Source organism: Plectropomus leopardus, chromosome 19, assembly GCF_008729295.1.
Source record: "Plectropomus leopardus isolate mb chromosome 19, YSFRI_Pleo_2.0, whole genome shotgun sequence".
Taxonomy (NCBI): Eukaryota; Metazoa; Chordata; class Actinopteri; order Perciformes; family Serranidae; genus Plectropomus; species Plectropomus leopardus.
Genome location: NC_056481.1, coordinates 4846683 through 4917834, shown reverse-complemented (window position 1 = coordinate 4917834; position 71152 = coordinate 4846683). Strand labels below are relative to the sequence as shown.

The 71152-nt window shown below is 37.7% G+C and overlaps 7 protein-coding genes across 7 annotated transcripts in view; 4 read left to right on the top strand and 3 right to left on the bottom strand.

Moving 5' to 3' along the window:
• The window catches only part of g6pc1a.2 (glucose-6-phosphatase catalytic subunit 1a, tandem duplicate 2), a 4814-nt gene extending 4105 nt beyond the window's left edge, over positions 1–709 (bottom strand). The window contains exons 1-2 of the mRNA XM_042508445.1: positions 411–709; positions 215–324 (exon numbers count right to left, since the gene is read on the bottom strand). Coding sequence (XP_042364379.1) covers positions 215–324; positions 411–640 — 340 coding nt within the window. The 5' untranslated portion in view covers positions 641–709. The remainder of the gene's footprint in view (positions 1–214; positions 325–410) is intronic.
• Positions 710–2238: 1529 nt separating this feature from the next.
• Positions 2239–8962, top strand: g6pc1a.1 (glucose-6-phosphatase catalytic subunit 1a, tandem duplicate 1). Its single transcript, XM_042507260.1, has 5 exons — positions 2239–3256; positions 4284–4393; positions 6711–6816; positions 6918–7033; positions 8047–8962. The coding sequence occupies exons 1-5, from the start codon at positions 3039–3041 to the stop codon at positions 8553–8555; spliced, it is 1059 nt and encodes a 352-aa protein (XP_042363194.1). The 5' UTR covers positions 2239–3038; the 3' UTR covers positions 8556–8962.
• A 4902-nt stretch (positions 8963–13864) lies between these two features.
• Positions 13865–20116, bottom strand: psme3 (proteasome activator subunit 3). The gene is given in 11 exon segments (XM_042507869.1): positions 13865–14283; positions 14389–14475; positions 15586–15640; positions 15778–15914; positions 16689–16712; positions 16714–16808; positions 17098–17146; positions 17248–17352; positions 18008–18070; positions 18155–18187; positions 19974–20116. Coding segments are annotated over 11 exon segments (771 nt in total). The 5' UTR covers positions 20016–20116; the 3' UTR covers positions 13865–14202.
• Positions 20117–21729: 1613 nt separating this feature from the next.
• Positions 21730–30667, bottom strand: LOC121959007 (katanin p60 ATPase-containing subunit A-like 2). Its single transcript, XM_042508188.1, is given in 17 exon segments — positions 21730–21902; positions 22018–22135; positions 22800–22962; positions 23426–23536; positions 24072–24163; positions 24260–24378; positions 25172–25235; positions 25537–25620; positions 25622–25636; positions 26300–26377; positions 26493–26564; positions 27364–27462; positions 27547–27649; positions 28318–28354; positions 28478–28644; positions 29161–29231; positions 30525–30667. Coding segments are annotated over 17 exon segments (1584 nt in total). The 5' UTR covers positions 30576–30667; the 3' UTR covers positions 21730–21762.
• Positions 30668–31700: 1033 nt separating this feature from the next.
• On the top strand, positions 31701–52432 carry nbr1a (NBR1 autophagy cargo receptor a). The gene is made up of 22 exons (XM_042507457.1): positions 31701–31893; positions 32263–32325; positions 33539–33557; positions 34193–34215; positions 35489–35671; positions 35908–35985; positions 36099–36313; positions 37099–37218; positions 37490–37789; positions 38119–38278; positions 40055–40303; positions 42886–43011; positions 43132–43207; positions 43577–43687; positions 44505–44684; positions 44807–44974; positions 45200–45354; positions 46093–46523; positions 47440–47525; positions 47854–47941; positions 48232–48331; positions 50032–52432. Exons 1-22 carry the CDS (start codon positions 31792–31794, stop codon positions 50248–50250), a joined length of 3252 nt encoding a protein of 1083 aa, XP_042363391.1. The 5' UTR covers positions 31701–31791; the 3' UTR covers positions 50251–52432.
• Positions 52433–53943: 1511 nt separating this feature from the next.
• tmem106a (transmembrane protein 106A) lies at positions 53944–65214 on the top strand. The gene is made up of 8 exons (XM_042508431.1): positions 53944–54068; positions 59367–59541; positions 59727–59790; positions 60523–60676; positions 62734–62874; positions 62955–62998; positions 63092–63145; positions 64518–65214. Exons 2-8 carry the CDS (start codon positions 59397–59399, stop codon positions 64624–64626), a joined length of 711 nt encoding a protein of 236 aa, XP_042364365.1. The 5' UTR covers positions 53944–54068; positions 59367–59396; the 3' UTR covers positions 64627–65214.
• Positions 65215–67197: 1983 nt separating this feature from the next.
• arl4d (ADP-ribosylation factor-like 4D) lies at positions 67198–70412 on the top strand. Its single transcript, XM_042507881.1, has 2 exons — positions 67198–67291; positions 69015–70412. The coding sequence occupies exon 2, from the start codon at positions 69132–69134 to the stop codon at positions 69735–69737; it is 606 nt and encodes a 201-aa protein (XP_042363815.1). The 5' UTR covers positions 67198–67291; positions 69015–69131; the 3' UTR covers positions 69738–70412.
• The last annotated feature ends 740 nt before the right edge of the window (positions 70413–71152 follow it).

The following is a 71152-nucleotide window of genomic DNA, read 5'->3' as shown; positions in this document are numbered from 1 at the left end:
ACTTTGTTGATAAAACTAAAACCTACACCTGTGACCAGATCTTGAGGCCCCGTGTGTCAAAATCTGCAGCACACGAAGCTAAATTTATACATATTTACTCAAACTGCCACACAGCAAACCTGAGGCCATGAAGTTTTCCCGGAGACTGAGGGGAACGAGGGGTTAACGGGGGAACTGCAGCTCATTTTCGTGTGTGTGTGGTGTTATTTCTCACCTGGGCCGGTCTCACAGGTCATCGGGTACTGCTCAATGTGAGGACGGACTGTGTCTGCATAGTAAGACGTCTCATGGACCCACCAGTACGGACGCTCCCCGAACAGAATCCTGAAGACGGCAGAAAACACCAACTCTGTTATAAAATATGTTTAAAAAGTTACTGTTGTTAGAAGTTAAACATTTACCGGACTCACCATTTGAAGACCAAGTTGAGCCAGTCTCCGATCACGGCCACCCAGATGAGCTTGATGCCCACTGATGAGCGCAGGTGAAACCAGAGCGGGAAGAAGATGAAGAAGGTGTTTCTGAGGTCCGCCGCCCAGGACACCCACAGAAACAGACCCTGGGCGTCCTGATAGTTGGTCTGCAGGTAGCGGGTGGTGCTCACCCCAAAACCCTGCATGGCGTCCATTACTGCGTTCATGTTTGCCTCAGAGAGAGGGAGAGAAATCTCAGTCTGCTGCTGTGAGACACAAAACCAGAGTGCTGCAGTCAGTCCCACAGCTGGCCGGTTTTATACCGGAGGGACCCACTGCCCAAACGCATGCTCGCGCTGATCTTTGGACCTTGCACATGTGTAATAAAACTCAGGGAGTCAGGAGAGTTTGGGAGGTTTGTCACACAAACAAGTTGAGGAGATACAAAAAAAAAACGTCAATGTTATCTTTGTGACTCAACTACTGTACTGAAGGCAGAGGGAGTCAGTGGACCAGCAGCTGGATTTCACAAGAATTACCCAAATTAAACACAAACAGTTTGCAGAATAACATGCTGTTAACCTCAGACGCAGCCACTCAGTCAACACAGGGAGGGAGCACGTCTGACAGGGGTCTGGGGGCTGTTAAAAACGTAATTTTTATCATAAAAAAGTACAGATATACAGTATAAATGAGGGCCGTACACGAAAAAGTGCACACACTATGACTTTTTAACCCTCAGGGCCCGCTTTAATATTACACACTCTGGCATCACTCTGCACACAAAAGGCACTTTATAAAAAATCAAGCTTTAAAAATCATAAAAATTAATATTTTTTCTGCTTTTATTGAGTATATTCTTGAACCAACATCAGTCCTAAATATCAGAAATATCAAATATTTATTAGTTTTCAGAATTTTTACCCTTTAAATGCCATGTCTTTGTCATGATGCCACAAAAAAGTTATAAAAAATGCCACAAAAAATAGATTATTTTTAATATACTACATGCAAAATAGATTAAAAATATATATATTATCCCAGCCTGAACATACTGAGCATATTTGCATATTGGAGGGGTGTGCCTGCTTCAATATAGAGTATTATTGTAACTGTCTTACTGTAAGAATATGCAAAATACTATTGTCGACATAAAATACACATGACAAATGACAAATCCAACATATAAACGTTAGTTAAATACGCCAATGAGCACCAGTGTACAAGATTCAAGATTTGGCATTTGTTCAGGTCTTAAGCGTTTTTGTTGCGTCTGTTGTGTCTAATTAAAGGATGTGAGATTTTGAGAGATTTAGTGGCATCTGGTTTTGAGGACTGCAGGTTGCAACCAGCTGAAACTTCTCCCGGTTTGAATTTCATCAACGTCTCATCATTCAGGAGTTTTTTTTTTTACTGTGAACTGAATCATCTGAGGTTTTTTCAAATCCAAAAACAGACCTGAAGATTCAAACCGGTAAAAACACTGAATAAAGCACTTTCAAATTTCAAATCAGCGTTTGTCCGAAGTAATGCAAATTTTGAAAAGCATCCATGATAACTGTAAATTTAATATACTATAGTAACTGTTGTATAATCACATTATATTCGGTGAGGAGTGCATTATCACTTATTTAGGACTCAGAAAGTAAAGTTTGGGAGTTATATGTCTTTACTTGGAAGCTGAATGCAAATACCTGCGACTTACTAAAGACTTGCAAAGAGATGACTAGGTTTTTTGTTTTTTTTAGTTTATTTACGATAATAATTACGTTTGCTAACGATTATTTTGCACAGCGGTATGTGGTGTCATAGCATTACAAAAATATTTATCTTCTAACAATATTTTGTGGGATATTTTAAGCACATTTGATCTTTCGGGGGATGTGTATTCAAAAATATATATTATAATAACTGCCTTTTAATTGCTTTTAACTGAGCTGCAAAACATTTTTAAATGTCCCTTTCTTAAATTCTTCTTTCTCCCCTTTCATGCAGCCTCTGAGTAATAATTTGTCAGTTACGTAATTGTGTTTTTTGATGATTTGGTGAAAGCATCTCACTGGCGGAGCGAGCCGTTACGGGTTACATAAGGTGATCAATGATTAAATGATTGGACTGAAGCTGAGGAGATAGTCGCTGATAAAACAGGAGGTTGCAGGTCGCCTACAAGTTGCTGCTCTGTCACGTCAAACGGGGACATCCCCACAGATGAGCTCATATTTGATCTTTGAGGACGTCTGTGATAAGAATTTCTCACATTGGGGTCCCGACCCCGAGTAGGAAGTAGGACAATAAATGACGCACTCTGCACTGTCCGAGGCACAGAGAGGATTGAGCAAAGATCAATGGAGCTCAGAACAGAAGCTACTAAAAAAAACAAAAAGGGTTTTCCCAGAAATGTGCGAGAGGGACGGCAGCTGATTTCTGTGATGACAGACTTTAGCACGGGGGGGCCTCAAGGGGTGTAAAGGTTAAGGAACCTGTCTGCACCGTCCCAAAGGCAAACAAAGGCGCTAGCCTTGAGTAAAGTCCGGTGGGGAGGCAGAACAGAGGGGACTGCCTGGCCTGGAAGAGCTTGAAACTGACAAAACCAGATTGAGTGGCTCGTCCTCAGGCGGAGGTATCATGGATCTTCTCCACAGTTGGGGGGTCGAGCTGGCGGTCCACCTGCAGACCAAATACAGCAGGTATGAGGGTCTGTTCAGCCTGGCGTCCTCGGTGGCCGACCTGCACACCACGTTCTTCTGCTTCTTCCCGATCTGGTTCCACCTGCGCAGGGACACGGCGCTCAGGCTCATCTGGGTCGCGGTCCTCGGAGACTGGCTGAACCTGGTCCTGAAATGGTAAAAACAAATGAAACGTAACACTGATTGAAAACAGGGCTGTCGGCGTTCACGCGGTAATCTCAGTGCAGTTGTAGTCGATACATAATCTGGGTTTTCTCGCGTTAATCTTCGGTTGACTTTCCCATCTTTAAGAGGTTGTACCCGGCTGAGTTTTAACGCTGCAGAGGTAATACTGAGATATGAAAGCAGAAGACCTGAAGGATCGAGTGGTGCCAATCATGTAATGCTCACTTCTCAGGAAGGGGGCTAAATAACGCTCCAAAATTAGGCAAAATTTTGAGTTGACCAAAGTGCTGTCCATTAATAAATAGATTAAAAATAACAACTGAAAAATAATAAATATAAAATAGCATAAATATCATAAAAGAAGACAAAATAAATAGTGAAAAAAGGCAACAAAACCACAAAAACTGTCAACTGTCATGAAAAGTCTGAGAAAGCCACTGGGGTCCGTTGACCTTTGACCTCCAGATACCTGAATCTGGCTCCGTGGGTCCCCATGCACCTTTTTTGCCGCCATTTGATTCCTAATTAAGACGATCTGGTGAGAATTGCTTTGTCTTGTCAATATCGACTTCATAACTGTTTTTTAATGCAAAATTGATTTTAATAGATTTTGATTTTTTGTAAAAGAAAATAGTCACTGAAATTTAATTAACCGGCTTCCTTATTAACCTAAACCTATACTCTAATTAATTAAACATACATAAATATGTATACCCCAAATCAGATATATACAATTTTACATTATTATTTAAAATAATAAAATAATTTGAATAATAAAAAAAAATAAAAAGAGGAAAATAAACTAGGGAAAAATAATATTACAATAAAATAAATAAAGAAATAAAATTAAATAACAGAAATTAATAAATATAAATAGTGACCTCTGTACCCATCATGATTAACTACTAAAAATTCAGTGATTAATCACGATTAAAACAATTAATGGTCTGACAGCCCTGATTAAACACATAAAGACAGAGAGAGTTGTGTTTTCAGTTTGTTTGTGTCTCCGGGGCAGGGTTTTGTTTGGGGAGCGGCCGTACTGGTGGGTTCATGAGACCCAGTTTTACAGAGCAGGACCGACCCCGACTCTGCAGCAGTTTCCCATCACATGTGAGACCGGACCAGGTACAGTTCAGAGCCGCCGTCGATCACATGATCACATTGATTTATTTATCTTCGCCCTTGTTTATACTATTGTTGCACCATGTGAGGAAAATATCACGATAACGATATTAAGTTAAAGGAACAGATTTTAATGTTTTTTTCTGTTTTTGTTTTTAAGTGACTAATGGAAACAGCATGTTTTGAAACTTGCAGCACTCAAAACAGGCTGCAATGTAACCACTCAGGGCGTTTGGCAGGTCAGTATAGCTCAGATATAAGTGTTTGTTTTGTCACTGACAGGCTCAGACTGTTGTTTTAAAAGTCTGACATCATGAAAATGATCCCTGCAGAGGAAAGCCTTTTGTTAAAGAGTAAGATCCTTTTTGTTTAACCAAAAACAGCCCCCAAATAATTATCGCCAAACCAACCAGACTCCATTAAAAAAACAGTAATTTTATCATCGTAAAACACACTTCATTCAAAGCTGACAGAAGTAAAATAAAACTCACAAAAGTCGTCTTGGTTCGTCGTCAGACTGTTTCAACAATCACCGACTCTGGTTTTGTTGAAATAAGCTGTTAATTCAACCAGTTGGATGTAAAAGATGTGCTGACTCTATGCACACTGAAATAACTTTAATTTAAATAGAGCCTGGTGGGTTCGGGGATGGCAATTTAATGGCTGTCTTATCTCTGTAAGGATCCTTTCCGTAATGTTGTCAGACACTTAGAATAATAATTCGAGCCTGTCAGTGGTGAAAACAAACATTTTCGGTTGATGTACATCGACAGATTTTCAGTTGCCCTGAGTGGTTACATTGCAGCCTGTTTCTCTGATGCTGGCTGCAGCACTCTCGCTCAATACTGGACTAAATTTTTAAAAAATGTTGTCTCCATTAGTCACTTAGATAAAAACAACACGGGGAAATAAAGTGCGGTTTGAAAAATATCAAAGTCAGACGCACTCAGTTCTGTCTTCTGCTGCTCGTAGCTGAAGACTAAAATTCAGCAAATTGGTTTTTGAATTAAAAAAATTAAAGGAAATTTTTTCAACTTTCTGTCATTGAACAAATTGAACTAGAAACAAACAGAATATGGTCTGAATGATGAACGATAGCTACTACGATAGCTTTTACGATGTGCTTCTGTGATGACGTTTGAAAATGATATATTGTGCAGCACTAGTGAGGCGATACCGTCGTGCATGAAGGCCAGATACTATCTCCAGTGTCTGGACGTGCTCATGGCGTTCTCTGAATGAATACGAGCTCAGATGTGATAACTACGTTATAAACTGCAGTACCTTTGGCCTTTTGTAGTGATTTTATCTCTTAATTTGTGTTAAGGAATTTCAGATTGGATTGCACAGTGCCTCCTCTCTGTCAGTGCTGCATTTGTTGTCTTTTATGTGCATATACAATGGTACATCTGCTCATGTACTGCACTTGGGCAGAAATTTGATGTTTTTTTCTCAAATGTACTTCAGTATTTTCCTTTCATGACACATTTTAAAGTACTTTCACTCCACTACATTTCAGAGGGAAATAAACTTTTAACATTCATTTGACTATAGCTATTTGTTACTTTACAAATTAAGATTTTTGCACACAAAACATAAAAAAAAAGAAATAAATTGTGATGCTTCTTTAACATTAAAATATCAAATTCATACCATTACAGCTGAAATGATTCGATCAGTAATCATCATTTTTCAGTTCATAGTTCATAGTTACAGCTCCTCAAATATAAGGTTTTTTTTTGCTTTTTCCTTGGAGTTATTTTTAAGAAATTCTTCTTTTTCGTATGCTCACGTTTTAGTTTTGCTTTTCTTACTATATTCTAAAGTTTCAAGATAATCCACAGACCTTGTTGTGAACAGTTTCACGTAGGAACTATTTTCTTTCTACCAAACTACACCCACCAACCATATTACTGCACAGAGGGAAGTGTGCATCTGCTGAGCATTAGAGCTCAGCCCAGGAGGACACATTAATGTTTATATTTCATCCTGTCACAAGCCTTTAGTCCATGAGTAGATGCACACTTCCTTCTATGCTGAAATACAGTTGTAGGAAGTCATTCGGTAGAAAGAAAATAGTTCCTACATGAAACTGCTCAACACAAACTCTGTGGATTATTCAAACGTATTTTCGGTGCTTTCAGCTCCACAATAAAAATCTATTAAATTGGAGAAAAGACAGACGGCCAGCGTCTCCAACACTCTGCAACTCAAACAAAAACAATCTAGACTGATAAATAGCACCACAGGTTAGAAGAAAGAAATGTATTTTTGATTTTGGGGTGAACTGTCCCTTTAAGCCTAAATCTGCTGCTTGCAGGGAGTCCTTCAGGTCATGCTATGGGTGCAGCAGGAGTCTGGTACGTGATGGTAACGGCGCTGCTCGCTATTGCAACGGAGAAGCGATGCCCCCCTTTACTGTACAAGTGAGTCTGTGGTGATAAAATCAATAATTTCTCCGAAACTTTTAAACTTTCATCTTCAAGCGTTTCAGAATTAAAGTGTAAACTCGTGCTCACTCGGTCAGATTCCTGCAGATACACCTGTGGGCGTTAATGGGTCTGATAGAGCTGGTGGTCTGCATGTCCCGGGTCTACATGGCGGCCCACTTTCCACACCAGGTCATCGCTGGAGTCATTACAGGTTAGTATGCCGTAATAATCAGAAATGTATACATTAGGTAGAGATGAAAGTTAGATTTTTTTTTCTAAGAATCACGCAATAACTTAATACTGTATATATACTAATCTACTTAATATACCGCCACACGCTTTTATGCCTCCACGCACCAGATAAAACATGAAAACATGGATGCTTCAGACACATCTTATCTATACAATCAGCATAGTTTCAAGGTGGGAACCCAAGGTTCTTGGATTATGGCCAAAAAAAAGGTTTAAGAGGTCACCATGACCTTGACCTTTGACCACCAGATTGTAATCAGTGGATATTTGTGCCTAATTTGAGGAAACTCCGACAAGGCGATCTTCAGATATTACGTTCTCAAAAATAAGACTGATGCAAGGTCACAGTGACCTTGACCTTTGAGCACCAAATTCTAAATTCTCATTGTTGAGTCCAAATGAAAGTTTGTGTCAAATCTTAAGACATATCGAGGTTTTCTTGAGATATCGCTTTTACAAGAATTAGACAAATGCAAGGTCAGGGTCACCTTGACCTTTGACCAACAAATCAAGTCCTTGATTCCACTCAAACGTTTGTGCCAAATTAGAAGAAATTGCTTAAAAGTTTTCTCGAGATCGCTTTTCAGTCACTCGAAGGAGACTGACAAGGTCATAGTGATCTTCACCTTTGACCTTTGACCATTAAAATCTAATCATTTCATCCTTGAGTGCAAGTGATCGTTTGTACCAAATTTGAAAGAAAAAAAATCTCAAGGTTTTCTTGAGATGTTGCTTTCACAACAATGATCCAGACAAGGTCACGGGGACCTTGACCTTTGACCAACAACATTTAATCAGCTCATCATTGAGACCAAGTGAAATTCTCTCAAGGCGTTCTTGAGATATTGCGTTCACGAGACAGACCACCAGAATCAAAAGCTTATGGAAAAATCCCATAAAAACATTACTCACCTAAAATCCGGAACAGGAGCTTCTCTGTTCGATGGATCTTTTTCTCTGTTTTCGTGTCAGGTGTCCTTGTCGCTGAAGTCGTCTCGAGGCAGAAATGCATCTACAGCGCCAGCATGAAGAAATACTTCTGCACGACCCTCTTCTTGACCTCCTTCGCGGTCGGCTTCTACGTCCTCCTCAAAGCGGTGGGCGTGGACCTGCTGTGGACGATGGAGAAAGCCCACAGGTGGTGTGTGAAGCCCGAGTGGGTCCACCTGGACACCACGCCCTTCGCCAGCCTGCTGCGCAACATGGGCACCCTGTTCGGCCTCGGCCTCGGCCTGCACTCGCCGCTGTACGCCGAGACCAAGAAAAAGAAATCAGGCACCGTTTTCAAGACGGGATGTATCATCGTCTCCTTATTTCTGCTGCAGCTGTTGGACGGATGGACATTTTCCTCTGAAAATCTTGTGACTTTCTATCTGCTGTCTTTTGGTAAAAGTGCGTTTGCACTTTTGATCCCGACCACTCTGGTTCCCTGGGCTCTCTGCTGGATTTGCAACGTTAAAAAAGAAGATAAGAACTTGTGATTCAGGTCCAACTCGGAGTTTAAGGTCAATTATAATTCTAATTTTCTGTATTTAGTCGAATTTGTTTATTCTCAAGGACATTTATACTTTTTTGGGCAATGTCCCTGATGTTATTGTGCTGTCTCTCTGTTTAGGACAACAAAAAGGTCTGCGCATGCATATCCTCATGTAAAAAAAATAGATTTTTATAGCAACTCAGTAAACAAAAAGTGCTGTTTAAGCTCAATGATGCATAAATGATGGAATAAAAATGTTTTTTTTAAATAATCATTTGCTTTTATAAAGAGTTGTGCTTATTTTAGTAGTCCTGTGCTCCCCTATCGGTTTTCTCCGAATGTCTCAGACTGACACTGATTAATTCACTGGCAGGAACAACCATTAAACATTAACTAGAGCATGCTCCCTTCACTCGGCAGTCCCACATAGTGACACATCCTTTCGCCACAGCCATGAGCTTTCAAAAGAGACACGGAGGGTCAAGGGGCAGAACGCAACACAGACAACACGTGTGTCCCACGGTGTGTCCCACGGTGTGTCCCTGAGGGCCCTTAAAGGAGTGGATGGTTCAGGGCGACATATCAAAGGATGTACAGTACTGAGATCAGCAGAGCTGCAGAGGCAGACACACCTCTGCAGCTCTGACAGTCAGATTAGAAACTGACTTCAATCTCATGTCACCTAAAGTCGCTGAAGATGTTATTAAAAAATATGGAAATTTATTCCAAAGTTCAAAGTTATGTCTTATTTTTTTCTTAAAAATGTAATCTTTATATGAACTTGGACAAAGTTTCATTATTTTAAAATGAAAACATAACTAAGATTTGGAAGTCTATTTCTGCTGGTGTGATAGAAAAAAAAGATCCTGTAAGTCGTTATAATGAGACTTAGTAATGACGTAGAATCATAACGAGGAGAAACTTAATCAGAAAATGAGGCAGCATCTCAAAATAATGACTTATTATTTTGCAATACTAAGTCATCATTTCAGGTGAGTCATTATTTTGAGATTGAAAAGTCATTTTTTCAAGATACTAAGTCATTATTTCATTCAATAGTCATTATATTAAGTCAATAGTTTGAGTTGCTATGTCATTATTTCAAATAGTTTGAAATACTAAGACATTTAAAAACGCTAATTCATTATTTCAAGATACAAAGGAAACAGTTTGAGACACTTAGTCATTATTTCGAGATACTAAGCGATTATTTCGAGATACAAGGGCAGTAGTCTGAGATGCTCAGTTATTATTTGAAGACATGCGAAGTCCTAATTTCTAGTTGTTACTTCAAGATGTACAGTCAATATTTCAAGACACTAAGTCATTATTTATAGATACAAAGTCAATAATTTGAGATACTTAGTCATTATTTTGAGATACAAAGACATTATTTTTTAGATACTAAGTCATAATCTCAAGATACATTAAACTACTTAGTAATTATTTCAAAATACTAAGTCATTATTCTGAGATAATAAGTCACTATTTTGAGATACTAAGTCGTTATTTTAAGATACTACATCATTATTTTAAGATAAGCGAGCCATTATTTCCAGACACAAAGTCATTATTTTGATATGGATAAGTAATTTTTTTGAGATACCAAGCCATTATTTCGAGATATAAAGCCAATACTTCAAGAAACTAAGTCATCATGTCGATATACTAACTCATTATTTCTCAATAATACGTTTTTTTAAGATACAAAGTCATTAATTTGAGATACTAAGTCTTTTATTTTCAGAAGAGTATGTCATTATTTTTGAGATACCAAGTCATAATTTAAAGACAGTTTCTTATTGAAATGTTAATGTTTCTTCTTCACATTGGCACTAATGGGCTTCCATACTAACCTCAGTTGTACACAGCACAGTAGCCCAGGTCGCGGTGAGACTCTCTTCTGATGACATAATAATCGTGGCTGTGTCACACTTCGCATGTGCAAGTCTCCTTTTCAGCTATCTTATCTCTGATGGCCCTCTTAACAGTTTTCCGGCGCTTATGTCATGAGGTCGCGTCTATATGGCGCTATAAGGCCAGGCTGAGGAGACAGGCGGAGGGAGCAGGAAACAACTGTGTCAGGAGCGTTGAGCAACAGCGAGCTGTTTACATCAGCTTATATTTACTGCAGTCGCCTCAAAGTGGCTGTTTTTCTCAGATATGATGTTCACATCTAATTTTATCACACCCTGCTCTCCAGGAAAAACAACAACAAGCCTCCGTCTGAAAGTGTGTCACATGCTGCTGCACGTTAGTGGAAAGGTTTCCCAGTTTTAAAGCCATTCAGGCTGTTTACGGATATAGATTTGACCCCACTAAAAAAGATTTGGAGATTATTTATCATGATTTGACTTTAAAAGTACACAGAAACTAGGGAAATAGTTTGGGCTGTTAACTTAAGTGCTAAATTAGGGGGAAACAGGACCATTTACAGGCGTTTTCCATAATAACGTCAGCATAAACAAACAAACAGAGAAATCCCGGGGAGACCTCTTATTGCACTATAATCATGTTTATCTTGCTTAACCCTTTGAAAGCTGGAACATCATCACATTTTGTGCTGCATTCACACACTTTTCACAAATACGTAAACCTTTGAACTCTGAGCATATCGCTGTGATTTCTTTTTAAAAAACATGGGAAGAAGGTAATGAGCCACTTGGCAAGAAAAGTCCCACAAATTTAAAGAACTTAGAAACTAGCAAATAATTTAAAAACAAAAGAAAAAATAGCACCAAAAATATATTTGAAATTATTTTACAGAATAATTAGAATTTTAGGTTTTTTTCAGATAATTTCCTTGTTTTTTTCCTTCCTGTTTGTTTGTTTTTTTAACTAATCTTCTTGGACTTTTTCTTTTTTATTTAAAAAAAAAACAAACTAATTTATGGTTAATTTTTGGGTTATTTTTTATTAAGCTGCAGACAGCCTTCTGCCCCCTTTTTTTTTTTTTTTAATTAATTTCTTTATTTTAACATCCTGGTTTTAACAGGTTCATAGAGATTTATTTGTGTCATATTTGCATCTTTACTACATGACCTCTGTGCTTCACTGCCTTCTATTTGAAAGATGTTCTTTTAAAAATACATTTATTACATCTCACATTATTTGCAATGTTTACTAAAATACACACTGAATGGTCATTCCTTTTACCTGAAAACTTTAGTGTCTGCAGGTCTCTCCTTTAGACGACCTCCAGTGAGTCAGGACCTAATATGAAGACTGGAGGCGAAACCAGGCGACCAGGAGGTGATGGACAGTCAGAGGACGCTGCGTTCAGAGATTTCAGTGAGAAAATCAACCTGAAACAAGAAAAATGGAGGAGACAAAAACAGGATTTTGAAAGGTGAGAGGGACACTTTGAAAAGTGGGAAAACCAAGTCCTGCAATAAAATTCACAATAATCTCGGGCTGTTCAATAAAGATTGTAAAGTTAGTGTCAGGAGAGTAAAATAGCAATATTCTCTCTTGCATTCAAAATTTACTATGAAATTTAAAACATACTCAAAGTACCAAATTTAAAAGTACTCATTATGCAAAAAAAGGCCAATTTCAGATTAACATACATTATCTTATAACTATTGATGCATGATTGTTTTTCACTTTAATGATGCAGATGGTAAAAGGGGAGCTGACTGTAAATACATATATGCTGACATAGTTTTATCTATAGTATTACATTATCTGTTGTACATATTTTGTATTAATATTATGACTGCAAATACATGAGTAACTACAGCTGTTAGATTAATGTCGTGGGATGACAGTTACACATTTTCCTTCCAAAATATAGCAGAGTAGAAGAATAAAGTAGCATAAAATGGAAAATACTCAAGTAAAACACAAGTACCTCAAAACTGTACTTTAAGCAGTCTGTAGTACTCGAGTAAATAGAGTTGCTCGACAGTCGAAAAGATTTTCTTGTGTCGATATTTAGGTGCAGTTGTTCATAATCTACTGGCATTAACAGGCAAAAATAAAAAATCATCATTCATTTCTGGAGCTTTGCCAATGATGGAAACATATTTTCTTTTTTTTTTTTACACGCTGAGATAAATGTGCATTTTGTGCAGACCTGGACACATGACAAAGATGTCAATATTTAAAAAAAAAACCCAAATATGTCTATATTTTGTCAAGTACATTGGTGTCATTAGTGAAGTTTCCTTTCAGTTGTGCTGTTAGGTCCACAGAAACGTCTTTTTTACGGTCCACAGTGACATCTGCAGGTTCAGAGGACGCAGTCACTTATTTTCATCATCACTGAGCAGTTTTGTCCATAAAAAGGCAGAAAATTGGGAAAAATGCCCAGTGTAATTCATCTTTAAAGGGTATGTTTTATCCAACCAACCGTCCAAAAATCAGAAATTATTCAGTTTATTGTGATATATGATAAAGAGAAGCATCAAATTCTCATATTTAACCCTTTGAAACCTGAGCAAACTGGCTCGTCTTTCAAAACCACGGAAGGACAATGAACAATATTAGAAATGATGCTAAAACTTTAGAAAATTTGAGAAATTAGTAAAAAGTACCAAAAAAATTACAAATAAATAAAAGAAAAATTACAAAAAAATAAGGAGATGGCCTGGGAAAAAGTGCTTAAAATCATATAATTTGGTAAAATAATTTAATTTTTTTTTTAAATTATAAAAGTTAGTTTTTCCCCTAGTTTTTTAAAATTATTTCCAAAATCTACTAATTTCTTGCAGTTTGTTGAACATTTATTACCAACATGCTCATTGCCTTTTTTTTCTCCATGTTTCTGAAAAAAAGATGCCACTCCAAGCATCAAAGGGTTAAGAAGCAAGAAACTAGAAATGTTTTTTACTTAAAAATCTGTAACAATTTTTTAACCATAAAAATAGTTGCCAATTCAATTAGTGTTACTCATCGATTTATCAGCAAATCACTGAACCTGTTCAACCTACATAATGCATAAAAACTATCTGACAAGTTTTGCAGACACAAAAATGCCAAAATTAATTATCAAAAAAATGTTTTATTTAATAGAGTCAATGGCTCAACATTAGAGATGCTTTGGTGACTGATGGATTTCACTGAAAACTAAGCCTTTCGAGCTAAAACCTGCCTGCCTAATATTCACATTACCAGAATATACGTATAATGTACAACATTCGAAGAGAAAAAAAAAGGAAACTTTCGTGTTGCAAATTCTCTATAATACGACCACAAACGACCTCCAGATGCAGCAGGAGTCTGATATAAGACTTGGAGAGAAAACATTCAGCGAGGTCGTGAAACGCAATTTTCCTTTAAGAGCTGAAAATGAAGCAATTTCACAAAAGATCAGAGGACGAAATGTTTAATTAAAATTAAAAAATACATAGCGCTTTTTGTTGTCTATGAGCTATTTCCCCATTTTCCTTCAAAGGGTTTAAAACAAGAAAAATATTTTACATTTAAAACAAAAACATGTGCGATGTGTCCGTCTATGGAGGCTAACGGTTCTGTACTGGGCCGAGTTGATTGTATTGAAGTGGGTGAATGTCTAGTTGTAGTCCGTGTGCGGACCACGGCCGGCCTACTGTCGCTCAGGAGGCGGGACAGGGAGACGAGACGTGGAGACGAGACGTGGAGACGAGAGCTGAGACGAGAGCTGGAGACGAGAGGCGGCTGGACGAGCATCAGTACAACGCGTCGGTGTTACTGCTTCGAGGCCTCTTGATCTTCTCAATGTTCTTCAGGATCATGTCGTGTAACGTTACCTTCACAGGGATTAAAAACACAGTACAATCATGTGGAAAATACAAAAAACCTTCCAATAACTCCAATAACTGTAACAAATGGTTCTATTTACGATCATGACTTACGTATTGATTTCTGAGCTCAGAAACTATGATCTTCAGACTGATGTATTCCTTCTCGTCAATCTCGGTTACTGTGCGCCGATAGTCCTCCTAATAGTAGTAATAATAATAATAACAATAAAAAATAACAATAATAAAGATGATTCGATTTCAAGAGTAATTCTACATTAATATATCTGCTACCCACAGTCTAACAAAATCCAGAAAACTTCAACTTTTGGATAAAAAACCCACAAAATTAAGCTTAAGTTAATATGCTGCCGCTAACAGTTGAGCTGCATCCGAAATTCCATATTAACTTTAGTAATGCGATGCTAAATAACGTGAGATTATTTGTTATCTCGGAGACCATCAACCACCGTGACCACATAAGTTGTATATTTCTACCCGGTGAGAACGTTTCCTAAATTATCTCACCTAACTGTGGATGTCAGAAAAACGTGTATACGAATGTCAACGGTGGCAGTTTTGAACACGTGGATAACGTTGCAAAACGGTCAAAGTTGTTGGGTTCAGTTCAGAAAAAAAAAAAAAAAAAAGTTTGGCTTAAAATAAAAAGGTTTGTTACCAAGGAAACGGAATGAATGTCACGTCACAGATGACCGAAATCTTACAGACTGTAACTTTTCAGATCTCCGACATAAAATATCGTCTTTGATTTGCTCTCAAAATAAACTTTAACTATTATAACTATTATCTGTAGGTCCTCGTTTAATAAACAGCAGTTTTCTGGCTGCTGATTTTTGATTTAGTCACTTTTCTGATAATCAGGCTACAAAATATCACCTGTGAAAGATCAGCACTAAATCACAGAAGGACACACAGATTTACTCGTGAGCTGCCAAAGGAGATAAAACTTAGTTTGAATCTAACTCTGGTAAAATTCATTAATTTTAATTTTTAAGTGTTATGTTGCATGTGGTCCCTATACAGATAAAACTGAGAAATAATAAACACAGCAGACACACACACACACACACACACTCCTCAAGAGTCAAACTGAAAGTAAATGAATTTACTCTCCTACTGACTGAAAATATGAAATATGAAAGACGTCGTGTATCTTTGGCCACTGTGTCAAAAGGCTGCTAAAAGCTTTATAACCACCAGAGGTCGCTGTGCCGACTGAATTTAAATAAAGAAAACAAAACAATTTTATATCTGTCTACGTTGTGACTCTTTTACACGATATTCACTTACCACATGTGGATATTTTGCTATTTTAGAAACCAGCTTCGCTCTTGTGATGTAGTACCTGGAGGTGAAGAAAACAAACAAAATTTTTCTTTTAGGTAAATTTGCTAAACAACAAACAACGCAGAGACGATCTCATAAATAAAAAACAAAAAAAAAAAGAGTTGATCATAAACACTGTTTAGCACGTTTACAAACCTTGATATCTGGTCGAGGTAAGACGCCGCCTCTCCTTCAACCGTTCTCAGCTCAGCTACCGTCTCCTCCTGGATCGACACCCCGAAGTTGTTGCCATCCTCTATCCTGGGGATGAGCAGCTGAACCCACATTTTCACCTGCAGAGGGAGAAAAAAACGGCTGAGAAAAGCAGAACGCAACAGAGTCCAGTAAAGATGTACAGGAGCTGAATCCAAAACACGTCAAGTAACAATGCAGCAATCCCCTACATGCATTCACATTTATTAATTATTATTATGATGATTATTATTAATAATAATAATAAATATAATAATAATACATTTTATTTCATACATAAAACGCAGCTCAAAGTGCTTTACATGCAAGAGTAAAAATAAAAACCTAGCAATACACAGAAATACATATTTATAAAGACAAAAATAAATAAATAAATAAAACAAAACAAAATCATTATGCAGCACATGGATACCATAACTCCCAAAATATGACAAAAAAAAAAAAGAATTATAAATATAAAAAAGAAATTAAACAAAAGTAAAAACCGTAAAAGCACATAAAAAGCATAAAACAACTTTATCATAAAAAAATAACCATAATATGCAATAAATATAAATGGGGGTGGAATTAATCAAAGCAAGAGCACAGAAATGAGTCTTGAGCTGCTTCTTAAAAATATTTACAGAAGCTGCGTCTCTTTGTTTCGGTCATTCGGACATAAAAACAGAACGCTGCCTCCCTGTTAGAGGTCTCACAGGAGGACACAGTCTGCTAAGTATGATCTGAGTTTCTTCATCAGTCCGTCTCTTATTTTTCAGCTGTAAAACTTCATGTAGGATCCCCAAAGTAATAAAACAACACCGACATGAACGACCGCAGCAGGAGTGCAGCTCTCGGTTAAAAATGTTACTTACCGTGTTGCATTTCTCTATGAGTGTCCCTGATCTCTGGTTTGACCTTTTCGATAAGATCAACGAGGTTTCCGTTGCTCTTCATCATCCCACCAGGCATGACGAACACCTTGGTGCCGGTCACTGGACGACACAAGAAAGAGAGGAAAAAAAGAGTTAAAAAAAAAGAGCCAGAAATGTTTGTTATATGTAAGTTATAATCATTTCCGCAGTGTAAGAAAAAAAAAAAGTAAATTTGTTTTTAGTTGCATGTTTGTCCTGGAAGAAACGCTGCTGCCCTAATGTGAGCTAATACAGTCACAGCAAATATCCAGAGTCTGAGCCAAAAGTGTGCCCATCTATCCAAAAAAAGTGTAGCTGCTACGATTCTGTCACTTTAAATCCATCTGACCCACTTCAGTCTTAAACTCACCCATGTCCTCCCCACCTCCGTCCTCCAGCTTCCTCTTTTTGGCATTTTGCTGTGAAACAGATAAAAACAGCATCAGGCTTCACTGCTCACCTTTGCAGTTTTTTATTTCAAGCATTTAGGATTTAATTCAGCTCTAAAACGGAGCCTCACCGCTTCTAGTCCGTCGTGCAGGTTTGAGAGCAGGATGGGGTCGGGCACCGTCAGGTTGATCTCCGAGTGGATCTCCTTCAGTTCAGCGATGTTTATGATTGGATCCTGAAAAACAACAAAGACCAGCTGTCTTATTTTTCCGGTACAAAATACGCCGTGAGACGAGATTATGTAAGATGACAATCTGCACCGTGAGACTTGAGGAGTCAGTTTTGGTTCATTCTGCGTTTGATAGCCGAACACGTTCCTTTAGTCCGCTCCGTCACCGTCTCGGTGAGCTTCTACGCCACATTTCAAAACATTTTTATAAACATAGAGCCCATCGTCCAGCCTCCAGTATTTCAGCCGCCTCGGTCGTTCTGCTCTCTCTTATTCCTGTTTCAATTGTCTTTGTTAGTTTCTATCACATTTATTCAATCTCATCCTGATTTTTTTTTCCCTGAAGTCAAATTTTATTTTAGTCCTAAAAGAGTGGGCAGTTTAGACTCATCTTAAGAAAACAACTGCAATTAAATTTATTTTAAAAAAAAAAGGTATGACATTAGTGGTTTTTTTGCACTATGCATGACAGTATAATTGATGTTTTTCAGCAGCTGGACTTTTCCCAGCTGTCATATTATTGATTACTGAACACTTCCGTCCATGTCCAATTTTTGATGACACATAGTGAAAAAAACTAAATATAAAACACAATATAAACTATTTACCGCACACTGCCAGGACGTGCTCCCAATGTAAGAGAGATGAACATGTAACTGACCTTTAAGAAGTGATCGAGTTCCAGCAACTTCTTCGGGAAAAAATTGGCAACTAGGTCCTCTGCCTGAAAGAAAAGTAAAATTTTAGTCGCTTGATAACTAAAAAAAAGTGAAACAGCTGATTGTGTAACATGTTACATCATACTTACTTCTGAAGTGATTCGTTCTCTGAAAGCATCAACCTGCAAAAAGACAGAGTCCAAACACATCAGACCAGCTGAACCAGCTCACATACAAAACCACAATTTTTAGTGTAAATGAGTCCTTTTTTTAATGTTTATCATTTCAGTTTGTATATAAACTGTAACCACACATTTCACTGATATTAAATTATAACTTTCTCTCCATACTCAGAGAGACAGAAAGAAAAACAAAACAAAAACATGCAGAGAAAAAGATGTCTATGTATATATATATATATACAAATGCATGCATGCTAGGTCATTATTCTATTATATAAATGTAGTAACGGGATTCAGTCTTGTACCAGTTCCTTGTTATTGCTTCCCTGCATGTGATCAATAATATCTCGGTTAAGTATCGAGTCCATAACACAATCATTTATATAAAATTCTTCTCAGGATTATTTTTGTCGTACTGTCCGAACCTTTTGTAAGAAGTAATCTGATTTAGTTTTGAGTTACCGTTTTGTTGTGTTATTAGTCACATGGTTAACGTGTCGGGGTCAGTGTGTCACGCCAGCACATGATGCTCTGTCATGATTGATAGCAACGAGCTGCTGTAACCGCCCAAACACTATCAGCCGTATCAAAACACACCACACAGCAGTGTTTCACAGCATACACACACGTCACTGTTATTACATAAAAGGATAGTTCACCCCAAATACATAAAATTGCCAGCTGTTGTCTGGTAATCTGGCATATTGATGCCCTTACAAAAAAGAAAAGGTACAAGGTAGATTTATTTGTCATTTTTCTTAAACATGGTTTAAGAAGAAATTACGTTAAAGAAAATAACATTGCCTTAAACTGTAAAGCCTATGTATAAAGTCACTGTGAGTGAAGTTAACCCTTTAAAGCCTGGATCGCTCAATTATCAGTTTTCTTGCGCTGTGTTCAGATGCCCTTCACTTGCTATCAAACCCTTAATATCTAAGCGAATCGGTTTGATTTCTTTTTAAAACAAGAGGAAAAAAGCAGTTAGAAAAATATCTCACAAATTCCTAGAAATTTTTAAAAAGGTGACAAAAAAAGACCTGAAAATTAATTCTAAAAGAAAATCCAGGAAAAATATTAATAATTATTATGGTTGTTGTTAGTAAGATGTTAACTGTTGTATTTGTTTTATTTAACATGTTAGAAATAAAGACATAAATCAATCAACAAAAAGCTAATTAGTTTATTTTTAAAAAGTATGTAGCGAGGTAGCTTCTCTGATATCTATATATATCTATCTATATACATATATATTGCTTAAATACTTTTAATATTTTCTCTCATGTTTTGAATGCAGTACTTTTACTCCTAGAGGAGTGTTTTCAGTGTTGTTTCTCTTACTTTGACTCTGTATCTAAAATTTTCCTCCAGGTTTATTAAATAATCACCACTGAGTCTCTAAACGTGTCTCGTGAGTGATAATAAACGTAAAAACATGACGCAGGTGTGATAAAGGCAGCTTGTTGAATATGCTAAAAATACGTGTTAGCTCAGGCCCTTTATTTTAAGTTGCATGTGCTCCTTCAACAATAACTGTAGTTTATCCAAACGGCGCAGTTACGTGAACTCCTCCGTCCTCGTTACAAAGTTGAACCTCACCGTGACACAGCACCTGTCGGCAGGTTTGACAGGTGAATCCCGACAGGCGGGAAACAGCCGGTTAGCCGCCGTTAGCTTAGCCCGGCCTTATCACATCATCATGCTACAGAAAACGTGGCTAACATGCTAGCAGGCTAACGGCAACAACACGTCAAAGAGACTCGCCGGCGTCCCGCAAACCGGAGCTCACCTTGGTTTTAATTTCATTGTCCACCTTGAGGAGTGAAGACATCTTATGGGATCAAACAGGCGAAGGAGGATTGTCCCAACAGCATTAAATTCACCTGTAAACGTGCGTGTGGCTTTATTACCTGTCAGCCACACTCTGGGAGCTCGGTGATGACGTCAGCGGCACGCGACACGAGAGAGCGGGGTAAAAAAACCCCCAAAAAAACAAAAAAAAAAAAAAGGGTTCCGGCCCTTTTGTTTGTGTATTTGTTGTTCAATAATAATATTCATGTATTTTTTAATTGTACTATTTACTTATTATTTATCAACATTAAACTATGTTCTTGTTGTTTTATTCGTTTATTTTAGAAATGATGTTAATTATTATTATTATTGTTATTATCAGATATTATATTTTATTTATATATTTTATTTAGATACAAAGAATTTTAATACAATATATAACCTGTATTTTTACTTGTAAATTTGTTGTTCAATAAAGAAGTCCTTGTTTGTTGTTTTTTCTTTTAATTCTATTTACTTATTATTTATCGACTTTAAACTGTTATTGTTTTTATTTGTTTATTTTAGAAATTATTATTATTGTTTTATTATAATTACAATTGCTTTTATTATTTTTTTATTGATGCTACTACACTTTGTTTGTTGTTTTTGTAATTTTCTTTTAACTCTACTATTTACTTATTATATAGCAACTTTAAACTATGTTCTTGTTTATATTTGTTTATTTTAGAAATTATTGTTGTTATTATTATTATTATTATTACTATTATTATTGTTTTTGTTGTTGTTGTTGTTATTATTAGAAATATTATTACTATTTTATTTGGTTGATGCTACTATTTTCTTTCAGATATTTTGTTTTTTAAATAATCTATTTAAATACACTGAATTTTAATACCATGGTCAACCTGCCTTTTTGCCTTCAAATTTGTTGTTCAGTAAAGAGGTGGAAAACTGTTGTTTATTTTTTATTTTATAATTTATTTATTATATATCAACTTTTTTGTTTGTTTCATTTTAGAAATTATGTAAAAAGGGAACCCAGGGCGAGGTACTGAAATTTAAAAAGTTCAGAGCCATCCGAGCCTCGATGTCCTTTAGACACTCTGATAATGGTTCTACAGTTTCGGTCATTTGCATTCAGGGGTGGATTTGGGAGTCGTCGGCATAAAAATTTAATAAGATGTCATATTTTTTTAAATATTATCCCCAAAAGGGGAGCAGATAAAGACAAAAGACGACAGGCCCAAGAATGGACCCCTGGGGGACTCCGTATGACTGAAATTTATCAAGGCTAACAGAAACACCTCTATCAGACAGGACTGAAAACCACTTCAGAGCAACGATAAATAATGAGTCACAACGTATTATTTGGGTGGATCCAACCTTTAAACTATAAGTAATGAATCATCGTATTTTTTGGGTGGAATCAATCTTTTAATTATAAAAAACAATAGTCACAGTATTATGTAGGTGGAATCACCCATTAAAACAATAAATAATGAATCAGAAAGTAGTATCTGGGTGGAATCAGTCTTTAAAATTATACATAATGAGTCATAAAGTATTATTTGGGTGGAATAAACTTTCAAAACTATAATGAAAGTATTTGGATTCAATACTGTCCTGTTTGCACTTTTGCAGTCATTCAAATCAGCGGGTGGCGCTGTGGCCAAACACTCCCGAAGCGGCGGTTCTGAAAGTGCAGCTTCTGCTACTGCAGCCATGTAGTATTGTTAGTGTTTTGTATAAAAGTTTATTTTGTCGTGTTAAAACATGCCTGTGTGTCAGACTGACTCGTACTCTCTCTCCCAGGCGGTGTATCTGTCCATCAGGTTTCGGGCGGAGGGTTTGGTGTGCGTGATGACTTCCAGGAAGTCGGCTGTTGTCACAGTGTCCAGGTGGATGGCAGGCATGTCAGTGTCGCCTGTAAAGAAGAACCCCAGTGAGGCTACGGTGTGGTATTCAGGGACACTTGAAACCGAAAATATGTCTGTTTTTGGGGGTTGTCCTCTCATGTGGTCGTAGGTGTGTTGTCCTACCGTCCTGATGTGTCTCCAGAGCGTCAAAGATCTTGCGGACTGGTCTCATGGCAGCTTCCTTACACACCAGTCTTACGTCAGAGCCAGAGTACGTCAGAGCAGAGTAACCCTCCGTCTCCTGAAACAGACAAACCGGCAACATACTGAGCGTCATAGTGAGAGAATTTCATTAAATGCCAATTGTTGCTGTTAATGAATGTATACTTAATAAATAAAATGTAACATAATTATGTTTTTACACTTATATATTATATTATATACAAAATTTATTCTATTTATATTTTCTTATTTATTTTGTATCATGTATTTATGATCTATTTATTCTTTAACACACTCATTTATGTATATTAGTATGCGTATATGGGTGAATGTGTGCATATATGTATACGTGGGTGAAAGTATGTGTGGAAGTTAGTTTGTTGTTATATACACGTAGGAGTGCATGTGTGTATGTGCATGTGTGTATGTGCATGTGTGTATGTATATAATGTATTTAGAGATTTATTTTTATATTACTTTCTAATATTATTTCATTTACTTTTCTAAGTAAGTTTTCTGGTTTAAAAAGGAGAAAACAACAAAAAGAGGAGTATTGATGAAATGTTGGTTCAAAACTGTTTCAATCATATCAAGATTATATAAATATGTTTATAATCAACAGTAAAAAAAGTCACAATGTCATGTATGCAATACTCTGAGAATTAAAAAAAAAAAGAAAATGTAAAATAGATAGATGATTAAATGCATGTTAAATTGTCTGAATGAGTCTTGCTGCAACACACCTTGGCCAGAGTTTCATAGTCCAGCTCAGTTCGTAGCTCCACCCGTCCTGTGGAGCTGAGCGGAGGCAGCCAATGAGAGATCATCGCTTGGCGAGCTGGCAGGGAGGGAAGACTAACGAGGATCCTCTTGTCTAACCTTCTCAGCATGGCGTGGTCCAGTTCCCTGAGAGAGGAGCAGGAGCGGTTACACATCTGTAGACAGCAGTTCATTTGTTGTCAACTTCTTGCATGAATAGTCTGATTAATATACATTTTCTGCTATTTGTTTTCATTATTTATGTTAAAAATGCATCCAATTCAATAAAGAAAAAAAAAAAACACCTATAGACATTTAAAATAATAAATAAAACCATGAAAGAAAAAAAAAACAATTTAAAAATCCAAGCATGTTGCAAGTTTAGCTAATTAGACATTTGATTTTGTTTTAGGAAATCATCTCAACCAAACAAGAATTGTGTCGAGGAAGACGAATCGAGAAAAATAAAACGCAAGAAGAAGAGAAAATATTTTTGTATGTTTGTGTTTTCTATTCTCACATCTGTCATCTTTGCTTTAAATGATTTACTGTCAATGAAAACGAAAATGCTGATGAAGTTTGTACATGGACGTTTTTGTTGAAGTGTTACCAAGGCAGGTTGGAGGCAGCCAGCACGAAAACCAGCTCGTCTGATCTCGTCAGTTGGTCCATCTGAACCAGCAGCTCGGTCTTCAGCCTGCGGCTCCCCTCGTGCTCCCCTCTGAAAACACATCACACATCACCACAGTATGACTCATTTAACGCTCTTTGACATAACAGAAGTAAACAGTGCCGACAGAATCAACTTTCTCAGTCCTCTTACAGAGTTATGCCCATTGTTTCCCTAAGATCAGTGAGGAGCTTCGTAATTTTAGCTAAAATGAACATTTCAATTCTCTTACAGGGAAAATAATTATTAGTTTTGTTGATTCAACATGATTTAGAACTATTTTATTGTAGTTTTGACAAATCCAAAATTGACAACTAAATAAAAAACCTATGATTTCACCTTGGGGTGTCTCGTCTTAAATTACGCATCTTCTGCAAATATCTGATGTTTCATTATTGTAAAAATTAATAAACTGATAAACAGAGAATATATTTCTGGGTTCATAAATTACAGACAATTTACAATGTATAACGCCAGGACACTTTGACAGAAGACACGGCTTCAGGCGAACAGACACACCATTGACAGCTGGAGAGGACCCCAAACATTCAGTCCACCATAAACCAGACTTTCTGGTTCAGCTCACCCCACGCTGGTTCCTCTCTGGCTCATCACCGACTCCAGTTCATCGAGGAAGACGGTGGATGGAGCGTGGTATCTGGCAAGCTCGAAGAGGACCTGCAGACACAATTACACAAATCCAAACTACAAAAAATGCAAAGAACAGAAGACGATGTATGTGACAAATGTAAACCGTTACATATGATGACGTACCCTGACCAGTTTCTCAGAGTCTCCTCTCCACTTGCTGACGATGCTGGAGGCTGAAATGTTGAAGAAGGTCGTCTTGCACTCTGTAGCCACGGCCATGGCGAGCAGCGTCTTACCTGTACCTGTGCGATTTAATGTAAGCCACTGATTCAGAGCAAGCAAACAACAGGATTTTCCAGGGTTCCCACAGTTGTTCTGCTTTTCCATGACTTTTCAAGGACCCCTGATAAACAAGACTAGGTTAGGACCTAGTATACTATCACTGAGTAAACTGAAGACATATTATTTAGGATATTTTATATTAAATTCATAACAATAACAGTAAAGAACAAGTGATAAACTGTACAAATGATCTAAATGCCTACTGCAGGACGTTTGTGTTAGATAAGCAATTATGATGAATTTTGAGCAGCTTATTTCCTGTGAATATTGCATCAGAGATGATTTTTCCTCATATTTGTTTAAGGTTTTTATAGGATTCTATATACCTACAATCATACATGTTTTAAAGGCTTTTTTTGGAGAAATTCCTTTTTCTTGGCCATCTTTGGTACGACAGGACGAGGCTCTGAGAATACAGCTTGTGTGTAGGTCCTCAAAGTGCCTTGTGAAATATAAATATAAACTATTAATCTAAAATATAATTTCATTTAAGTTTCTTAGTTTTTGTTTTTTTTTTAACTTTATTTTTATATTTTTAATTACCCTTAAAACCAAGAAGGCCTCACGACCCCCTGAGAAGCTCTGGCGACCCACAGTGGGGACACTGATGCATATCAGAGTTACATTACATTAACAGCGTTAAAAGAAACCCAGCAAAATTCCATGACTTTCCCAGAACTTTCAATGATTTTTACTAAATCCATGACTTTTCCAGGCCAACCTGGTACAGTTTTACAGCAGTGGAGCTCTTACCTGGAGGACCATACAGCAGCAAGCCCTTCCACGGAGACAGGACGCCTGTAAACAGCTGGGGGTACTGCAAAGAGAGAGAGGAAGTTTAATACAAAAACTACAGCACAGACAGACCATTTATAAATCACATAATTCAGTGTGAAAATAGTTTATAGCTGCAAACATAATCTTCCAGGAACAAAACATTTTTATTTTTCATTTTATTATTTTATTTTTAGCAGACCAGTCAGAAGCTGAGCTGTATGCAAAGAAAATGCTTGATGTAAAGCTGAGTCAGTGCTGCAAATACCACACGCCACAAATTAGTCTGAATCGTAGGCGGCGACGGCGTCTGAAATACCAGCACGCCCAAGCAGCAGCAGCACCTTAATGGGATAGACAACGGCCTCTCTGACTAATCGCTTGGCGTCCTCCAGGCCAATGATGTCCTCCCACCGCACGCTGGGGCTGTTGCAAATAGATGTCCTTTAGGGGTGAACACACACACACACACACACACACACACACACACACACACACACACACACACACACAAACAAACACACAGAATGTGGGGAGTCAATAACCAACTTGGCAAAAAATGCCTCACAAATTATAAGAAATTGGTTAAAGGGGACAAGAAATTTATTTTAAAATTAGTCTCAAAAACAAGGGCAGGATTATTAGAAATGTTCCAAAAAACAGGGAAATGTCAAGGAAAACTACATTTATAATTACAATAACTTTACATTTTTAAATTAGGTTCCAGGATAAAAAAAAAATCCAAGGCTTTTTAAGGACATTTTCTTGTTTGCTATATTGATCTTACTTTGAACTATCTAAATTTTTTTTATTTTTTGCTCATTTTTTGGCCATGTCTCTCATTGACTTTTTGAAAAAATCAAGCCAATTTGCACAGGTTGCAAATACAGCAGATCGATCTGTACAACAACAAAGCTCTTCACTGCTGGTTTAACAGCTTGTATAAGGCATCTGAACGCAGCAAAAGAAAACTGATGTCAAGCCAGGTCTCAAAGGGTTAAAGCATATTCTCACTAGCAGGGCCCTGAAGCTGCGGTAACATCAGCCTCTCGACATGTTCTGAACATGTGAGTTTCATGCAGTGCAGCATCTGAGCGTGTAAAGTACCCTGCTGATGATCGCAGCCAGCTCTCTCATCTCACCGCTCATTCCAGAAAAGCCACTGAGGGGCTTCAGCAGCCGCTCCTGCAACACAGCATCAGCTTTATTATGGATGGGAGTGTTTGCACTAACAGCATTATTTATTTTGATTGTTCTCGTGAATTTCGTGCCATCTGCATGTTTTACAGACTGTAATTACCGTTTGGTCCGAGTCACTGCCAGCTCCTTTGACTGTCTCGAGGGTTGAAACTTTGCCGTCAGTCATCTGGCCCTGAAACAGACAATATAAGATTTCTACTCATTTAGACAAATGAAGGCATAATTAGGCAACTGCAACTAACTTTTTTTAACATATATATATCGATTAACCTGTTGTTTTATCATTGATTCATTAATGAGTTGTTTGATCTATTAAATGACAGATTTTTTTTTTTTTTAAAGTCCCAAGATGACGTCAGTTTACTGTTACAGAGGAGTAAAAAAAAACAGAAAATATGGACTTTTTTAAGAGGCTGGAATCAGAATTCAGACTCAACTTCCTTAAAAAATACTGAAAACATTTAAGAGATGATCAAGTTAGTTGGCAATGAATTGATTAATCAATTAATCGTTGCAGCTCTAAGCATATAAAAAACTAAACAAAGTGATTTGTGTTCTGATTGAAATGAAAGGGCGTGTACATATTTATCATTTCTTGTGTACGCTTTGTATTCATGATGGACTTCGTTTTATCTGCTATTCAAGTCTACTACCCAACTATAAAGATGCTGGTTTGAGGACTCCTTTAATCATGAGGGACCTTATAATGAACTCAATAAAATAGTAAAAGATCAACAATGGATTTTACAAGATAAAGATACATGGAAAAAAATTAAATAAAATATATCCTAAGACGGGGATATTATTTCCATAAAATGATTAGACATGGCAGCGAAAATCTGTTGTTACTGGATGAGGTCTATTCATGTCTGAAATGTAAATAAATAAAACATGACCTTAATTAAAAACAAAATAAAATCAAATAAAAAAATCACCTTCATTTATAAATAACAACAGTCACTCTGCATTACCTTTTTGTTCATGGTTGCCTCCCCGGCTGGTCCGTTTCTGATGGAGGACACGTTGAGACCAAATTCAGATGAATCTGGAGGAGCAGAGGAGCCGTTCTCCTGGAAACACAGTCACGAGGATGTCAGAATAATTATCTTTTATTTAATTTTTCTGATCTCAGTTGTTGTTGTTTATTACTATACATTTGTATGTGAACTGGCTGCTGTCTTCCTGGCGACGTTTCCTGACTGTTGGCTCTGGGAGGGGTTGATTTTGGGGAGAGGCTTGACAGCTGAACACGAACTCCTGAGGGACAAAGAGACGCAGAAGACATTTAAAGTTCTTTTGTTATTATATGCATGGCAGTTACCGAGAAAAACAGTGGGTGGCAATACAAATCGTAAATGGGCTAAAATATGACAATCCACGTGCAGAATTATGTCAATGAAAGTGAAACTTAATTTTTGCAACCGCCCCGCCCGTAATTCGGATCTGCTCTAAAATATTATGGTTTCTTTGGTCGCTACACCCTCCCACAAAGTTGCATGAAAATTGGACCAGTAGTTTTTTCTGTAATCCTGCTGACTATCAGGCAATTTTTTTTTTTAAAGAAAAAGATTATGCTAAATAAGAATCTTAACAAAAATAATGAATAATGCAAGTTAAAATAAGGGAAAAATATACAAACTAAAATATAAAATGCAGTGATGTAGATGTGCAAATGAATAAACTGAACAGTATGCATAATGAAAGTAAAGTATAAATACAGTAGAAGAAGTTATGAGAGCTATCGTAGGGAGATTTTGTTTGGCTGAAATACTTGCAAGTATGTAAACCAGATCTTAGTCTCCATTTCTGATTCTTTAAATCAATAATTACAATGCTGTTTTTGTTGTGATGATTGTGTTTATATTATCAACATGCAGGAGAGTGTCTGATTATTTCGTTATAAAGTGTGAAAGACGGAGACTCACCTCTTTACTCCACCACTTCTGGCATTCCTGCTTTCACCTTGACATAATAAACAACAAAGATTTATGATTACATCCCAAACATTTTGAATTTTGCAGCTAATTTATCACATGAAGCGATATGATTTCAGTGTTACTCGGTGTTTTAGCTGAGGCCATATACCTGGTTCTGCTACTCTTTTGATAAGTCTGGGATATTTCTGGAACTTGACGTAGTGATAACTCTCATACTCCATCAGCACCATCTCCAGATCGATGTTATCGCAGACCTCGAACCTTTTCACACCTCCATTAGTCTCCTGGTCCAAGGCCACTGCGGCGGCAACGTAGCTGGTGAGTGGACACACACGAGATTTCATACACATGCGTGCATCGTGGAAAGATCAAAAAGTAACACAAGGTCAGCTGCTGTATGTCAGCTGTCTCCTGAAAAACAAAAACAAAAAAGAAAATGACCTTTAAAAGTACTGAAAATATACACGTATTTATTTTTCTTCTTCTGTAAAATCATTTAAAATATAACATTATTATAATGATAAAGAATAGTTTTCTGGACATTTTTTCATAGTTTTGGATAATTTTCTAATAATCCTCCACACTTTTTATAAACCTGTTTATGGGAAATTTTCTTGTCACTCTTGTAAGAATATGTCTTGCCAAGTTGGTCATTGCCCTTTTTCTCCCAGTTTAAGAGAGAAATCAAACCAATTTTGCTCAAAGGCTCAAATTACTTGGAAAAGGCATCTGAATAAAACACAAGAAACCTGATGTCAATCCAAGTTTTAAAGGGTTAAAAACATGTTGGTTTTGACATGGCACTGCACCAGAATACGACATTGTACTGACCCCTGCCCAAGCAGGTGGTGGTAGATGAGGCTCAGGAGGCTCTTTTTCCTCATCTCAGCCCTCAGTTCATCCTGTCGGACAGGAACACAAAACACACTCAGCACCTTAAACACAACTGAAGCACTGATCTTAGCAGTTATAATTACAAGTTTGATTCAGTCAATTTGGTACCATCTGTGTTTTTACTTAAGTTAGAAAATGACTAATAACAACTACTCTTATCATTAAATTAGGTATTTTTTTCCACAGAAAACATGTTGACACCAATACCTTAAAAACAAAGCAGTGAAGTGGAATTTAGCCATGATTAACTATCATTTACATCAGTGTTTTTCTGACTCTGACATGTCTTAATGTCTTCGGCGCAGAAGTCCCATTGAGTTGTTTTTCCATATATTTGCCATTAATTATTATTAATTAACACCTGTGTTTAATAATTTTAAATGTCTGCTGCGGACAAAGTCTAAAGTCAAGTATGTAAGGATTATATTATAATGTCGTTAGTCCTCTGGTAGTTTACACATGTAAAGAGCATTATAGTGGCAGTACATTAGGAGGGGGTGAAACAAAAGAAGGATAACAAAATAAATAGCAATAGATAAAAATGTTTAGTATATATATATATGTGTGTGTGTGCGTGTGTGTGTGTGTGCCATAGTAAAACAATAAAACAAACTAAAATGGATAGATAAATAAATAAATAGGAAAATAGGAAAAGTTAAATAAACTAAAAAGGTAGGAGTTCTTGAGTTTACTCTTAAAAGTCATACTGAGCAGCGTTTCCATATATTTGCCAATAATTATTATTAATTAAGAACACCTGCGTTTAATAATTTGTAGTGTCTGCTGCAGAAAAGGTCTGAAGTCAAATACTTATGAAGTAGTTTACACATACATATATATATATAAATACACACACATACAATATATATATAGAGAGAGAGATAAATGCACGTATATATATACCAGATATATATACGTGCATTTTGGCAATTTGTCGCCCTCTGTATATATATGCAGAGGGCGACACATTGCCAAAATGACCACGTGACTGAGTATCTAGGCAACCTGAAAATGCCGATTAACTGATAAAGCTAACTAGCTAGCCTGTTAGCTAAACCGCTAACTGCTGAGTAATTGTGACAGTTTAGCTGTTTGCTGAATATAATGTGTAAAATACAACGACGTGGCTCTGGAAACTTGTTGTAATCAGCACAAAGTTACTTCTGTGACGGTTAATTTGGCCACAAGCAGAAGCAGTTACCATAACATGCGTCCTCTGCCATGTAGCGTCACTAGTTAGCTAAATATTGTCCGTCAAATCTGCTCAAAAACACAAAAAAATAAGGTTTTTATTCACTCACCGCTTCCCGGGCTTGGTGGGAGACTTTTATAGATTGATACGAAAGCTCCATCGTGATTCTGGAAGGTAATAATAAATTGGTTGTGCGATGAAAGTCAGTTTCCTGATGTCCGGCAGTAGTTTTTTTAAAGTTTGTTCACTGTGTGTCCGCGAGGGTTAATGCTACAATGGATCGTCCGGAGGGAGGGGGGAGAGAGGAGGGAACAGCGGAGTTACCGCCCCCTCCGGACGATCCATTCTGGCATCAACCGAAGAAAAGTTTTATTTTTTCTATGAAACAAAAAATATGTAATAATTTATTACTAATATATGTGTGTGTGTGTGTGTGTGTGTGTGTGTGTGTGTGTGTGTGTGTGTGTGTGTGTATGTGTGTGTGTATATATACACACACACATATATATATATATATTACTTACTATATATATATATATATATAAAAAATGTTACATCATCCAAGTAGTACAAATAAAATATATAACAAAAATAACAAAAATTTACTTAATACGTATAAATTATAAATAATGACTAAACATAATAAATTGATGCATAATATAAAAAGAAGGGCGTTTTTTTTCCTCTTTATTGAACAATACATTTTCACACAACAAGGCAAGTTGCATACAATGTTACAATCCTTAAATGTCTGAGGAGTAAAGATAAAATAAAATAAAATCTCTAAACTAAAAACAATTCTTCTATATCTGGGTAATAAAAAACATAATTTCGACAATAATATCAGAAAATAGTGTTAAGTTGATAAGTAATAAATAAACAGTAAAATAAGAAAATTAACAAACGAAACAAATAAAGAAAAAAATGTTTTCGATATTGTTTGAGATTAAAAAAACCTTGTATTTATTTCTTATTTATTTTTTGAATTATTAAGTTATTATATTGTTTATGTTATCATTCATAACTTAGACACTATTACTTAGATGTTGTTGGTGTTTAATAATAATAATAACAAGACAGACTGAATATAGTGCTAAAATCCCTCGGTGTCTAAGCATGAAACATTTAATTAAAAAAAACAATGCCAAAAAGCAAATACATTAAAATGCATACACTGTTAACCATAAAAATAAGCAATATAATAATAAATAAATAATCAGAGGACTGTGTTTGGGCTGCGCATGCGCGGATACGTCACCATATTTTTCTCGACGCAGCTGACGATGTAAACAAGAGAAGACAGTCGAGGGCAGCAGGGATCAAACAGGCCGGTGTCACCGCAAATGATCGCCATCACACGCCGATAAACGGCCGACATGGGGCTGCCTGTCACGATTAAAGTCAACTTCCGGGGCAACGTGAAGCGGTTTCTGGCTCAGGATCTGGACAAACTGGAGTGGGAGTCCGTTGAAGCCTGGGTAAGAGCCGCTGCTAGCCGAGCCGTGCTGGCTAAACGCTGGCGCAGTTTGGTGAAAAGCAGGCCCAGACATGGCCTAGACACGTAAACAATAGACCACCTGAAGGACAGCCGACAGTACCGCCACAAAATCTACACAAATACTGTTTTTTTTCAATCCAGTCTGTACGTTATTGACACGTTATTAACACGTTATACCTGCTCTGTTTGCTGTAATGTGTTTGTACAGTAGCTAGCTGCTCTGTAAAGGTGTTTATCCACGAGCTATTATAGATGTTTTCGTAACACGTGCGAGCAAAGAAAAGTTCTGATTTAATAACACAGTGTTTGCTGTGGGTCTGATTATCAGCTGTTTTGATTTATATTCCAGATTAAAGCGTCTTTTGGGATCAACCACTTTCAAGTCAAATACTTTGACGAAGATAATGAAGAGGTAAGGGAGTGTGTGTAAATGTGCGTGCGTTTTTACCGGCGGTGAGTGTACTTATGCACATTTATGTAAGTAGAACTTAGAAGTACTCCTACTTTACTTGAGTATTTTAATATAGTGATACTTCATACCTCTGCTCCACCAAAACTTCAATTAATAGCCCAGACTATTCTAATAATAACTTTATTTATATAGCACCTTTAAAATCAGTTGTTTACAAAGTGCTTTGACAGATAAAGCAAAGGCAGAAACTCAGGGAACAATCAAATAAACATCAACAAACATACTAAACAGAAAAAGGTCTAGAACAGTCAAACAGAAAGGCCAGAACAAAATGCACATTTAAAGGGTAAACAGGGATAAAGCAAATACAAGTAATAAAACAGGCAGATCACTAAAAAGGCAGTTAAATTACTAAATGAATAAAGTTCTAGAAAATATGAGAATAAATGCAATAAAACATGATAAAAAAAAATATGTAAGAAGTAATATAACAATATTTGATTAAAGATAGGAAAAATAATTTTCTAAAATGTTTTAACCTTTTGAAATCTAGGCAAATTAAAATATTAGAAGAAGGTCATGAGCAAAAAAAGACCCAGGAGTTAGGGGTCTAAGGGACAACAAAAACCACTGTGTTTTTTTCGGCATTACTGTTTGGCTTTAATCATTATATTGCCTCTGGGGTATCTTCTTCTCTAGCTTTTTTGGTTTGTCAAAGCACTTCATAATCTGTTTTAAGGTGCAGTTTTTCTTATTATTATCATTATTACATTTTGTTAGCCAATACATAACTTTTTTACATTTTTTGGAAATACTAGTTGTTAGACATAATTTGCAGATTCAAATTATCTATACAAAATATAAATTAATTCTTAAATCATGATGTACTATTCTGGATTAAGTTATGAGCAGTGTACAAAGTAGCTAAAATTAGGCACACACACACACACACACACACACACACACACACACACACACACAATCCAGTAATGTCATATATTATTCTGAATTAGGTCATTTGTTAATGAGTCATTTTACTTTTGGAACTTAAGTAAAATTGTAATCACATTTTTAGACTGTGGCATTTGCTCTTTTCACTGAGGTAAAAAGTCTGAGTACTTCTTCCACCACCGGACTTCACATTTGTACATAATTTTCATGTTGGGCCGAAGTTCCCACACTCATTCTGATCTTATTCTCTCTTTTTTTTCAGATTTGCATAAACAGTCAAGGTGAGAAAAATACTTTTTTGTGTCTTAATTTTGTGACATGTTTGAAGAGGAATCTAAGCAAAAAAAGTATGAGACAGAGATTATAACAAGATAACAGCAGTAAAGTAATGTATAGTAATGTTTTGAATAGAGAGGGTGATAGTGTACTTTATTAGTCCTGGAGATTTTACTGTACAGCAGCTGGGAAAGTCATGGATTTTGTAAAAATCGTCATTGGTCGTGAAAAGTCACGAAATTTGTTGTGTGAAATAAAATTGTTAGTGTAATCTTCAGTGTTAACTTTACACTAAATGCAAGATCAGGGCAGCATTATCGTCTGCAGCTGCTGATGTAACGTAGCTCTAATATGTTGCAATACGTGACTTTGTTAATCATCACGAATGTTCTTTCATTTTCTCCTCGTGTTTTATCTCTTGCGTCATTTATGCCATTGAGCTAAAATTTTGAATAGTTTCAATCTGAAATGTTTTAGGGCGAGTGTGGCAAGTATACAGTACTTATCATTAATGTGCAATTCTTCTAAATAATAACTTAAATATTAAGTGAGACACTTTTTACTGATAAACGTGTGAGGAGGACGTAGTGCAAGTAATTAGTTACAAACTAACTTAGTGTTGATTTTGTTTGTATTTCAGATGAATATGAAGAAGCCATCAAGGTACGGAGCACTGCTGACGCTTGATTAAAAAAACAACGCATAACACAAGTTCATGTAACTACAGAAGTGCAGAGATCATGCAGAATATGGAAAATTGTAGTTAAGGATGTAGTAGCAAAATTCAGTCAACTTCACTGCATAAATGAAAATAGAGAATGCAGAGAATGCTCCTCTTTATTTGACTGTTAGCACATGACAAAATATGAGCTCATGCATCATAAAAACAGTCTGTGTGACTGAAAAACATCAACACAGGACAAATATGTCCTTGTTCCAGCAGAGCAGCATTCACATAGTTACAGTCCTGCAGAAAACACAGAGGAAAACAAACATGTACATTTAAAAAAAGGCCAGGGACAAACATGAAGTGTAGATGTTTATCTGTCAATTTGTGAAATAGTCGTGACAAGGAATTAAGATTGTGTAGTTTACTCCACAAATTTAAAAAAAAAAAAGGTGGTAAACAAATATAAAAGTTTATTATTATTATTAGAATTTTGTTATTGTTTCTATTTGTTTGTTAGTTCTGTTTTTGTTTTTTATGTTTTTTTTATTTTTGCATAACTTAAACCTAGTTGTAAACAAATTACTCAAATTAATCTACTAAATTAGAATATGTTGAGTCTTTTCTTTTTCCATTTTATTTAATGTTTTGATTTCATTTTTTCTTTAAAACCATTGAAATGAGAAGAAGGCAATAAGTGACAAAAGAAAAAATGACCCAAAAATTAGCAAGAAATTAGTAAAAAGTACAAACAAAAATTAAAAAGAAAACAGAAAGTAAAAACAAACAAGGCAAACACGATTTTGAAAAAATGCCTCTAAAAATTTTAATAATTTTTTCCCCTCCTCACCATTTTTTCTTGGGCATTTTTACAAAAAAACCCAATCTAAATCTATTCATTTCTTGCAATCTGTGGAACATTTCTTTCCAAACTGCTATTGACTTTTTCTCATGTTTTTGAAAGAAATCAAGCCAATTTTCACAGGGTTCAAAGGTTTAAATACTTGCGAAAGATGTCTGAAAGCAGCACAAGACAAGTGATGTCGCTCTAGGTTTCAAAGAAAAATTCTTACAATGACCGAAATATATTACCACCAAAAAAAAGCCAAACAAAGCTACACTGTGTCGATATTTAATCTGAAGCAGCTAACTTTTTAAGAACACATGTTCGCAGTGTATTGCATTGTTTTCTTGCACGTGTCGCTGTAATTTGCGTGTTTTTGTGGTGCTCCTCTTTTGGTATGTATATAATGCTTGTTTACCTCACAGAGTGCTGAGAAGCAGGGGAACCAGTTGCACATGAACGTGTACAAGATGAAGGGGCAGGCCTGCGGAGGTCCGCTGAAGACGGAGGTGAAGGAGCTGAAAGGAGACCTCCGGCCGGCTCCTCCTTATCCGTCCAGAGTCAAAACAGTGGACAAAGGCACCCAGGTCACCCCCGAGCGAGAAGCTGTAAGGAGCCAAACTGATTCCTCCACTTTCTTCATCTTACACTCTCACATGTGCAGATTTTACAGTGTTTTTGGCGTTGAGACGCCACAATAAATTTACATCTTACTACATAATTTGCATCAATGTTAACAACTTTTTATTTGCACTTGTATAATCATTTTTTATGTAGTTGTTGCTATAAATCAATTTATTTTAGAATCAGGTTTGAAGTATGTGTTTGATGTATTTTGGTACAGGTCACAGTGAAGGACAACAAGGGGAACAAGCCAGAAGATGAGCCACCTCCTATGTGGTTTCGATCGTACATGGAGAAGGTAAGATTTAAACTATTTTTCCAGCATCTCCACCTTTAACTTGTTATGTTTGATGATTGATTAGTATACTTGTCATATTTCTGCTAACATAAATCAAACTCTTGTGTCCACAGTTTAAAGACGAGGTGGTGAAAGAGGTGGTTGAAAGGATGTGCAGTGACTTTTCGGGACAGTGTTGTACCCACAAATCATCTGACGGGCCCTTGGAGGCCAGCGGCGGTCCTATAGGACCCAGGCCGGGCCCCTCCACCTCCAATGGATCCCTTGGCTACACCCCGAACTGCAGCAGTTGCAACAAACTCACCTCTGAAGGGGCCTACAAATGCAGGTAGGAACACATAGTGATATAACAAGAAGGGCTTTGAGCTTTTTTATGACACAGAATAGTGTTTTTTAACCTGGACCCTATTTTACCATGTTTGTTTTTTTTTGTTTAAATGACTTATAGGAACAACAATTTTAAAGCTAGTCCAGTACTGAGTGAGGGTGCTGCAGCCCGCAGCCACGAAACTGCAACGTAATCACAAAGGATGTTTGGCATTGTCAATGTACGTCGACTAAAAGTGTTTGTTTTTGTCACTGACAGGCTCAGATTGTTATTATGTCTGACAACATCATGGAAAAGATCCCTACAGAGATAAACCTTTTTGTTAAAGAGTAAGATCCTTTTGTTTAACCAGAAACAGCCCCGAAATCACTATTGTCAAACCCATCAGACTCCTATTAAAATTATCAGTAATTTTATATGGGTACTCTTCACCTTTGAAGCATCTAAATTCTGCGTATTGTGTTAGAAATATGCATAGTGACTGCCCTCTAAAGGTTGAAACCTGCTATTGCAATTGAATTTTGCTATCGGCTAATCCTGGAAGCAGAAGCTTGTTTTCATCACCAGCTGACTACTTTGTTCACAGGGCAGGGAGGCGCTGTGGATTGAGAGGCTGCACGATTGGGTGACTGGGCGTGTCTTAGACCTTATCCCAGCTTTGCCCATTTTTAAGACTTTTCTCACATTTCAGGGAGGTAGCAAGAGTGGGAGTGTGGGTTAGTTCCTCTTTAAGCTGTTTTATGAGCATCCATTCTGATGTTTTTTGTTGTCTCGCTCCCTGCCAGTGTGTGCCCGTCCTGCATCCTGTGTGAGATGTGCAGACATAGCCATGACCCCAGCCACAACCTCGTGAGAACCAAGACACCTCTCTCCATCCCTGAGCATGGAATGTCGGGAGAGTTGAGGTAAACCCCCAAGACTGAGGATCAATCTTCCCTCCTCTTGAAACTATAAGACATTTTTTACTTGCAACAGCCTTTTTTTTTTGCTATCACTTCTTCTGCATTAATGGAGGAAAAACATAAATATGAATAGATGCAAAGCAGGACTGCAAACATGTTTTAGCAGCTAGATTACTGCACATAATGAATTGTGAGTGTGTATGTGTTTTGTTCTTTTGGAAAATAAACTTTTGATAGTCAACAAATAGGTGTTCCTGATGACATTTCAAACCAGGTTCCCACGGCGAGGAGACAGGACAGTGCGCAAGGCCGAGCGACAGCGCCTCAAAGCTGAAAGGAGGCAGCTAAGAGCTGAAGTGAAGGAAATCAAGAAGAAACTGAGACTGGAGAAGAGGGGGCTGCAGTGGAGCGGGCCCTCTACCTCAGGCAGAGCCAACCTGACAAACATGGCCTCCGCGTCCACCCAGGTCCCAGCCCTGCCCCCCCCTGCCGCCTCAGAAACAGCCTCAGGTCCAGCCCCAGCCCAAGGTCCCATCCCTGCCCCGGCCCCTGATCCCCAGGCCTCCAGTCCAGAGTAAGCGCCACCTCGGAAGGGCGTCCGACAGTGCTGGGTACCTCGAAACCCAGCATGGATGCAATAAAGTCTTTTTTTTTCCAAGAAAAGAAATCAAAATATGCCATCTTTGTAATCTAGTCTGTATGAGTGTATCGCTGGCTGCTCTGGGGTGGTGGAAAATGTTGGAACTACCTCAAAACTGCTGCTGCTTCATAGATTTTCTAAGAAAAAGAATTGCAAAAAAAAAAAATCTGGGGTCCTGCTTTTTTGATTCGTAGAGATCAAAGAGATGGGTATTATAAGAAACCAGGGCTATTTTCAACAATGCTCTGTACACTTGAAACTAGGGGTCCTGGGGTCTCGCACACGTCCTTGGTTCCCACTATGGCTGCCTTGTTTCTGGATGAAAATCTGCCGGACGGCACGCGTCTGGAGCCTGGTACCAAGTTCATCAAATACTGGAAGATGAGGAACTCGGGCACTATCAGCTGGACCTCAGAGACTAAGGTACCCCCCCCCCCCCGCCGAGAGGACAGGCTGCACTCTCTCTTTGCCCCCCTGCTTCACTTCCACTCTGAGTCCCCACTTCTTATCCACTAACACCAGCTAAGATCTCTATCCAGCCTAAAATAACTAATGCCCTTTTTTGTCTGAGATTTTTTATTATTTGAATTTAGTTGAATCTGTGTTTTAAGTTTTTAAGTCTTTGTCATTGTTTGAATGTGTGTGTGTGTGTTTGTGGATCCAAGGGTTGGGACGGTGTAAAAATTTTCAATCCAGTTTCATATTAAGCCAAACGCCGGACTGGACCAAATTAACGAATTTTACCAAATGTCGAGTGATCATCACGTAGCAATGCGTAACCCCGGAGCTCCATGTCCGCACTGAATCCATTAAATACACACTTCTGTTATGTCATGTAAACAAACCACGTAGCTATCAGCTGTGCAGTTGAGATCAGACCGGAGACTTAACACTAATAAGATTTATGAGTAAAGCCTCAATTAATAGCCCGGGCTATTATTTGCTTAAATCATTGGACTTCAACAGGCTTATATCTGGGACAGGCTTTTATATCCTTTTACACAAAAGTGTTGTTCAGCAAAGATGGAAATACAATCAGTTTATTTATTTAAATCTCTTTTTTGTGTCTCTCTTGTGTAGTATGCTGGTATTACTTGGTAGTCATGGCTTCAGTGAAAAACTGAAAAAAACACTAACTTGCAAAAATTAATATTTTAATGCAACTGTTTGGTACGAGAAGTTCATGGCATCAGGTGGTCTAGTACCGAAATGTTGCATTAAATCATTTTTGCAAGTTAGACAGTGTTCACACACCGGGCTAGTAAAACGGACTTGGTGTTTAGTAAGGACTGCGCTTTTACTCTAAGTACTCGCTATGTTCTGGAAAATTGGAAAACACACGCTTTCTATTGTGATAATTACTGTAAATTATGTACAATACAGCCAACAGCAAGTAAGATTAGCTTGTTTTTAGCGATGCTCATTTACCTCAGAGGAAACTTTGAGCTTTCCGGCGATCTCCCTCCAGCCAGCTTGCACTGTGTTTAGGTTTTTGTTGTGAAATAAGAAGGTTTTGTATAAATAATTCCTCTTTTCAACTTTATGAATCAGTTGGTCGTCTTCCACTGTGGCACTTTCAAAGCGAGCAACAGGAGTAAATAGTAACACGGCGTCCAACGAAAGTTCAACACACAACAGCATTTGCGGCCAGTAAGAACAGCTCTCTTGTTGACTTCAAATCCAAAATGTTGTAATATTGGCAAAGTTTTAGCCTTTTTAAGAGACTAATTCTGCCATGTTTTCTCTTATCGCCTCAACAAGTAAACAAACACGACACGCTCTGCTCACTTTCCTGTGCTAAAATTTGATGTCTTTCATGTTGCCTAAACCAGCCGCCTCGGCTTTGCAGTAAATTACACGCGACCTGAATGACACTAGTGGCCCCTTATTAAGTTTACAAACATAATATTATATTAATCACACTGTCATATTGTTTATTACTAATGCAATTTAACTTGCATCGTGCTGTGACTTAGGCTACTAGAAAATTGCCAAAACTTGAACAAATGACAAATTTGCATAAATAAAAGCGGTTTAAGCTCGTACACTGGATAGACCGGCAAGACCGTAAATCGGCCCAACTCTGGTGGATCCTTCACTTGAGTGTGTATTTTTTTTCTGCTGCATGTTGTTGTCTTTGTGCTTTTTCGCATGTGTATTCCTATTTTGTGTTTTGTGTATGTGTGTACGTGCACCCAGCTAGTGTTCATGTGGGGGAACCTCGGCCTGGCGTCAGAGGAGAGGAGGGAGGTGCCAGTCCCCTTGCTGCTGCCCGGACAAGTGGGAGTGGTCAGTGTGGCCTTTGTCGCTCCCGTGATGGACGGGACGTACACCTCCCACTGGCGGCTGGCGCACTGCGGTTGTCAGTTTGGCCCGCGGGTCTGGTGCAGCATCGTGGTCGACCCTGGTGACGGCCGCAATGTGCTCGGGCATCAGAGCAAACGACTGGCAAGTCTGACATCCAATGACACCCTGTATAGCTGCAGAGAGCACAACTGTTGACATAAGTGTCTAGATCATTGGCATTATTTATATGAGTAATTAGTTAGATTAACTCAGTGCACTTTACATGAGTATTTCCATTGTTGTTACTTTATACTTTAATTTTGCCACATCATAGAGGGAAATCGCATCTTTTACTGCACTACATTTATTTTACAGATAAGTTACAGTACAGATTAAAGGTGTACTATGCAGGAATTGTTGGTTGCAGTTTATGAACACAAACCTGAAACTTGGTCCTCCTCCCTACGATGCTTCTACATTCAGTATTAGTTATATTTGTGGGAATGTTATACGGTGTTTCATTGTAATTCTGAAGTCAATGATTCTGTGTCGGTTTTCCCCAACACTATTCGAACCCACCCCCTCCCGCAGAAAACTTTTTGGCGATTTTTAGATCTAATAGTAGACTACCTACAGAGTCATTGATGTAAGTAGTTAAATCTTGCCCGAGTTTCTGATTTGTAATCATGACTTGAATAGCCGTTCCACTGCACTTCTCTGAGTTGCACTTAGTTTTTTTCCCGAAGTTATGAGTTCAGTGACGCACGGCATTACATTAGTTGTAATGGAAAAGCAAATGGCAACCTCCGCGGCTGAAAAAGTGTCAAAAACAGCAGTTCCTCTAATGTCCACTTGAGGCTGGTTCCAAAAGTTAGTCAATCCCTGTAGACCCCCGTGTGAAAATACCTAACTTTACAGCAGAAATAATCACATTTACAGCCTAGTACAAAAAATGGTTTTGGTATCTGTAGCTAATTTTAACATTCATGACAACTGATGCGGACCAAAGTTTTGCATAATAAAGTGGCAGACGCTAAGACGCTCGCCTGGCACATATGTCAAAAAAAATTTTACTTCTGCGGCATGTGGCCCACTGAATTTATTTTTCTTTCTTTAACAGCCAAAATGTTAAACTCTAGCCTTCGAAATGTGAGTCTACAAACCAGTGGGTGACTTCACAGTGGCTGTGTTCATTCATTTTACAGTTTATGTGGAAAAGTTGACACTTTTGCAAGCTAACTAAGCTAAAAACCAGCACCTAGCTGGGCTGTTAGTGGCTTGGGACCACTCGCTTATAAACGTCACGAACACAGCAAATTTAGAATAAAGTACAGGTGGACTCTCCCTGCGTAAAAATACACCGCCACACACTTCTGGTGGTTTGTAAGTGATGGTTATGAGTGATTTCTTTTGTAGGAACTTATACATTGTTTTCTAGCGAAATCCTGCATATTATATCTTTAAATCCTGCATATTATATCTTTAAGATTTTACATGAAAATACTTTGATCAATGATATATAATACAACACATTATGATAAAAACAGTGGTTTCCAGCTTTTTGGCTTGTTACATGTCTGGTTGGGACTCTGACATGTTTTGGATGAGCTGTTTGAAAGAGTGATTTCCCCTCTCAGATTTTCTCAACTATGATGAACTCAATATTTTGCTTAAAAAAAGCAAAATCAAGAAAATTGTAAACAGATTTGTGTATCAAAACTTATTTTTTCTTTTTTCTTTTCAAATAAAGAATTTGACGACACCTCAAATTTATCTGATGAGCCGTTAAAGGGGCCCGAGCCTTAGGTTGGAAACCACTGGACAAAAACTATCAAATGCTCTCAACTTCAACCAGCTATAACGAATAATCCCGTTTACACATATTAATCTTATTGTAGAACATTTTACTGTTTGATGAGTACATTTTTTTGACACTTTAAGTATATTTTTTGTGTATTATAGCCTTACTTTTTCATAAGTTTGATTTTGAATCAGGGCTTTTACACGTAATGGAGTTTTACATTGTTGTGTAAAAATATAATAGTTTAACGGGGCAGTTCACCCTGAAGATTTTTTAAGACTAACACAAATTCAGCGTCCCTATTGACTGAAGGATTCATGTATTACTCTGGATTATTTGTGTTTTCAATGTCTTTTTCCCAAAAATCATGACCGGGTTACTCGAGATAATCCACAGACCTTGTTGTCAGCAGTTTTATTTCGGAGCTATTTTCTCTCCACCGAACTACACCCGCCAACCGTATCACTCCTCCTGCACAGCAATACTTTGGCAGGTGTAAAAAGTTGAAATAAAAATAGTGCCTACATGAAACTGCTCACAACAAGATTTGTGGATTATCGTGAGTAACCGGGTCATGATTTCTGTAAACAGACATTACTGTTGAGTTTTTTAAGTATTTATTTGGTACTTTGAGCACCAAAAGCCGAGTGCCGTGTAGTACCATTATCCCGGGGTGAACTGTCCCTTTAAGTAAGTAGAGCGCTGAGTACTTCCTCCAGCACCTTTTAAAAAGTCCAGCATGAAAATGGCAATATAAGACAGTTCTGGCAGTTTGTGTCCTGGTTTCAGGGTTATAATGGGGAGGGAAAAAAAAAAAAAAACGAACAGATAATCCAGAATATTGAATGAATCCTTAAATCCATACAGACACCGTATGTGTGTGTTACTCACCCTTGAGTGCACACTGTAGAGATACTCATGATGGCGTTGTTGTGTCCTTCAGAAGGAGGAGGCGAGACCAGCAGATAAGGCGAAAGAGCTTAAGTCCAAGGAGGGCGGCCCTGGACTGTCTGTAGAACTGAACCACGAGGACTACTACTTCCCCTCAGTCGACCTGCTGACTGCACAGGTGCACGCTCACAAAGTTACTATGACAGCATGAGGTGTAAAATAAAGTGTGCTGTAAATTGAAAAGTGATCAGTGTAACAGTGTTCACACTCCCTGCACGTCTTGTGTTTTGTTTTTTAGGATCTGCTGTCCTTCGAGTTGTTGGATATAAACATCGTGCAGGAGTTGGAGAAGGTGCCGAACAACACTCCTGTGGGTAAGTTCGTGCTTTAAAGTTCCAGTGTTTGGGATTTAAGGGGATATATCGGCAGAGATGGAATATAATAAGTACGTTTTCTTTAGTGTATAATTACCTGAAAATTAGTATTGTGTTTTTGTTACCTCCGAATGAGCCGTTTATGTCCACATATGTAGCGGACCCTCATCTATGGATGTCGTGTTTTTACAGTAGCCAAAAACGGACGAACCAAACACTGGCTCTAAGACAGGGACATTTGCATTTCATCGTTTTTGCATCTTTTTGCATCCACCGAATTTGTCAGCCCGTCTGTGACGAGCAACGTCAGAAAAACGCTGATTTTTTTTTTTCTTGACCTGTGTTGTGTTTGCTCGACTTAATTTGTAGATTTGACTCCCTGCATATCCCCGCTGCCCCATGATGCACCAGTGTTGGAGAAGGCCATCATTTCACAGATGAAAGAAGACGCAGAGGTCACAGGGGTCCGAAAACTTTTTGGTAAGAGTGTTTTGTTCTAGATGCTTGTGCGCACCCTTAATTTACATCCACTGAAAGCGTTTTATTTTGACATTGACAGGCTCAGTGTCATTTTAAGTATCTGGCAACATGAATGAATGAACTCAATCTTACTGTGATAAAATTATTGTTTATTTAAGTGGAGTCTGGTGGGTTTTGAAATAACCTTTAACTACCTTTTTAAGTGAAAGAAAGTCCGTTTGGGGATTTTTTAAACCTCTTTAACACTTTACACTTCGCTTACAGACGCCTTTACAAATATGTAAACCTTCAGCCCTGAGCAAAATGGTTTGCTTTGTTTTGAAAAAACTAAAAACCATCAGTGAACAACTCAGCAGTAAAACAAACAAACATACAAAAAAACAAAAACTACTAAATAAATAACAACAACTGAAAAATGTCCAAAAACTTCGATATTATTAATCAGGTTATTTCCAGTTATTCAGTTATTTGTATTTGCCTGTTTTTACTTTTTTTGTGTTTTGTTTTGTTTTTGGGGTTTGTTTGTTTTTTGGTAATATTTGGGTCATATTTCTTAATCTGCCTTTTGCATTCTTCCCATGTTTTAAAAAGGTATCAAGTAAATTAGCTCAGGTCGCAAAGGGTTAAGAGTAATACTGCATCTGTTATAACAGTCAATATTTTGTGGCTCCAGAAGGAGCTGTGCAAAAATACTGTTTCTAGAGGTTGTATTGTGGGTAATGTAGGCACTAGGTTTTGGAAAGGAATAAGACTATATTCCAAAAAAAGACAAGTTCTGCTTCAGCACCGATTTGAATCCTTTTTTGTGTTTTTGTAGGAGTGAAACTGAGGCAGCAGAGGGAGCTGCTGGAGCCTGCGTCCCAGGAGGAGGACAGGGAGGAGGAGATCAGTGGAGCTCAGTTCCTCTGTGAGACGGTCATCCGCTCGCTCACCCTGGAGGAGGCCCCTGATCACAGACCCCTGCGCAGACTTCAGTACGGCAGCCACAAACCACAGGGTGAGGAGCCAACACACCTAATCCCACCAAAATCTAACAAACCCGTGCGCAGAAATACAGTATGTTTTGTGTTTTAAATATATGATGAGCTACTCAGACTTTATCCCATAATACATTTCCAGTTGTCTCCCGGGGCACCAGCTTCTGCTTTGAGAGAGCTTCAGAGGCTGAGAGGACAGAGACGGTGAACGAGAGAAATGAGGAGATCTGCGCCGTTAGACTTGAGAGCTCAGCTCTGCCTCTCAACACGGGCCTCAACCAGACCACCCAGGAGAAGCAGACCAGGCCAGGTCAGAGGGCGACTTGTATTCATTGTATTCATTTTGAATTTAGCTGTTGATTTTTGCTTTTTTCTTTCTGCTGTTATTGAAAAATAAATACAAATATGAAAAAAACATAAAATGCAAGAACTGCTTTTTTAACTAATCTCAGATTATTTGTGTTTTCAGTTTCTTTTGTGAGCTTTAATTATTAGGTGCTCATTTTAATGGGGTTTTTTTTGTTGTTTTTTTTAGTTATTCTGCTGGAGCCAGCGAATGAAAACCTGCATGTCAGTTCACATCATGACAATGAGGACGAAGAGGTCATGGTCCTGAATGACATGCAGAACATGAGGCGCATTCAAGAGGAGAAAGAGGAGGGTGGAACCAAAGGAGAAGACTGGGAGGAGGTGAGGATGCAACATTTTTAACACTTTTATTTCACCTTAACTTTAAAACCTGAGCACAAAACGTGAGGAAGGCAATCAGCAATGTAAGAAGAAATGACCAAAAAATTAGCAAAATATTAGCAAAAAGTAAAAGGAAATTACCTGAAAATTAGTTTGAAAAAAGTAAGAAAAAGTAATAGAGAGTAAGCAAAAAACAAGGCATGCAAAAGTGCATAAAAGTATTATAATAATCCTAAAAAAAATACATAATTTTAAAATTTATTATGATGTGCTTTTCTGTAAGATGATTATTAACAGTTGTAATGAACATATGTTTTTTTAGTCAATTTTTTTGACCATTTTGTATAAATTGGCACCCTTTAAAAAAAAAAAATAAAATCATATAAAATGAAATGAAATAATAAGTACATAATTTTAAATATGTACTTATAATAATTATAAATATATTTTTTCCCGAGCTTGTATATTTTTTTTCACCAGAGAGTTTTCCTTGCTTTTTTCCCTCAAAATAATTTTCTAAATCATCTATTTTCCTAAAACTTTTGGATACTTTCTTACCATGTTGCTCATTGCCTTTTTATTCCATGCTTTTTTTTTTAATAAATTGCACAAATTTGCTCCAGTTTTAAACTTAGATTTGTGCCAGACAAGTGAAAATCATAACAGTAAATGTTGATCCTGATATCATGAGGTCGTTGTCTCATATAACAAAGTCCATCTTCCCCTCCTGTGTCTCAGGTCAGCAGCCAGACGTCCTCCGTCTCCTCCTGTGACGATTACATCATCGTCCTCCCGGACTGCTTCGACACCAGCCGTCCTCTGGGCGAGTCCATGTACAGCTCCGCCATGTCGCAGCCCGACACCGCTGCTGCCGCTGCTGCTGCTGATGTGACCGCCGCCGACCCTGACGTACAGCAGGAGGAAGACGACGGCCTTAACTCCGAGCCAGGAGAGGCGGCGCCGCTGAGAGACAGGCAGGAGGGCGTCGATGCTGACGATTCATCTGTGAACACGTGGCCTCCGCCCGTCCCTCCCACCCACAGCAGTGTGAACCAGATGCTGTTCGCCTCCCAAACTCTGGACGCCGTGACGCTCACCCCTGAAGTGGTGACGCCGCCGCCGGTGCTGCCCGACCCCCTGCTGCCCCCACCGACGCTCTACTCACCCAGGTTAGATCGCTCACCCGTCAGTGTGCAGCTCAAACGTCAGCATGCATGAAGCCAAACAAATGATCCTTTCTAGAAATATTTCTTTTGGTGAATAGAGGGTTTGTCCATGTTTTGTTCAGCGGGTTTAAATTCCCTTTCATCAAAAATACAGTGAAAGTTTGAAAGAAGTAGAGCAATTTAAACTTGAAACAATTTAGAAATGTGTTTTGTGTCCTGCTAAAATTGTCTGGTATCAATTCACATGGTGATATGTGCCACAAGTTGCACTTTTTGGTACATTTTGCAAAAGCACATCCTCTTGGAAATATTAATGCTAATGGATGTTTTTCAAGAGAATATCAGGACACTTAGCAATGAGAACAGCTGGAAACATGATTTTGGTAACATATGAGGAACAAAATATAGTAAAAAAATATACATAAAAGCTGCAAGTAATCACCTGTTTTTATTCCCAACTCTGTCAATCAGCGACTCTACACGTCAAACTATGGCGCTCTATGTATCCTTCAGGCTCATTTACGCTCCCTTTACAAGAGAAAACAGATGTTTCAAACGTAAACGTCACTGTCCTCATACTTTCACGTGTCCTTCAAGATGGCACAGATACATCCATGCCTGTGCAGACGTTTGTTTGACCCTCCCTGTGTGGAAGTGCGCCACCAGCTGCATTTTAAATCTCCGCTCAAGGGTCCCTCGGTGTGTTGGTTTGTGACACTGAGGGCCGCTGACCAAGCTCCAGTATTTAAGGAGTCAGGAGTGAAGCTGAGCTTAAATTACAGCTGATGTGTAGAAAATTGCATTTTCATAATCCATTTTTAACTCTGCTTGCATCATTTTACCAAATTAACATTTTTTCCTTATTTAAAAAAACCCACAGCCTTAATATGGCCTCACTTTCGTTTACTGCGTGTTTCAGGTCTGAGGCACTGTACCTGGCTGAGGACCCCAGTCCTCCAGCCTGTGATCCATATGAGCCGCACCAACCGAGGGTCCACCTAAATGGTGAGTTTTACCATTTGAATCACTGGATATCATATTACATACGTGCAGACGGCACAGAGGACATTTAACGTTATGCATCTGTTCATTCACAGACGTTATCAGTAAAAACATGTTTACAGTGTTTTTAGGTGTTATAACACACATACTTTGGTGGTTAAACTCCAGCGTTGCCTCACAGAGAGGAAACACATTTTGCCCTTTGGTGAAAGGCAGGAAGTGAGATCGCACACAAGCTCTCAGGATTTGTTGCTTCAGCAGAAAACTCTGTTCCTGCTCTAACATTATGTGTGCTTGCGTGTTGTTATTTCTTTTTTCATCTGCTCTGCAGTATCATCTGGTTTGTCCAGATCAGCAGGCTCAGCATCCAGTGCCTTTGAGACGTATAACCCCAGACCGAGCAACGCTCTGCAGCCAAGGTGCAACTCCAGTAAAACTTGATGTGGTTCATGAAATTTCTGCACTTTAGCTTCAATTTTGTGTGACTGCATGTGTCTGACGTCATCATGTTTTTGTGCAACAACGTGATTGACCGACTTCTAACCGAAATTCTGTACAGTCACACACAAAGTGATGTGATGCATGTCTTAACTTACATTTTTGTTATCTGATATATGTTAATGTTTTGTTCTAAACAAGTCAAAGTGGAACAAATTGTTCTCTGCAGCGCTGTTATATAATCTTAACCACATCCTCGTCTTTACACAAGGGGCCAAGGAGGCATCACAGAGGGACTCGTCAAGGGGGCTCTTTCTGTGGCAGCGTCCGCTTATAAAGCTCTCTTCACCGGACCAAACTGCTCAATACAGGTACATCACACACAAACATTTATCCCTAAATCTAAAAAACTATCCAACATGTACCTAAAAGTATATACTACAGCTTTATTGGCAACAGTAAGTTTCTAATAAGTAAGATGATAATTATCATAAATGAATAAAACAAAATAGTTTGCAGTCAGTTTGGGGTAAATAATTGTTTCTCTTCAAAAATGTAATAAAAATGGTAAGAACGGCGTGAGATATCACATCTTGTTTTTATGGTAAATGCATTCAAACTTAACTGAGTCTGCACCATCTTTTCCCCCAAAAATGACCACACAAATCTACACATGGTCACATTAAACCTTTAAAATAATCATGGAATTTCACACATTTTTTTATTTCTAGGCCTGGAAAATCATTGAACATTATGAAAAACTCATGGAAATTGTAACAGTAATCATCCGTAGATAACCTTCCATGTCATATAATAAAACGGGAAATTTATTTTCTGTCAGTTTGTTGACGCGAACGTTGCATTGAAGGACGTGCGATGCCAAGTAAAGTAAATTAACTAAATGTTTTTGCTGCTTGCTACAAATGGAAAACTCATACAGCTCTTATTTTCCACGAATAAAACCAGCCAAGCCTTCCCCTCTAAGACAGGTTACGTAAATGTGGTGGGGCTTATTATAGGAAGTGAGACTCTCTTGTGCGTGTGTGTGTGTGTGTGTGTGTGTGTGTGTGTGTGTGTGTGTGCAGAAAAATACAATGACTGGGCTGATAAGTGCTGCAGATGCAGTAAAGCGCATCCTCTTCCGAAATGGAAATTTTATTATGGGTCCTTGAAAAACCATTGAAAATGTTTGAAATTTTGTTCATGAAAATGTGTGGGAACGCTGTATTTAAGGTCTTTCAGCATTTTTGTTTTGCTTTAGCTTAAATGTTTTGGTTCGCATTTTTAGCTGCAGCAGGTAGCTGCTTCCAGTAAAAAAAATAAAAGCTCTAAAAAACTCTCAGTATCCTCAGACAGACACAGTGAGCAGCCGGCTGGTGAACTCAGTGGATCATTAAGATTTTAGATTTCACTTTATTTTGAGAAATAATTCAGAAATTAGTGTTTTTTAGCAGGCGATAGGAACCAAAATAGAGTTAAACAGAAAGTTAAATGTCATCAGGTGAGCACAGACATGAGTTCAGATGAATGTTAATGGTGCTCAGTGCCAGAACTCAAAGTTCATCACCATAACAGTTTTATTGAGTGATCAGCATTGCGTTGACAGGTTGTTGCGTTGACACCCAACTGCTGTAAAACTGTAAAAAAATGCAGCTTGTTGTACAACATAAAATACGTCATCTAATACCCCATTCATGAATTTTGAAGCTTTTATGTGTCTTAAAAAAGGTGGTTGCTAATGAGTGGCTAAATGAAACCACAGAACATCTACAGCCTTGTTGTGATGGCGACTTTAAATTATGCAACTGTAGTTTGTATGCAACTTAACGTTAGCTTCTTACGTGCCGTGATTGCATTTAGGCTTCAAAAATGATCTTGCCAACAAAACATACGAGTATCATAAACATTTGTTTGCCACAGAGCTTATTTTCAGCAGTAATCCAAAATCCAATGGAAAAATCCCACAGGCTTTTTGACGAGGGAACCAGGGCGACTAAGTAGTAGTAAAATAATCCTTACAGGATTTTAAGTATCCGACAGATCTCATCTCTGTTTCATTCCTGCCCTCCAGCGAGGCATCGACCCAGCTACCAGACAGGACCCTTCCCTGATGGCGATGCTGCTGGAGATGGGCTTCAGAGACCAGCGGCTCAACCAGCGGCTGCTGAGGAAGCACGGCTACAGCCTGCTGCACACCGTTAACGAGCTGGTGCAGATGGCCGAGGACAGCCAGAGCAGAGCTGTCACCGCTCAGCATCAGAGGGAGAGGGAAAGCTCTCGGATACTGTGAGGCTGCAAAAGGAATTTATCTGACTTAAAATGTAAAGAGAATATTTAGATTATGACGTGTATCTCTCATTTTGAATTATTTAAAGAAGAGACAGAGAAAAGCTATTAATCATTTGTGCAATCGATTTTCCAAAGGGTGGATAATATATTTTATGAAGGAAGATTAAGGCCATGTTAAAAAAAAAAATTAAGTCATAATATTACGAGAGTAAACTAGTAAATTTGAGAAAAAAGTTGTAATATTACGTGATTAAACTCATAAATTTGGAAGAAAAACAGTCGCAGATTTAAGTCGGATGGTTGCCTTTTATTCATACAGTTTAATCATGTAATCTTATAAATTTACGAGTTTAATCTTGTAATATTTCGTTTATTCTCGTAAATGTTTGAGTTTATCCACGCAATATTATGTCTGGCTTATTACTCTTGGTCCAAATAATACAAACGAAGATTAGAGCCATGTTAAAGAAAAAAATACTGATTTTGAGAACAAATTCATAGTGTTATGAGAAAAAAGTAGTAATATTGTGAGATTAAACTCTTTACGAGAAAAAAAATTTAATATTATAAGATTAAACTTGCAAAATTTACAAGAAAAAAGTTGTCGTGAATACACTCCTAAATTTACATGAAAAAAAGTTTAAGATTAAATCCTGAAAGTTACCTTTTTTCTCGTAAATGTTTTAGTTTATCCACATAATATTTAGAGGATCGAATTATCGTTACTCTTGCTCCAAATAACACCAAGGAGGATTACAGCCATGTTAAAGGAAAAATAAATGTTAGCTTTGAGTATAAAGTCGTAATATAACAAGAAAGAAGTTGTAATTTTCCGTAATTAAACTCATAAATTCACAAACAAAAAAGTTGCAGATTAAGGCTGGACAGTTACCTCTATTCTCATAAAGTTATGCGTTAAATTACGTAATATTACAACTCAACTTTTTTCCTAAACTTACGAATTTTATTACATAAAATGGCTTTTTTCGTGACTTTTTTTCTCTAAATCTATTTTTTTTCTTTTAACATGGCCCTAATCATGCTTTGTATTATTTGGACCAAGAGTGACAATAATAAGATAAAAAATGAAAGAGGAGCATTTATTTCTTGTTTACTCGAGAGAAAAGGAATGCCTGCCTTTGCCTTTAATTCAGCTTCAACATTTTGACAAAATTAACCATATATACACTTGTAAATTATATGAATAGTGAACCTTTGCCATGCCTTGTTTACCTGGGGCCACAGAGCCTTATGTGTTGGTGAAAAGGAGCAGGAGCTGTAGTTTCGACCGGATTCAAGTGTGCTTTTCAGCTCTCCGTCTTTAGTGTTTGTATGGCTGTCGTAGCTGCTTCCTCTGCGCTGAAAAATAAATGTCGTTCGACAGGGCTTGGCTAGATCCTTCTCACAAAAAAACAGCAATGAAAATGAATATCGTTGAATGTCGCAAGAGGTAGAAACGTCCCGAAGATGCTACTGAAGCTATATTCTGGGTGTTAAGGGTCAGCGGTGCAGTAGTGAGAACAACAAAGTATTTTTTTCTCGATTATCGTAGTGAGATCTGCCTAAACAATGCAATCTTTTTTCTGTATCAGAGTACTGTTATTTTAGACGTTGACATGTGGAATGTATACAAAAACTGTCCGAACGCGTCAGACTCGGATGTTTTCTACGGCTTTTTAGGAGACACCTGCATGACAGGTAGAGGCTTTAGAGATGAGTCGTGTTCTCGTGGTCTTAGCACAGTCACGGTAGAAAATGTCCGCTTTGCGTCATCGACCCCCCCGCCCTGCCTGCATCCTCATCTACGGTCATTTTAGCACTAACCCAAGCTGAGATGTCTCTAACAACACATTCCTCACTCTCATAGTGGAACCAAGTATGTTTTATCTCATGACATTGCCGTTTTGACGATTAGTTTACTGAAATTTACATGTGGTGATTTGACATTTGTGGTGTGAGCGTGCGGATTTAAGTTCATGTCTGTTATTTTGTGTGTTCGTGTGGGTGGGTGAGAATTTCTTTTCTTTTTTTCGAACCATCTTCTGTTGATTGTTTTGAAGAATCATGCTCTAGAGAATAATTCTGAATATATCTACTATGCTTGTCAAATTATTCCTCTGTCACAGAGTGTACACATCAAACCCCTTCTACTGTCAATCCGCCAATAAACTATTTGCACATCTCTCTGGTCTCTTCTCTGTTCATGTCTAAATGCAGGTCATGCCCCCCTTAACACCGTGTATGTCTGAAGTACAGTCTGTACAAGGTAAAAAGGGTGGGGTCGAAAGTACAGACAGGTTATATATGTTTTATATAAGTTGGAGTCCTGATTATACTGCATTTTTTAATGAGCTGGTTTACTGCCTTTGCATACTTCAAGGTTGCATAACTAAGCAGGGAACCACCCCAGAGCGTGAGAACTTCAGGGGTCAAAAAAGCTCAGTGGCCCCTTAACTTAAATTAAAGTATTAAGTATTATCAGCAAAATGTACTCAATGGATCAGAAGTAAAAGTATTCATTATTCTAGTGTGCTATTTTTTTTAGGTATAATACATACAACATTATGTTTTATTATGCCTCCAAATCAGCAATAGCTGTGGCCAGAGGCGTTATGTTTTTGCAGTATCTGAAGAACGCCTTGGGGTAATTTCTTAAAATTTGGCACAAACATCCACTTGGACTAAACAATGAACTGATTAGATTTTGGATGGCATAGATCAAAAGGTCATGGTCACTGTGACCTCATCTGTCTCATTCTATAGGAGATGATATTCCAGGAATGCCTAGAGGGAATTTCTCCAAATTTGGCACAAACATCCACTTCGGCTAAATGCTGAACTGATTAGAATTTAAAAGCAGGGGTAAGGGTGACCTTGCATCCATCTTATTCTTGTGAAAACAAAATCTCAAGAGCACTTTTATGGAATTTCTCTGAATTTGGCACAAACATCACTTGGACTCAACAATGAACTGATTAAACTTGGGGGGCATAGTTCAAAGTTCAAGGTCACCGTGACCTCGTCTCTCTCAATATTTTAGTGACAGAATCTCAAGAAATTTGGTACAAATGTTCACTTGGACTCAACAATGAACTGATTAGATTTTGGTGGTCCTGTCCTGCTCTCTTGAAATGTGACATCGTAAAAACACGAGGGAATTTCTTCAAATTTGGCACAAATGACCACTCAGACAGAAGAATGAAGTGAGCAGAAGTTGATTTCGATCTGGTTTTGAAATCCACTGCAGGATTCAAGATGGTTCACTCACTCTTGACAGAGTTTTGTCTGTGCAGGATGATTATTATCATCCAAAAGTAACAAAGTCCACCTATCAGCACCTTTTAAACCTCAGAAATTAACAGATGTAGCTTGTTAAATCTTTACAAAAAAATATATAAACTGACAGATATGACAAAGGTATCAGTATTTCATATAACTTTACACCAGAACAAGTGGGGTCCAAATTTTGCCCCTGTGATTAATCCAGCACTGGTATATAATAAACAAGATTTCATGGTCAGAGTTGCTGAAACTATAATGCCCTTTATCTAAGTTAATCATCTGTATATAAGATTGTGCGTGAATATGTTATAAGTTTGTAGCCTTTAAAGGAAGTAAGTTAATGAAAAGCAGCACATGTGACCTGCTGCCTTCAGCGACCTGTTACCTAAAGAACAAGGAAGTGGTCCTCCCACTTTCTGTTTGAGGACACTTGCGGGAGTTTGTCGGTTGTCTCCATGAAGCTCTTAAAACTGTTATAATTATAAAGAAGCCAGCGGTGGAGCAGTGATTTGGAGGTTTAACCCAGGTCGTGTTGAGGTAAGTGCTCATTTCACTCATTCCTGTCAGCTGAGTTATCTGCGGGATAATTGCGTGTCTGGTGTGTTTTACTGCTTCAGACTGCAGCATACGACCAACAACGAAGACCTATAAACCCAAGAAGACTTAGACACAAACAAAATGTCTTCTAAGTTCATTTTGAGTACAACTGTCGCCGATTTTAGTGACAATTTAAACCTTTTTGGGTGAACTTTATTAAATGATAAATGTCGTAAATCAAACTTAACGCTATACTCCATGCTTCAGATAATTGCCAGTAAAATACAAAAAACAGGCTTAAGAGCCTGTTTTAGTCCCTAATTATAGTTTTATGCACAGAAGAACAATTGGAGGAAGTTTTCAGGTTATTTAGGCTACTTTATACTGCGTCACAATTAAAAGTCCTGCATATAATAGAAATATCACTGTAGTTCAATCTTGTGTGTGTGTGTGTGTGTGTGTGTGTGTGTGTGTGTGTGATCTTATTGGATTATTATTTATTATTATTATTATTATTATTATCACCAATGCATTAACGTGCAAGCATTTTACTGTTGTAGTTGGTTGAGGTGGAACCAGTTGCAACTACTGTATATACTTTTGGGTAGTTTCAGTAACAATGCATCATATTATACAAGTTAGAATTTAGTTTAGAAACTAGAAACTACAGCTGTCAATTAAATGTAATGAAATCAAAATGTAGAATATACTCCTTCCCAACTCCTTCCCAAAATAAATATATTAAATCGCTTTACAACACTGCAAAATAATGACCAAACTCTTTAACATTTATTTTCTAAAGAGGAAAACATCTGTGGGCACTGACTTAAAATACAACTAGATTTCTTTCTTTTTTCTTTTCTTTTTTTCTTTTTTTTAACCATGAGGGTTGCGGCTTGTATGGTTAACTACTGATTACGCCTCTACAGTAAATATGATATTGTTGGGCTGTTTTTTTTTTTACACAAGATAATTCTTTATGTTAGTGGACTCAGAAATTGAAATTGAATTTTAAAAAAGGGTCAAAACAATTGTGTCATCAGTGTTTATGATCCGAACACTTTCCCGAAAGTGAACTGTACAGGGATGTTTTATATTTTACTTTAATTAGGTCAGGTGTGTGTTTGTGCTACAGTGCAGCTTACCCAAACAAAACAGACCAGTTTAGCTTCATTATTGTAAAAGGAGGAAGGAGTCTACGGTCTCAAATCTTTTGAGTTCAAATTTCAAAACAAAACTATTTTATCTTAATGTTGACACTTCATACTACATTTATGTAAGTACTATCTTTAATACTTATAGTAAAATATAGGTAAAGCGTGTAGCTGCAGTTGACAAAATAACAAATAAAATAATTGTATTTTTGCTACTTTTATTACAGGTTTTTTCACTAGTTTTTTAGATGTTGAACCAACATTGGCTGAGGTTTCACAATTTAAGTACATTGTGAAAGCAGAATGATTCAGTACTTGGGTGAATAAACTAAACCTCCAGAGAAATTTTGTAACATTAGTCAGTAACACAGACAGAGAGGCACGGCTGCATCAGAGCAAAATAACCCAGTTTGAAATTGATCTTTTATTGGCCGTTGGATTTTAAAAAAAGGCAGAAGCTGATATGTGTCAAAAAGCCAAATAGCAGCATATAATCGGCCAGGCCGATTATTGGTTGATCCCTAATTAATACTATGTAGAATAAGACACTGCATATTTTTCAACTTTTGGCAAGAAAATGAATTTATTTGTTATGCATAGCCCATAGCATTTAAAAGTGAAATTAAACATTAAATGTTGAATTATTTGTGTGTATAATAATAATAATGCTTTATAGTCATTTCAGTCGTTTTATAAAAATATCCTGCTGAAATACTATTTGGATGTGACTGCCTGTCTTCCCCGAACTGTTTCCCGACTGGACCGTCAATTGACATTTGACTTTAAAATACACCAGAATGCTCCTCCATTAACCGGCACACTGATCCGGCAGTCCTCTCTGCTCGTGGGTGAACATGAATCAAATCATGATATCCCTCATCTGCCGAGCGCCTGTATCAAGGACGTTACACTTCTCAATTACCCACGGATGTATTATAAGGAAGTCAATTACCGTCCTCTGCACGTCCTCTGCCTGCCAGCTAATAACTTCAGCCTGCATTCATCATCACTTCAGATCTCTCATCTCTCATGATTGGATCAAAGTTTTTGCCTGATTCAAACAGAACATTATAGTCCTCAGTTTATGTGTGATAAATGATAACGGTCCCCGTCTTCCCCTCACTTTCCTTCGCTCTCACACACTCTCGAATTCGGTGAATCTCTTGCTCTGCTGATGAATTAAGAGCTTGTTAATTGGCTTGACAAGCTAAACATGAGATGGCACATTTTGGAGTGTCCTCTGAACAGCAGGTTTTTCCTTTTTTTTAATTTTTAAACACACTGTATTTTTAAATGGATTATTTCATCCAATCAGAGCTTCAGTGGAGGCATTGCCTACACTAAAAGTGTGTCCACGACAGAGTATAACTATTTTTGGGGATATACAACAAACACTGTGTGTTTTACCTTAAAACTTCAATTAATAGCCCCGGTTATTATTGTCTTAAATCACTGAACTAAAAAGTCGTATAGTATATGTGTCTGGTTTTTAATTGATTTCATTTTAATTTAACATCTCTCAGAAGGCACTGCTCCTAAGCTGCCTGAAACAGCTCATTTGAGTTTCAGTGTTTACTTCCATAACTTATTGATATCATAATGCACCATAGAAAAGAATAATGCGCATAGACAGAGCCGATGTGTTTTCTGAACATTAGAGTGTGTAAATCTATTGTAGTAGACCCCCAAAATACAAATATGATCCCGGAAATGAGCGTTGTAAGGCCTCTTTAAGTAAATCTAAAACCATTTTTGTTCGTTTTAGTTTGGGGCCTCAGGCAGCTGCTTAGCTTGCCTAATGGTGAAGTCTGCTCCTGGCGTTAACTAAAATGACTAAAACTACCTTAAGTCGGCTCAATGCACCAAGTATAGTAGTGATTTTAAAGCCCTGAAATTTAATAATCCAGTCATTATTTTTCCACCTTTTTTCAACTTTGCGATTAGGAGCAGGCTAGCAGTTACGAAAAGCTGAGTGAGAACCTCCAGACAATAACCCAACAGGTTAAGGCGACACTCCACGAAATTAACATTATCAAGAGGCAGGTTGACAGCTGGAAAGGTTGGGGAGACAGATTCGAAGCCTTGAAGGCAGAGAAAGATGCCGCCTATAACAATTGTGTCTTCCTCCAAAGAGAAGTCAGGGCACTCACTGAAAAAGTGAAAAGTCAACAAACTCTTGAGGAGTTGTACAATCAGACAACAGCATCAAATGAGAAAATGTTACATCGCCGTCAGCTTCTGAACCAAGAACTGCAGGCCCTCAGGGAAAAGGAGGGCAGCATAGATGTCACAGAGGAGGACTATGAATTGGCAGTACAAGACCGTGAAAAACTTCTCTGGGATGTCCGGCTCCTGGAGGAGGAACTGCAAAAGGAGCATGTTTCTGAGGATATGTGCACAGGAATGAAACGAAAGGTAGAGAGAGAAAGGGAGTACAACAATGACCTGAAATGTGAAATCAAGCTGCTCCAGGAGAGACAACAGGAATATCAAGCTTTAGCTCAATCCTACAATGTTGCGAAAGCTCAGGAGGAGGCAATTAGACAGGAAAATCTGGCTTTAGAAAAGGAGAGAGAAGCTCTTCGAAGAGATGCCAGATATACAATCTATGTATGAAATGAAAGCTGAAGTGGAAGCGTCAAGAGATGATGTGCTACAGCAAAACGACAACCTGCAATAACAAGTCCGGCAACTCAGAGATGGAAATCAGAGTGTCCAACCTTTGGCTGAATCTTACAATGTTGCAAAGGCCAAGAAAGATAAGATTAGCCAGCAAAATGAGGCTTTGCAAGAGGAGATTCAGAGGTTGCACACAGAGATCAGGGATAAAGAAGCTTTGCAGGGAAATATTGATGCACTGAGAGCTTCCCCAGAAGAGACAAGCCATCAAAATGAGACCCTGCAGAGAGAACTCCAATTTCTTAAATAAAGATATGATCATTTAAAGATCTGGGAGACTGCACAGAGAAACACTGATGCGCTTAGAAGATTTGAATACAGAAAATAGTAATCTGAACCAGCAAATAAACATCACCGATGACAAGCTCCAGGCCAGCAGACAGTTCAAGGAAACTTATGTTTACCTGGAGGCTGAAGAGAAAGCCCTGCAGGCGCGAAATAGACGGTTGAGTAAAACCGAAGCTTCGAAATACAGAAGACTGGAAGCAAAGGTGCGACCTGCTGACAGAAGAGATGGATGCCTCGAAGCTCCAGAACAACAGAGCAACGGAGGAAATCCAGGTTTTCAGTGACAACCTCAGGACTCTGGGTGATGCCAAGGCAACTTACAAGTCTATGATGACCAAGAAAAAAGTTCTCACCAACCAGAACAACGCTCTGCAAAGACACCGCCAGGAGCTGGAACAAAAGGTCTTGAAAGAACAAGCTCTGGAGGAACAAAACAACCGTATCACACAGGAGATTGAAGCCTTCGGACAAGATAATGGCAATCTTCTTCCAGATTCAAGAGCTTTGACTTCCAGATATGATTCCTTAAAAAACTCAGAAAAAAACATGAAAATGATGCCCTTCAGACACAACTTAGGGACCTTACTAAAAAAATGGAAAGAGAAAAAGCTGTAGAGGACAAGTGTACAGCGAGAAGTGCAGAGATTGATTGAAATACTAGAGATCGACTGATATCGGCCCTGAAAAAAAAAAAGTTATAAAAGTTATAAAGAAATTATCTGTGAATAAGTGACTTTTATTGTATTCAGGTTGCCTTTGTCCATTAGGAGTCATCCTTTTTATAGTTAAAAAACAAGTCTAAAACAAAACATGCGTAATCCGTGGAAGCTGCTTTAATGACAATTGTAAAACAAAGTCTCCCAGCATGGCTATTTTTAATTAACATACATACACACAAATATCAAACACTCTCTAGACAGGTCAAGATGAATAATCACACCAAAATCTGTTCTCCCATGTCAAACACATGTTCTTTTCATATGACATGCAGGAGGCTGTAGGTGCTTTTTTATGACATAATTTTAGCTGCTAAATCACAGTTTATTTCCCACAAGATTTGCAAGTAAGGCTAGAATAATAAAGTGTTTCTGTAATATTTCAGTAATTCTGATTTGACTGTTTAATGAGTTTTAAATGGATACTCGAGTCATTTTGATGTCTTGTTTCTCTTCTTTAGACTGGAATTTTTTCCCTTCAGTAAACTGTAATGGTTACACCGGCGAAAAACAGCAAACACACAGAGGGGCCTGATGAGAAGGTGAAAACACTGAAGCAGTTCCCTCCGTACGGATCCATAAGTGGAGCCTCAACAGGAGAAACCTGCCCCACATGTCGTGGCACCGGGCGCATCAGTCAGTTTTCAACTTTCACAATCATAACTGCATTTTAAACAGCTTCAGTGCCTCAACAACTCCTCAAATAACTGTTTCATTTCACATTCAAAAACTAAGGGAAGTCACACAGTGAAGTGCAGCTGCTTCTGTTTAGTCACACTTTCACATCATTTTTGTGTCCGTTTCTTTTCTTGTGTCGGCAGGCCACGAAGACCAGCTAGTTGCTGTAATACCATGTAACGATGTGAGACTGAAACCCAGACGCACGTAAGTTACGTGTATGCCGATATTTGGCTTTGCACAGTTTAAGGGTGATTCTTCAGTTATTATCCAGTTTGGAAACTTAAAAAAAATCCAACACATTTTTGGAGAAATGTATTGAGACAATATTTTTAGTAATATACATGCATTCTGTCACATACAAGATAAATATGTAGGCTTGCTAATGTCTGTTTTAGCATTTAATATACATAAAATGCACAATATAATTGTTTTTATTATTTTTAAGCTGGTTGGAAGCAAAAGTTATTATTTATTATTTTTATTAGTAGTAGTGTAGTAGTTGTAGTAGTAGTATTAAAACCAATTACTCCAAGGGACAGTTGTTCTTTTTATGAAAAATTCATAAAATACCATTCATGATCCACTTATCTGAACTTAAGTTTGTATGAGATCAACATTAAATAAAAAATTTAGCAGGGTTAAAATCTGGCTCAGGGACAAAAAAATATAGCAAAAAACACAAAAAGCCATTTTTTAATATTAAAAAAATGACTGATATATATATTTTTGTGTACACTATTTTTGCTGTGAAGTGACAAAAATAAAAAGTAAGTGTTTTTTTTCTTCTGACAGGAACACAACAGTCACAATAGTTTAAGACTCAATCTTTAAATAGGCATAACTGAATGTAAACGTTTTTGTCAGTATGGTTTTTGCACGTGTATACAGATATGTTCGTACGGATTTTACCATGTCTTATTATTTCACATGTTTCAGGAAGCTGTACGTGTGCGTCTCCATGGTTGTGTGTCTGCTTCTCTCCTGTCTGATCCTCTTCTTCCTCTTCCCCCGGAGCGTCACCTTGACGCCTGTGTCCGTGCTGTCGGTTATGGTCTACTTCACCCCAAATACAGTCGAAATGGAGGTTAGAGTAAGTAACAGAAATTCGTACGAAGAGTGGAGCCAGTTACGTGTAAACCTGTGCCACCTCTTTGTTGTATCAGAATCACTTTACGGAAAAAAGAAAAGAAAGTGAAGGGGTTGTTTTTGTGTCTATAGTACAGTAAAAATAAATGTAATACGTGATAGAAAACCCCAGGAATGAGTCCTAAAACCAGGAATCCGTTAGCATCTCAGCACCTCCAACTCCTCATCTCAAAGGGTTTTTAATAACGTCTGTTTGTTAACACAAGCTTAAGAGACTCTCATGTTTTGTTTTATACGTCAGTAAATACCCCACTCACAAACTTTAAAGCTTCTATGTATTTTTAAAAAGGTAAACAAATGACTAAATGAGACTATACGGAACATCATCAAGCCGAACACGGCTTTCCCGCTTCGTGACATTAGCACAGCAACTGTAGTGTAGTTCGTTTATAGCCTAACATTAGCTTTTTAATCATGGTAACTGCATTTAGGCTTCAGAAATTCTGAAAATGATGTTCATTTGTGATGATTATCTTGCGTGATAGAAAACCCCAGGAATGAGTCCTAAAATCAGGAATCCGTTAGCATCTCAGCACCTCCAGCTCCTCGTCTCAAAGGGTTTTTGGTTAGAAGTCTTTAATAACGTCTGTTTGTTAACACAAGCTTAAGAGACTGTCATGTTTTGTTTTATACGTCAGTAAATACCCCACTCACAAACTATGTATCTTTAAAAAGGTAGACAAATGACTAAATGAGCCTATACGGAACATCATCAAGCCGAACGCGGTTTTCCAGCCTCGTAACGTTAGCACAGCACCTGTAGTGTGTAGTTCATTTATAGCCTAACATTAGCTTTTTAATTGTGGTAACTGCATTTAAGCTTCAAAAATTCTTAATCGTCATTTGTGACGATTATCTTGCTGAACAAAAGTTGTACATCATATACATTTGTTTACCAAAGAGCTTATTTTCTGCAATGATCCCCCCCCAAAAAAATCCCATTTTTATTACAGAACCAGGGTGATGTTAGCTTCTCAGTTGGCAAAAAACAAACAAACCCTGTCATCCCCGGGGCGCTCGTTTTTTCTCAAGTATAGATTAGGTTACCTGTTTGGTCAAAACTGAGTTAAGACAAAACTCTAGCTTTGTGACATTCTTTTTACCATATTAAAAGTACTTAAAAAATGTGTAACTTGTGAAACAGCAGCACGCAACGTACATACGTTAGCAAGTAGTTAACTGTAACTTCGAATTCGTAAATCGGCAGTTATAATTGTGTGTAACTTATGTCATTAAGGGCAGATGAGCAGCGCATTAGCTGGAAAAACATTACGTTTAGTTACTTACATGGAGCTATACAGAATTAAACGTTCACTGAATGTGTTCGTGCCTGTTCATGAGTCGTAAGAAATTATAAATCATTTTTAAGAAGTAAATGTTTACTGTAAGCTAGCTTGTCTCAGTTACGTTAGCATAGCAAGGCAGGCTAATTGTTAATGTGCTTGGTTAAAAAGGTTAATAATGGTTGCTTTGGGATGGCTGTCAGAGGTATGAAAACTTTATACCGTCTGAGGTGTAACAGATAGTGTTTTCCACATTTTTTGTGGTTCCACAGTTTTATTTAACAACTGTTCTAGGAAAGAGGATTAGCGCTCTGTTTGGTACCGCTGCTATTGGAAAATACTGGTTGGTTCAGCAACAAAAGTTGCTCCAATAAATCACAAGTTAAAAATCACAATAATAATGTATCGTGGCTTAAGTATCATGATAATAACATATCATGGGGACCTCTGGTGATTCCCACCCCTATATCATTCTACATATATAGTAAATTGCATGTATATACATGCACTACAGAGTGTTTTATATGTGTGTAATTTCCACCACATTTTTATTATGTGTCAAAACACCATCTGCAAAGAACTGTCTGAATTGCATTCACATGACAGACTGTAGATAGCTGCTGTAGTTAAATGAAGGACAAAGTTCCCTGAGATTTTTTAATGATGTAAAAGGTGTGTTGGCTGCACCTGGTGAGCTGTGTGTCTTTTTCTCGCCTAGAATCTCGTCAACATCTCCAACGAGAACTTTGTCCCAGTTCAGATTCTCGACTTTAGCATTCAGGGTCTGGTATCTGAAGCAATTATGGGTAAAGCCAAGATGTCCAACATGAGCGCCCTCCAGCCCCGCTCACAGCATTCGGTGAGTTTCACACAGGATGATTCATATTGAAATGTACTGCTGATTTTTCATGTAATTAATTTCTCTGTCTTCTTTTGCAGTACACCACTGAAATTAACCTGTCTATTACCGATAAAGGCTTAAAGTACGTTTTAAATATTGTGTGAAAATTATGTAATACTACATTATTTTCTGGATTCAGCACATGTCCACATGTCAGCTGTTTTATCTCTTTCAGCACGTACTGCAAGTCGAGCTCTATCAAGATTCACACGTTATTTCTGGAGCTGCAGTAAGTGTCAATCTGTATCTGAGAATCAGCGGAGGAGGCAGCAGCCACTTCACAGCATATCTCAAACCCACAGGGTGTGAAAGGCATGGTCAGAAACCACAACTGCACGGAAAAAAAAAAAAAAAAACAGGTTCTCTTTAAAATAAAAAGGTCAAATCTTACTTAAAATCTAAAATGTTCTTTTTAGATAAGAGTTAAACAGACACATGAAGGTTAGTTTTTAGCATCCACTGAAAAGGTGGATTATAACCACAAAAACAAACTGTGGCTTTTTTTATTTTCACTTCTGTTTTGTGCACGTTCAAAGAAAGCTTTGATCTGCTTCTTTGTGCCAGAGGTGTAGTCAGCGGTTTATACCGGAGCATCTGAATGACTCACATTTGAACACGAGGTGCGAGTAAACTCGCCACAGTGTAATACTTTTAAGTTGCGAACCCCATTTTCGCAGTATAGTTTTGTTATTTATTGCACTACTAGTGATAATGTTCTTGTTGTCTGGAATAAAAGAGGAGTTGAACTTTGTTCTTGTGATAAAACTTGAAATTGCATTAACTTATTTTTTTGCCATTTTGGGGCAGGCTGAAAAGATCAAAACAAAGACACTAAAACGCTTTACAATATGTATAGTCATTTGATCCATTGTTAATAATAAGACTTATAGAGTGGTGAAGGGATGATGTATTTTTGTGGGCCAACCAGGAAGTGAGCATTTTGAACGTTTATGATACTTACACGTTTTCTTCAGCATGATAATCTTCACAGATGAACACCACTTTTGTGTGTTTTGAAGCATAAATGAAATCGCCAGAAGCAAAAAGCTGTTTTTAGGCTAAACATGAACTACATCGTGGTCGCACCATTTAAACATCACCACCCTGAGTCGTTAAACTTCACTGTAAAAACAGGTTAAAACACAATTGAAAAATATCATAAACGGTTAATCTGGAAGTTCGAGTGCGACTGTTGCGGTAAAGCTGTAAAGCTGTGAAGGTGAGCGAGTGGGTTTAATGAGTTTCTGTGTCCGGTGTGATGATGTCTGACGTCCCTGATAAACACTGTAGTCCCATTTAGCCGCCTGTTAGAAACTGCCTTTTTTAAGATGCGTAAAACCTTAAAAGTTCAAAATCGTTTTTTATGTTGCAGAACAAAACGTCTAAATACCTTTATCCTATGTAAACCACAGACCTTATTTAAGACACTTTGCCGAAAACCGATCAAAAAAACCCAGAGACTTTGAGACGAGGGAACCGGAAGTGCAAAAAAGCTAACGAACTTCCACGTTTTAGGAATCATTGCTTCACCACTCATTGATTAGTGATTAAAACACGATGAAAACATACCTTTTTTAATTTTTTGTCTTTTTCTCCTCCAGAATGACAATGAACATTTCCTATCTCTCTCACTCGGAGCAGCTGTCTCTGGACACCTTTGAGTACATTGACTGTGGCACCAACTCAACAATCCCTCATCCTGTGAGATGATGAAATCAAAATGAAAAACACCAAAGTAGGAGTGCGACATAATGAATATTCTGGCTGCATCGCGCCCTTTTCCTCATCTGCGTGGGATGTGACTTTGTGAATGATAACTGCTGTAAAAATGCATTTTTATCCACAGATCCATGTATTTTACTTAAGAATGACTACCAATAAAACAGTGGAGAAATACTTCAGTAAGACAAATATTGGCAAGAAAATAAAGTACTATTTAGCAAATAGTAAGTAAATGTACTAAGTTACATTCCACCACTGATTCTGTATGTTGTTTTAGCATACCTTAATACTAAAATCACTACAATTTTCGAAAGATGATTCAAATATTATATCTTAAAATGAATGTTTTTTGCTTATTTGATTGAGGTTTGCCTTATCTGTATTACAGGCAAAGTGGTCTCATAAAAGTGTGTGAAACAAACACAGTGTTTTAAATTCTTAAAAATGTACTTTTTTTTTTTTTAAATTTAACTAATTTCTCACCGTTTTTGGAAAGGATGCCATTGATTGTGTTAATAGAATTTTAATGTTTGATTGTCTTTTGTCATTTGCACTTTATTAAACTGTGGCATTAAAGACGGTGTGTTAGATTTATTTCTTCTATAAATGTATTTTCGGCTGGTTTGAAGGTTTATTTTTAGGCACTGCATGTGTTCCTATTTATCATGAGTCAACACTGCGTGTCCACACTTGACACTGTTTATACTGAAATCCATAATAACCTTATCATGAATTCATCATGTATCCAAAAATGTCACAGTTTCTATTTCTATTTTACAAATTAACTTTTGTGACTACACCCAAATTACTAAAAAACACAAGTATTTTGATATCATGGTATTTTTATTTTTGTAGAGGTAAAGTTAGATCTAATCTAATCAGAAAGTAGTGTTGTGTGGACATCCTGCATGTTTGCAGCTCTTTAAAAAACACTAATTATTACTTAAAGTGTCACGTCAGCACAGATAACAATGCTTTTTTCCAACTATAATGCTTAGTAATAGTCTTAAGCATTTCCCAAGTGTGTCCTGCATGTTCGAGATCGCTCTCCACTGCAACACAGCTGATTTAAATGATCAGCTCGTTATCAAGCAGCTTCAGGAGTTCATAACGAGCTGATCATTTGAATCAGCAGGCAGAGAAACATGCAGAACTTGTGGTTCTCAAGGAGAGGTTTGGGAAATGCTGATGTACCTACAAGACCTACATTTTGTTGCAGCTCTTGAAGTTCCTGATCGTGGACACATGATGGAGCCGATGCTTTATTAAGACTGATCAAGTACACAAGACAAGCTGTGGGACATTAAGTGTTATAAGATGCAGAACTGGTGTTAACTGTTAAGTTTACACGATTGTGTTTCTAGCAAGAAACCCTTTTGCCATAAGAATTAAAAAAAAAAGAAAAGTTATGGCTACACACTGTTGTTTCAGTCATTAAATTTATCCACTGAGGAATATACTGTATGAAGACATTTTATCGATTCAGTGCTTATGCAGTTCTACTTCCCCTGTATGAGAGGGAAACCACATTATTGTTTTTACTGCACTTCATTTGTCCGACAGATTGAAATTACTTTATACAATTTCTTTTAGAGTTTATATGTCAAACATATTATCAGTTTTTAATAATGCATTACATTGAAAGTGCCCAACAGTATGTACAGTTGTTAAAATCAACACTACCTTGGTAACATTTAGATGCTTACATTTATTTTATGTATAATACCAGCAGTATGTTATTCTGTGGATATATTTTATATTTTAGTATTTTTATAGTGTATTATAGTATATTACTGTTTTGTGTATTCCATAGATATTCTACAGATATTTGCTCAGGGTTATTTTTTCAGTTGATGCTGGGGTATGAAAACTGAAACTGAATTGTTCATTTACTGATATAACAGTTTTGGAATAAATAAATACAAATAGACAGACAATGTCACTTTCATTTAGGTATTTTCAAAAACTGGAGATTTTTTTTATACTTACATTTATTTTAAAAAAAGAAAAAAGGTTTCAATTAGAGTAATGAACTGTTTTTTCAACCAAAAAAATCCCTGTGGTTTAAATTCCTTTCAGGGTCATTGAAAGTGATAATAATTATTCTGTAATTCCTAAGTATGGTGATATTTTCTGAGAGAGTTATCCTACAGTGATATTCGCATATTTCAGCCCTACTCTTCACTACTGTGATAAGTATATAACCTATTTTTTCCCCCAATTTTATTTATTTTTTTGGCCTGCTATTTTTGATACTTCAGGTACAAGTTGCTGTTCATAGACAGTATAGTAGTTTTTACTGCATTGATTTGACATCTATAGTTACAGATTAAAATTTAAATATAATCTATAGAGGGCTCATTCTATTGCGCTTTTGGAGTTTTTATTGACAATATTTCACTATTTTGATATGGTTTATATACTGTTGTGACCGCGTGCAGTTCACCTGTGTGCCGGCAGGGCGCGTGCAGCAGCCGTCCAGGTGGCCGTGACGTCACCGGGGCTTTAGGTGCTGTGCGCTCGTGCCTCTCCGGAGCTCCTCAGTGCTGCTGGAGCAGATCAGGAGCGGATGTGACCGCCGGGGACAAACAGTCTGTTTACCATGGATGTGTTCATCGCTTGTGGATGATGTTTTCGGCGCATATTTGAACAGGTATGAACGTTTTTTTTTAACATGCACAGAGGAGCACAGTTTATCATGGTGGTGATTTCATTCTTTTTTTGTGCAACCTGCATGGATTTCTTTTGCTGTAATTGTGTTGTTATGCATTGAAGTTACAGGTTCTCTTTAATTTTATTTCCTTAAAACATCATGTTGATAATAAACTAGATGGCTTCGTGCAGGAAAGGAGGGAAACTAAGGTGGCTGAGGCTGTTCTCAACATGCATTCAAGTGTTAAAACACGACTCACAAACATGACTGTGCATTTTGCCTCTTTAAATAAATGCTACCCCTCATAATATGCACTGAATTCCTGCAAACACGCGATGTCTGTGTTCTGTCCAGAGGCAGCTGTTTGATGGGTATCAGGATGTCAACAACAACCGGATTAGTGCTGCTGCAGCAGTCCTCATAGACAGTCTGAATACATATCATCTATCCGCTGCATTGAAATCAATCTGCCCCCAAGAAAAGCCTTTCAGGTTTAGCAGTGCTAAGAGGATTTAGTCTCTGGATAACCTCAGCCACCCAGTTATAGCTGTTGTTCGGCTCTGCAACGTGGCCAAGACGTTCATTGTTTTATGTAATCAGAATTAGAAGTTAACCCAAGTGTGCAGCGATTTAACAAATGGGTTTTGCTCACAGTTAAAGGGATAGTTCGGATTTTTTTGGAGAGGGGTTGTTTGAGGTACTTATCCATAATCAGTGTACTACCCACAGTAGATGGCTGTCGTCAAGCCCCAGTTTGGAGAAGCTGAGAAATGTTCTGCTGTGGATGGGGCCAGCGATTAAACGTATTATAGCCACCTAAAAAATCAATATCATTTTAACCCTTAAACATGTGGATCAGCATCAGTTTTCTTGTTCTGCATTCAGAAGCCTTTTACTAACATTCAAACCTCTTAAATCTGGGAAAATTGATTTGATTTCTTTAAAAAAAAAAAAAAGTGAAAAAACATAATACACAACATGGCAAGAACAGTCCTGCAAAAAAAAGATAAAAATGTCTCAACTAAATTTTAATAATCTAAGTATATATCTAAAATTATGTTACAGAAAAAAAGTAATTATTTTTAGTAGTTTCATGAAGTCATTTTCTCAGCTGTTTTTTTTCCTTATTATTTGTAGCTATTTTTCATCTAAGTTTTCACTCATTTCTTGCTAACTTTTGGGCCATTTCTTGCCGATTTGTTTATTGCCCTCTTCCCATGTTTTTGAAAGAGATTATGCCAATTTGCTCAGGTTTATTTTGACATGAAAAAGAATTGATACCAAGTATCAATGGTCATTTCAGAGAATGTATGATCTTAAAAACTTGCCTCAAAGTCATGGAAAAGATATTTTGAATATAGCATACACTTAAACTTTTTTTTTTGCATAGCTAAAAATGTTTTGTTGCTGGCCACCATCCACAGCAGTACATTGCTTAGTTTCAGTGTCAGACTCCTGTCTGCTTCTCCAAACCTGGAGTCTTCCGAGTGACATTTACTGTGTGTACAAGTACCCCATACAACCCCACTTCAAAAAATCTTAACAATCCCTCTGACTGATAAGTCTTAAATGTGAAAGACGGAAACAGGAAATGCCACGTTTATCAAATGAAATTGCATCATTGAATCCCACTGATAATAATCGCAGTCTCTTCTGCATTCTTTGGGTGAGATCCCATTGTCTTCTCATTAAATGTTAACTTTTTGTTTGTTTTGGTCTCCAGCACCGTCTGATCCCATCTGCCTTCAAGGACAAGGAGCAAATGCCACTCTCCTAAAAAAAGGATTAAATCAGGAATCTGTCACCTCACCTAAGTAGGTGTGAATTTGTGGCTGCAGTCATGGGGAACCAGCTGACTGATATCGCTCCCAACACCTCCTTTCTGCCAAACTTCCAGTGTCTGCACGTGGTGGTGATCGGGCTCGACTCGGCCGGGAAGACGTCTCTGCTCTACAGGCTCAAACTGAAGGAGTTTGTAAACACGATCCCCACTAAGGGCTTCAACACGGAGAAGATCAAGGTGTCAGTGGGGACGTCTCGGAGTATAAACTTCCAGGTGTGGGACGTGGGCGGCCAGGAGAAGCTGCGCCCGCTGTGGAAGTCTTACACCCGGCGGACAGACGGGATGGTGTTTGTGGTGGACTCCACGGAGCTGGAACGGATGGAGGAGGCCAAAGTGGAGCTCCACAAGATCACCCGCACCTCGGAGAACCAGGGCGTCCCCGTGCTCATCCTGGCCAACAAACAGGACCTGGATTCAGCGTTGTCCGTCAGCGAGGTTGAGAAGCTGCTATCAGTCCACGAACTGAGCATGTACACGCTGCATCACGTGCAGAGCTGCAGTGCCGTGGACGGTCAGGGGCTCCAGCCGGGCCTGGAGAAACTTTACGAGATGATCCTGAAGAGGAAGAAGATGGTGAAGCACAACAGGACCAGAAAGAGATGAACTCTTTCTTGGCGGCAGACACGAGGAGATTTATCACGGTTGAGACACTTCCAAGCTTAATGGTCCCCTTTAATGGGAGAGCGATTTGTGCCAACACAACAACAATTACACGCGGCCGGGGGGTCAGGAGAAATGGATTTGCTCATAATAATTGAAGCAGTATTGACACATTCTTTGTTCTGCAGCTGCTTTTCAGAAGTTATAGATTTAAAGGGAACCCTGATAGCAGTTAGTCCTCACTAAGTGCTTTTCCCACACTTGTTTTAAAGAATTCTAGCAAGACATTTTCCTGTTAACTCTAGGACTAATATATAAGCACACTGACATCCAAGTGTCCCTATAATACATGAAATGTCCTTATAATCCTTCACCAGCTTGCACAGATTCCACTGAATAGCTGTTTTCTGTTCCACGGATGTTTCCCCGAAATATTTATTACACGTTTTTGTGTTTGTGTTGGACAGAGGGACTGTTTTTGTAAATGATGTGAAATGAAAAAGCGGTGATGGAGCACCAAATGATATTTCATTTAATTGCCATGGAACAGTAATCCTAAGTGCATTCCCTTCATGGCCACAGAGGTTGAGTTTCAGTTACTATAATAATAATAATGTTTATACAAATTGTACATTTTTGTAACACTGAAGGCTTAATAAATCGAAGCACTGTACAGAACATTCTTGATTTCCTTGTAGTTAATGATAGAGGAGTAGGCTAGTAGGCTACTTCATGCTCGCAAACAAAAATCAGTTGAATGCAGAAATATAGCACGTTTCACAACACAAACGCTACATACAAGTAAAAACTGACAAACCGGTGGCTTACCATTCACTGTGTGCACCGCCATATTGCTGTGACATTAATTCGACCAACTTGGTCTACATGGATCTTGCCAAGTTTCTGATTTTGAATCTCGACTTGAATGCCCGTTCCATCGCACTTTTTCGAGTCTAAGGTTTTATCCTAAACCTGATCTAACCTGCAGGGACACTAATTCATAAGATATCACACAAAATGTTGTATGACGTTACGCTGAAATGTTAGTATTATTAGTTTTGTGTTTCATGTTTTTTTCCTCAGCCCTCAAGTGGCAAGAATGATTAATTGTTGCAGTTTCCATGTGATCAAAAACACACATTTGTTGGATTATGACTTCCATCAAAATTTTTAAGTCTACCTTCCCCCTCACTATTCATTCCTGAATCAGCAAATTAGGCTTTCAGAGAGGGGGGGCGTCTTCTCCTCCTCCTTTCCCTCCCCCGCACAAACCAAAACAATCCATTTACTTTGATTCCCTCCTTCTACTCTGCCAGCTGCTGACACTGTAATTGCATCAATTAGAGGTGAGGAGGTTCAGAGGTGGTTCAGTCCTGCAGAGCCATCACATGGGATTGAACCACCTGAGGCCATCGACA

Coding starts and splice junctions, on each gene's coding strand:
- g6pc1a.1 (XM_042507260.1), top strand. CDS start 3,039: ATGGATCTTCTCCACAGTTGGGGGGTCGAGCTGGCGGTCCACCTGCAG. Junction 3,257..4,283: donor CTGAACCTGGTCCTGAAATG/GTAAAAACAAAT, acceptor TCTCCGGGGCAG/GGTTTTGTTTGGGGAGCGGC. Junction 7,034..8,046: donor CATCGCTGGAGTCATTACAG/GTTAGTATGCCG, acceptor TTTTCGTGTCAG/GTGTCCTTGTCGCTGAAGTC.
- nbr1a (XM_042507457.1), top strand. CDS start 31,792: ATGGGGCTGCCTGTCACGATTAAAGTCAACTTCCGGGGCAACGTGAAG. Junction 37,219..37,489: donor GGAATGTCGGGAGAGTTGAG/GTAAACCCCCAA, acceptor ATTTCAAACCAG/GTTCCCACGGCGAGGAGACA. Junction 44,975..45,199: donor GGAGAAGCAGACCAGGCCAG/GTCAGAGGGCGA, acceptor TGTTTTTTTTAG/TTATTCTGCTGGAGCCAGCG.
- tmem106a (XM_042508431.1), top strand. CDS start 59,397: ATGGTTACACCGGCGAAAAACAGCAAACACACAGAGGGGCCTGATGAG. Junction 60,677..62,733: donor CAGTCGAAATGGAGGTTAGA/GTAAGTAACAGA, acceptor TTTCTCGCCTAG/AATCTCGTCAACATCTCCAA. Junction 62,875..62,954: donor AGCCCCGCTCACAGCATTCG/GTGAGTTTCACA, acceptor CTTCTTTTGCAG/TACACCACTGAAATTAACCT.
- arl4d (XM_042507881.1), top strand. CDS start 69,132: ATGGGGAACCAGCTGACTGATATCGCTCCCAACACCTCCTTTCTGCCA.